This window comes from Hibiscus syriacus, unplaced genomic scaffold (assembly GCF_006381635.1).
Source record: "Hibiscus syriacus cultivar Baekdansim isolate YM2019G1 unplaced genomic scaffold, ASM638163v2 tig00111330_pilon, whole genome shotgun sequence".
Taxonomy (NCBI): domain Eukaryota; kingdom Viridiplantae; phylum Streptophyta; class Magnoliopsida; order Malvales; family Malvaceae; genus Hibiscus; species Hibiscus syriacus.
In genome coordinates, this window is record NW_024063059.1 from 12,617,383 (window position 1) to 12,683,219 (window position 65,837).

General features: G+C 33.9%; 1 protein-coding gene and 1 pseudogene across 1 annotated transcript; both read left to right on the forward strand.

The window, feature by feature from the left end:
- Positions 1-13,546: 13,546 nt before the first annotated feature.
- Positions 13,547-16,470, forward strand: LOC120158582 (annotated as a pseudogene).
- A 572-nt stretch (positions 16,471-17,042) lies between these two features.
- LOC120158821 lies at positions 17,043-17,848 on the forward strand. The gene is made up of 2 exons (XM_039169564.1): positions 17,043-17,055; positions 17,427-17,848. Exons 1-2 carry the CDS (start codon positions 17,043-17,045, stop codon positions 17,846-17,848), a joined length of 435 nt encoding a protein of 144 aa, XP_039025495.1.
- The last annotated feature ends 47,989 nt before the right edge of the window (positions 17,849-65,837 follow it).

Below are 65,837 nucleotides of genomic sequence, written 5' to 3' on the forward strand. Positions count from 1 at the left end.
TTAAACCAGAAAAGTTTAAAGGGACTAAGTCGGCCAAAGACGTTAAAAATTTTATGTGGAAAATGGATCAATACTTTCTAGCCATGGGCATCGAGAATGATATTGAGAAAGTAAACATTTCTTCTATTTACCTAACTGATTTAGCACTCTTATGGTGGCAACGTAAATTCACTGAGATTGCACCACCATTGGAACCTGGGCAGAATTTCAAGCTGAGTTCAAAGAGCAATTTTACCCTTATCATGTCGAGAATGAGGCACGATCAAAACTACGATCAAAACTAAGGCGTCTTAAGCAAGAAGACTATCTAAGGGAGCACGTTCAATAATTTTTTGAGTTAAGCCTATAGGTCTCGATTCTAATCGAAGAGGACAGTTTCTTCACCTTCATGGACGGATTAAAGCCATGGGCCAAATACGAGTTGGAAAGAAGGGGTGTCAAAGATTTGTCTAAAGCCTTGACAACTGTCGAATCCCTCATTGAACTTGGTGTAAAAAACCCAAGCCTCTCAAATCAAAAGCCGAGGGTCCTAGTAATAGAAACCAAGATAAAGGCCAAGAACAAAGCCTATCAAGTGATGATGAGGAGTCTACAAAAGAAAGAACCTATAGACGCAACAAGTCAAAAAAGAAGGGGTACATCCAATCTATCCATTGTTTCAATTGCCATGAGCAGGGACAATTTGCAAGAGATTGCCCCCACATTGAAAAACTCACAACCATTTTCGAAGAAGATGACAATTCAGAGGAAGAAGTATGTAAAATTAACTCAATTACAAGTGTTAAGCCAAAGGTAAATTCCAAACGATGAAAGGATCATCGAGGGAGGGGACCAAAAAGGGTATAAAATTATCCACTCCAAGTCAAGGGTTAATGCCTGTGAACATCAATCTTTTCGGATGATAACTCCGTAAAAAAAGACTATTTTTAGTCTTTTTACTTAAGTTATTGTTTGTCTAAACATTGTTGTCATAATATACGTATTGCATTTAAGTCATATTTGCATGTGGTGGATAAGTTTTGCTTAGGCAAGATTTATTTGGCTTAACTGATGCTGCTGAGGAGAATGGTTTTTTTGTGGGTTATGTGTGTGTAGGAAATGACTTAGGAAGAACATTTTAGCCGTGACAAAATATTTTGCAAGGGCCAGTGCAGAAGATAAAGAGAGTGAGGAACAGATTTTTCTTGCCAAGGCAAGATTTATTTTGCAAGTTTGAAGCAGATCTAACGAACTGCTGATGTCACCTGCCAGCTGTATGACTGACCTCACGTGCAATCAAGCCCTCAAATAATTTGACCATATTTAATCGCCTTTCTATCTATAGCATGGACAAGTCAACATGGATATTTATGGAATATTCAATTACACAAATCCCTAGAAATTCTCATTATAAATACTCATTATAAATACTCATACATAGCCGCCAAAAAAAGGAGGCAAGGAAGAAGAAGATTTACCTTAGGCATGGAGTAAGCAGCTGTAGTACCTTACCTTTCATCGTTCTCCAACCCAACCGTCCTTGGTGCCCTCCATAACCAGGCTAAAAGCAGAGCGTCTAACCGCCAAAGCAGGTGCGATGCTGGACAAACCTGTCACGACAGAGCCCCCTGTTTGGGAGTCGATTTTCATTTCGTCTTAATTTTTTTAATCTATTTTGGGGTGTGTATTAAATGATGATACTTTTGGATGATACTTTGCAACACCATGATTTGATTTACTGGGTGTTGGTTTTTGTTTTGTCGAGATAATTATTTAATGGTTTATGAATGTGCATGAAGAAAAAAGTCCCCGATGAACCGTTTGAGGACTTTATCAAGTCAAAGGAAGGGATCACTAAGAAGAATGTGCCAGAACTCATTAGCTTCAATGATAATGCTCTACATGAGGACTTGGAGAGAGGAACGAAATCAGTTGCCGAGGTGAGAATGAAAGTCGTGGTCACATCACCTAGATAGACGTGCGAGTGAATCGAGCGTCTGGAAAGTCACATGCAGACTTGCTTTGGCTATGTAAACGTAATGTATGCATAACTAAATGTCTTCTTCAATGAGTTGCTCCCGATTACCAATGAGGACCTGCCGCCATTTCTTAATGAAATTCTAAAACACATAGTAGGCGACAGTATATTCCATACCTAAGCGCAAAACATTCCCCCTGAGTTCCCCACAGATGTCCCTCCGTTTTCCAGACATGTCTCTCCTATACATGGGAAGGCCACAGCGAAACAGACGAATATCCGAGAACACCCAAGAAATCCCGCCTGAATATTTTGAAAATGATGATTTAATTCTGGTCCTCGATCAACCCACAACTGAAAAAGCATCTGAGCAGTCCCCAGATCGCCATACTACACCAGTTCTTGACCCTGAAGAAAGCCAGTCTCAAGCAACATCTGAGGAGCCCACCCACATTAAGGAAATACCACCATCAGCTAGTGACATGAGCATGAGGCGTTGCGTTAAGCGAACAACTGGTCGTGTCCCTCAACCATTTCCCTCTTTGATTTCATCAGAGATATTAGATCCGAGAGTCCCCCTCCTCCAAAGAAACGCAGAACACGTGCTTCAAGCCAAGCCTCCCCACCACAGTAAGGTAAAAAAAATTCCATTGCATTTGCATTTAGATTAATGTAGTTTTGTTTTTATTATTCATGCATTGAGGACAATGGATCCCTCAAGTTTGGGGGAGGTGTTGTGTGTCACACTTAGTCAATAGCAGTTGATGATAATTGGTTGAAAATTTTAGTTGTCGTGGCATAAGTATGTTTAAACTATTGTTTGGAATAAATTAAGGATGCCCAATGATGAAAGCATAATTTTATTGCCTAGGCCAAAATTACTTTACATGACCGTCGAATGATAGAACTGACCTTATGCTTGATTCTTTGTGAAGATGTAAAAACTATTGTATGCTTTCTCTGCTTAAGGTGCTTAGTAAATTTATATGAAAGAACTTTTTGCTTGCTGTGACATTGAAGAATTGTAAAGCTTAAGTTGAACTTCTTAGTGTTTAAATTTTGTTGAATTAAAAGGACACTCTTTTGTGTAATGGCATGACCGAGAAACTTCTTAAAAATAAATGGTTGCCTAGGCTTATGAGTGAATGAAAGTAGCCACGGGATGACTTTACCTAACTATATTGGGGGTGAAAGGTATGCTCTCTTTCACTTAGAGTGTGGAAGGGTAGGTGTGATGAACTGACTCCCCTAAAAAATAGTTGAATAAATAGAAGTGGAAACTGTGCTTGACTAATAATTTGATGCCATGGCAAAAACATAAGTACTTACTTGAAGTTTTCTAAATACGTTAATGCATAAAATGAGTACAATCACGCGCACACACACACACTAGCAGAGAATCCTGACTTAGGAAGGTACTCGACTTATATGACCGTCTAGCATGTTAAGGCTAAACTTTTTGCTGAGGGCTGAAATTTTAAACCAAATGATTGGCTTAATTTTATTTTTTCATGACAATTTTAATTTTTCTACTGATTATTATCCATTGCTTGATGACAAGCAATAACTTAAGTTTGGGGGTGTGATAACTCCGTAAAATGACTATATTTTTAGTCTTTTTACTTAAGTTATTGTTTGTCTAAACATTGTTGTTATAGTTAACTAATTGCATTTAGTTGCATTTAGATCATATTTGCATGTGGTGGATAAGTTTTTCCTAGGAAAGATTTATTTGGCTTAATTGATGCTGTTGAGGAGAATGGTTTTTTTGTGGGTTGTGTGTGTAGGAAATGACTTAGGAAGAACATTTCAGCCGTGACAAAATATTTCACAAGGGCCAGTGGAACACAAAAGACAAAGACAGTGAGGAACAGATTTTTCTTGCCAAGGCAAGATTTATCTTGCAAGTTTGAAGCGAATCTGACGAACTGTTGATGTCACCTGCCAGCTGTATGACTGACCTCATGTGCAATCAAGCCCTCCAAGAATTTGACCATATCCAGTCACCTTTCTATCTATAGCATGGACAAGTCAACACAAGTATTTAGGGAATATTCAATTACACAAAACCCTAGAAATTCCCATTATAAATACCCATTCATAGCCGCCAAAAAGAAGAGGCAAGGAAGAAGAAGATTTACCTTAGGCGTGGAGTAAGCAACTACAGTACCTTACCTTCCACCGTTCTCCAACCCAACCATCCTTGGTGCCCTCCATAACCAAGCTATAGTAGAGATGCGGTCAGGCCTCGAGAGAGGCGGGTTGCCAGACCAGGCGCGGTGCTGGTCAGAGCTATCACGATAGAGCCCCCTATTTGGGAGTCGTTATTCCTTTGTTCTTAATTTCTTTAATCTGTTTTGGGGTGTGTATTAAACGATGATACTTTTAGATGATACTTTGGCAACACCATGATTTACTTTACTGGGTGTTGGTTTTTGTTTTGCCGAGATAATTATTTAATGGTTTATGAATGATGCATTATGATTTTGCTTAAGTCTGTTTTGCTCATTGTTTTAATATTTGGTCTTGACACTGTAAGAGCTTTCGAGAGATTGTCTGGTGCCTAGGCAAAACACTTCTAGACCTTGTAAGAGCTTTCAAGAGATTGTTGATTTTATAGAAATTGATTCTTAGATTCAAGAGAATTAAGATAGATCTACTTGAGCAATGGAATATATTTGAGATGGTGATGTTCTAACCTGCCTGCCTTAGAGATAAGAAGAAGGTTTCAATCGACTAAAAGGGATAAACACTTGAGTAGGATAGATAATGACTATAGTTCATGCTGAGGGGTATTGATGTAACAACAGTCTGACAAACCAAGGGTTGTAGTTCACGCTGAGTAGTATTGTCATAGCAACCATCTTACAATACTCCAGTAATCTTGTCAGGCAGCCTAAGCATATCATAACAAATCCTTCCAGATTTTAAATAATTTCTCGCCATAGCAAAAGACCAACCTAAGTGCTCTGTGAAAAGTATGAATATGTGAGGTTATTCCGAATATATTTGAATCAACGTTTTTCTTTACCTTGGCTATTTTTATTTGTTACTCTTGCATATTTTCTTTGCCTCGACCAAACTTTTCTGCAACCACATTTCACAATATTCTCTTGCTTTAGCAACGCTTTGACACCTGTTCATATAATTCATTGCTAATTGTTTCTCTGTCTTGACAAGAATTCAAGGAGTGACACCTATTTCTAGTTGTGGTGAAACATCAAAACCCCTACCAATCCCTGAGGAGACAATAACTCACTTACACTTTATTACTTGATTCGAGTGTGTACACTTGCACATATTTGCTTGCTTGAGCATATACATTTACAGGAAATCACCGAACAATCTGGAGTTAACCCCGTGGATACCGGGGCAACCAATTTATTCATATAAAAAAGGGTTACCAACGATCTTGGACTCAAAATTGAACCATCAAAGGGATAAATTAAGACCGTCAACATTAAAGAAGTCTCAATCACTGGAATTGCACAGAAAGTAGAATTGAAGATTGGATGATTAAAGTATAACATATACTTCATGACAATCCTCATGGATGACTTTGATTTTGTCATCGGGTTGAACTTCTTTATCTAGATCAAAGCCTCAATCCTTCCCTATGCAAATGTCAGGAGCATCATGGATTCCCGATGGCAAGGTAATGTCCCGTTGATACAAAGTGATAAAGAAGAGACCAAGACCTTAACAATTATTCAACATGTCAAGAATGCTCCAAAAAAGGTGAACACCACCTTAGGAACTACTTTTAAAGCCACAAAGCAAACCTAGCGACGAGGGCGTCGCTAGAACAAGTGGGGGAGAATCTATGTAATACCCAAAAAATTTAGATAATGACCAAAATGCAAATTTTGAAAGTTTGATGGTCAAAGTAGAAAATTGGGAAAAGTTTAAGGAATTAAGTGGTGATTTTTCCCAAAAAGAATTTTATTTCATAAATAGATTTATTTAATGACCAAATTATAAATTTGGTAAAGTTTGGTGATCAAAGTATAAACTTTGAAAAGTTTAGGGACCAAAATTTAATTTTAGAAAAATTACAAATGGGTCACGAAAATAAGAAATAAAAATATTATTTTCACATTTTTAAAATGTTGGAAAATAATATTTAATGGTTTAATTTCATGTTTAACTTGAATTGTTTGATTAAAGTGATTGAATTATAATTTTTGGAAATTGTAAGGGAAAAATTGTAAAGTGGAAGACTAATTTGTTTATCTTTGAATATTATAAGATGATAAGGTTGATATTTCTCTGATTTGGAAGGAGATAAGAATAAGTATCTAGGTTCTTTGGTAATTATAAAGTTTCATTAAGGTTAAATTGGTATTTAACCAATTTAATGAATTTAATATTCATTAAATGATTAATTAAAGGATATAAGCATGATATCAATCAAACATATCATGCCAAAGTGTTCATCTTCTCCAGCACAAGAACGTGAGAAAGCTTGAAGGTAAGAAAATATTTCATTTTCAATTTTGAGCTAATTCCTTTGGAATTGGAGTTATGTTGTGAGATAAGAAAGTGATCTAAGCGAAAAACGCTATCATTTGGTACCAATATTGTTTTTTAATTTTGCTGGATTTCAAAGATCATAAATCTAAGGTTTTGTGTTCATATAAGGGATCATGAAATTGATGATGAATCTTGATGTTTTAGAGGTTGTATATTCATTTTCAAGTTTGATTGATGGTTATAACATGTTCAATCTTCTTAGAATTAATTCTTCAAAATTCGGCGAAATCATAAGTTGGAGAAATTTGTGTTTTGATGAGAGTTAATTAAGGATTTGATTGTAGATATGTTAAGTGGTTGATTTATTGTGTTTTAGGGGTTTTGAAGAGTTAAGTGATTTGAAAGAATTGGTTGTAAGAATTGATGAAGAACCTAAGAATGAAATTAAAGAAAACAGTTTGGATTTTGAATCTGGCAGTAGGTTCAAAAATTCACCAGAAATTATATAAAAATAATTTCGAGGTTATTTTTATATATTTGTGTTCATATATCGATCTAGTTTCGTTTAAAAAAATGGGGATCAATTTCAAGGTGTATAAAAAAAGATATGAGTTTTTAACAAAGGAAAGGTCAGAAAAATCGGACAACGGATTCTGTTGATCAACTTTGAAAATTCACCATAAATTGTACAGAATGAATTAGAAGGAGTTATTTATATGGATAGATTCGTATTCAAGTTTAGTTTCCAAAGGAATAAACAGAATTAAATTCCAGTGTGTATATCAATACAGAATAATGATTCTTTAAAGGTAGTGCAAGTTGTCAGAATATGGAAATTTTAGAAAGTTTGGTAATTGTAATACAAATTTTGAATTGTTGGGAGTGTTATTGTAATTATGCCTTTGTGTACTTGGTTGATAATAATTTCAATACTGGAATTTTTGTATTGAAATTCTAAGTGATAAAATGGAGAAGGAACATTTTGTGTAAATTGGAAAAATTGGTTCCAATGTTAAAAGGAATTATTAAGAGTTAGTATTTTCATAGATAATGAGTATCAAAAATATTATGGAGTTATTGTTTGATATGTTTATGTTAGTAAAATACTAACATATGTATCGTTATGAAATTGTGAATTATACAGATTATGATTGATTTGCGATTGAAGCAAGTCAAGTGGGTTTATTGTGGACAATAGTGAGGAACAAATTTGAAAAATTATAAAGTGTCAAGGTGAGTGCAATACATGCATGATATTATACATGGATGTTTTATACATCATCAGGAAGATTTGCGATAAGTCGACCTTGCTTATGTTGACATGATATTTATATCATTTATCATATATTTGACATATTCTAAATATGTCAAAGGTTGAATATAAAATGCATTGATCACTGAATTTTGCATATGATGTTATTATGAACATATGTGATTTTTATCATGAATAGTATTGTGGGTATGAACTGCCCAATGTTAAATGATATACTTTGCCATGGATGGATCGAATAAAATTGATTATATGCCCAAGTATGTTATTGAGGATCATTGGTATTAATGGTATGCCATAAAGTCTAGCAGCTGCAATATTAGGTAGCACTAGAGTGTCTAGAGAAGGCACATAGTGCAGGCCTTAGTGTCTAGTAAAGACACAGTACAAACACTACGGTGTACTAGGTGGGTAAATCCCGACCTCAACACTACGGTGCATTATTAGGTGAGCAATGCTCGACCTCAGCACTTCGGTGCAATATTTGACTCCTATACCAGGTTCCTCGTATAGTTATACTATGGGCTATGGATAATGGTTTATTGATTAATAAATGGTAAGTATGAAATAAGCTTACGAGCTTATGAAATAAAAGCAAGTATGTTGGTAAAATAAGCTTACGAGCTTATGGAATAAATGATAAGTATGATGGTAAAATAAGCTTACGAGCTTATGGAATAAATGGTAAGTATGTTGATAAAATAAGCTTATGAGCTTATGGAATAAATGGTAAGTATATTGGTAAAATAAGCTTACAAGCTTATGGGATTAAATTGTAAATATTTTGATAAGAAATTTTAAATTAATTTGGTCATGGTAAAATATTGAATATGCAAGTGAAATGATTTATGGCATTTTGATTTGGACATTGAAATTCATGCATGAATTGTATTGCACTGTATATTGTTTTAATTGCCTCACTAAGTTTATACTTAGCGTGTGATGATTTTCACGATTAGGTAAAAAGTCAATAGTGGATTAAAGAGTTCAAAGTGACATCAAGCATTGAGAGGTATATTTCAATATCAGTAAGACATCCTACAATGGATTTTGATTTAGATAGTGGCATGTAATTTGATAATGTTAAATTTGTTTTGTTGAATTAATTTGGAAACAAATTGGTAAATTGATAGCGATGAAAGGTTAATTTTTATGAGTTTTATATGTACATTTTTGAAAGTTACTGTAGCAGTTACTGACGAATTATGAAAATTTTCCAGAATACATTTGGGGTACCGATTCCCCCATGCAGGGAACCGATTCCCCCACTGTTCACGGGTACTATTCACTTTTCATAAAAAAATCTTTTGAATTAAATTTGCTATAACAAATTATAAATTATATGTTATGATATTTTTAAAATATCAATTACCATTTTAAGAAAATAAATTTTAAATCGTTTTTAAATTGGGAAATGGTTTTAGAAATTCGGGTGACATCTATAATCTGTATAGGTATAAATATACGGGTTATGGGTGTTACAATCTCATAGGCCGCAAACTTGTGGGCGAGGTTGGCCCACAATAGACTACCTATGGGGTCGCAACCAGTACAAAACAGGCTGCTCCCACTGTGGTACCGTGACCAACACCCACTAGGGTGCGACAGACGTCACCTATGCGAGTCACGCTGAGACCCAGGCACACACAGTGTCAAATAGGGTCAAGACACGCCCGCCCCAAACTACCCACAAGCACGACCATCAAACAACAATGGTCCCCTAGGGTTGTGACCACCGCACACCAAGGTGCACCTAAGGCCAACGCATAACAAGGCCAGTCGAGGGCTCTAGCTAACAAGCAACGAGACGCACGCGGGGTCGGGGCCAACGCACACCTGGTGTGCGCCTAGAATCGAGATGAACGCACAAAATGGTCCACTTGGGGGCGAGGGTAACACACATCGGGGGCATATAGGGTTGAGGCCTGCGCACACCGAGGGTGCACTGAGGGCCGAGGCCAGCATTGACTTAGGGTCTGTCCACCTAGCAAGGCCGACCATTACTAGGGAAATAAAGCCAAGTAACATAGTTCTTGTTTGAATAGGACTCAAATATTAGAGTTTAAACTAAAGTAAAGAGTTTTACTTGTAGTTAAACTAGGATTAGTCATGAGATGTAAAGGGACATCATTATAAAATGAGGTATCCCCACCTTCATTGGATATAGAGAGTTTTGTGTGAATAAACTCAGGCACTCGTGCCAAAAATTACACGCTTATTTTTTTTATGCTTTTTCATCATGCTTATCGCGATAACAACATTAATCAAGGAGTTTATGCTAACTTAGACGCTGAGCAACCGAGCGAGGCATCTAAGGGCCGCACGGACCAACTACCCGATAATCTAGCCCCGTGACAATATATATATATATATATATATATATATATATATATATTAGGAAAATGGGAAGTGTGAAATGAGTATTGGTTGGTGAAGGCATTGCCAGCCTATTAAATAATGTAAGTGGCACAACTACCTGCACTTCACTAATCATTAATGACATTCAAAGTTGACTGCCCCAAACCAATTTCCATTCATTCCTTATCATCCAAGCATCACCTAAACATTCACTTTATTTATCTTTTATTTATTTTTATATAAATATTATTACGACACTAATGTCAATTTAGTCTTCGTCAACTATAAAATAAATGCCATTAGTAACCCCTTTTCCCTTCACAATTTTAATTTAACTTATATCAACAATAAACCATTCTAGTTATATATCATCTAAAATAATTTCAATTTTTATTAAAAATATTTTCATTTTTGATTTTCACAGTTTTGTACTTTGTTTGAACAATAATTACTTTAATATAAATTTTAGAATAAAAAAGTCGCTGTCTCGGTTCAATGATATTGTCCGTCTAATATGGAGGGTTTCTCAATGCACTTGCTATGCATCTTAAGCCCAGCAATGGATTAAAGGGAGGTGAGTTTAAATTAATATATATTTATATATTTTTTGTGATTTTAATTTATCCCCTGAAATTTTAGAAGTTAGTACTCCTTGAAAATTTTAGAAATTTGCCTGTTAATATAAAAGCTTGCTTTCATTTCTACTTATGATTTTTATATAAAATATTTAGGACCAATATGATTAAATTGAGCTTAAATGAGAATACAATTTATGTTGAACTCTAGCTTCTTCAAGTTTGGCTTTGGGTCTCATTTTCTATGAACCATTAGTTCATTTTGTACGTGCCAAGGATCAGATCTTTATAACGAGCTTGACTTCAACCTCCCCTATTTCCTCTCAATGAACATTTACAAGTTTGTGTACTAGGCCAAAATTTGGGAAACGACCAATAAACTGAGAAACTAAAAAAAAATAAATAAATGCGCAAACCAAACGAATTTTGGTGGTTAAATGGATGTTTGTTATCTTTAGAGATTTTATATTTAGGCACCAGCTATTATTGGATATTTAAATGTTCATTATCAAATGATTGTGTCTTTAAAACAAATACTATCATTTATTCTTGGTTCGTCTCAAACAATTTTATATAATCCATTAATTGTGATTACATAAACTCAAGAGAAATCGATTAAAACATAAAAAATCAAGAACGACTAAAATTACATAGGTCAAAATCAATAAAATTTGAAGAAATGAGTAATGAGAATTTGGTCGAGTGATACTATCTTTCGTCGAGAGTATTTAGGTTCCTAAATGTATTTTCTAACTTAATTGTATATAGACTATAAATCTTTAGTTCAATCAAAATATATCATTTAACTTTTATTATTTATAAACTAAAATACTTGTAATAATATCGTCAAATAATTTTGACAAAAAAAATAAATTCACCTTTTTTATTTTTTATATATCATTTAGATAAATTTTAAGAAAATTTTTAAATCTCCATTCAAATAAGTTAAATAATTTTTTTTAATTTACATGGAGTTTTATAAGAAAATTATAATTTTTTTATTGACGGATCCTCAGAACAAGTTAATTCTCTTGTTGCTGGCAGATGTTAGAGGAAAAGGCACGCAAAATAGATAAAACTAGGCCGTATTAAATTTGTATTCATTCACATTGAAAAAGAAAGAAAGATAAACTCTATTATAGTAAATTAGAATTTTATTAACTAACAGGATTGATTTAAGTGATAAATAATTTAATATTATTTAAGTAAGTTTTGAGTTTGAGTTATTGTGCATGCAAAATGTTCTCATTAAAAAATTCACCTATCAATATTAGATATACCACGCAGATCGATCTGAATTAATTAAGGTGAAGCTGTTAGACCTATAATTGCTTTATATAATTTATTTATACAAAAGAAAAGAGTAATTGGCACACCGTTAACGTGTGGAAATTAGGCTGAACTCCCAATTATGAGTAGGCATCATAACTTGAGTCGGTTCTCCTATTTAATGCAACAACGACCACCCGACACCATTTTAATGATTTCATCTTTAAGAAATTAAAAGTACCCCCAATCCGGACTTGCTCACATTTAAGATTTATTCCATAAAATTTTAATAATAGAAATTATGAAATTATAAATTAAAGCAAGTCAAATTGAATCTTTTAATAAAAGAATTAATTTTTTTCAGTGTGTCACCCCCAAAATATGAGTAATAATGTTTGATGACGGTAGTATTTGGCGGTGGAATTGATTTTGGTAATAAGGTGAGCTGCGACACGCATAAAAAAGAAGAAATAGAGAAGGAATGTGCTCAAAGGCGGCTCATTTTGCATGGGATAACTCATAACCCACTAACAAATCATCTCTTCATACCAATCCCATTTTTCTTCTTCTTTTTTCAATAATTATACTCCTTTAGCCATCATCTCCGCTTCGAATTCTGTAACCATGGAGATACAGGCTAATAAACCGGCGGGGAATGGTACGGTGGCCGGAGGTTTGAGTCCACTGAGTGAAACACTGTGGAGAGAGAAGACCAACGCCGAGTTCGTCGGAGACGTATCCGCCAGGCTCACATGGAAGGACCTGACGGCAGGGTATTAAATAACGTTCCGAAAACGTGATAGCGGCCGTGATATTACGTTCGCGCCACCGTCCGAAACCGTTATTTATGGTTTTCGCAGTGGGTCACGGATTCACACTGGTCGTGGTCGATTTCGCCCGTAATTTAACGGGAAACAGACGATTGCGTCGAAAACGGGACGCAATCACCGTTATTCAACCGTGATTTCAATTTTCAACCGTAATTTTTCTTTGTTTCAAAAAATGAAAGGCCGGGAGGAGGAAGGGGGAGTTAGAGTGAAATCAGATTTTTGTTTTGTTTCAAACAATAAAATCGGGGAGGAAGGGGAGGAGGATTAGAAAGATCGACGAACCTGAGGAAGTGGTTGGAAGGAAAGCAATTGAGCTAGACTGCTGATCTTCTTGATTAATCTTCCCCTGAAAAATATATTGTAATCGCTGGTGAAAATAAACATGCATGAGGGAGGGAGAGGAGGAAGAGGGAGAGTAAAAGCATAAAGATGAAGGGGAGGAGGAAGCGGATGGTTAAAGTAAAAATATCGGGGAAAGAGGGGTTTTATTTCTTTTTTTTAATAATTTTTAAAATATAATTTTAAAGGATATATTAATATAACATCCCTCCAACTTTTAGAATTTATAATTTAATCCCTAATTTAAAATATAAACTTTAATTTTTATTTAATTTAGTCTTAATCTTAGTAATCTAAATTTCTGTCATTTAAGTTTTATAATTTTATTTTAATTATATTTAATTTAGTTATTTTAGGGTAAGTTGTGCGATATTTAAAAAAATTCACGATCGCGATATCTGTAATGACCGCAATAACATCCGTTATGTCCGCTACCGTGATAAACGCGACGCGACTGAAAACGTGACATTTAAAAACCTTCCTGACGGTAATGGTGACTCTCAGCAACGGGAACACCCAGAAGGTTTTGGAAGGGCTCATCGGCTACGCCGAGCCAGGCACTCTCACCGCCTTAATGGGCCCTTCCGGCTGCGGGAAGTCCACGCTTCTTGATGCCCTCTCCGGTAGTTTGGCTGCCAACGCTTTTCTCTCCGGAACCATTCTTCTCAATGGTCGTAAAACCAAGCTCTCTTTCGGAACAGCTGCCTACGTGACTCAAGATGACAACTTGATCGGCACGCTTACTGTTCGGGAAACGATTTCCTACTCCGCTCGACTCCGGCTCCCTGATGCCTTGGTCGGCGAAACGGGCGCTTGTCGAAAGTACCATCATCGAGATGGGGCTCCAAGATTGCGCTGATACTGTTGTTGGGAACTGGCATTTGCGTGGGATCAGTGGAGGAGAAAAGAGGAGGGTCAGCATTGCTCTTGAAATCTTGATGAGGCCCAGATTGCTTTTCCTTGATGAACCAACCAGTGGACTTGACAGGTTATCTTCACATCCATGCTTTTGTTTTCGTCCCTTAAAATCTTATAAATCCGTTAACAATTTTACGTGTCCGTCCTCGGTTTTAAGAACAGTTTCTGACTTGATATTGCATATGGGCAGTGCTTCTGCATTTTTTGTAACCCAGACTTTACGTGGCCTGTCAAGAGATGGTAGAACCGTGATAGCCTCGGTTCATCAGCCCAGCAGTGAAGTGTTTGAGCTATTTGATCACTTATATTTGCTCTCTGAAGGTAAAACCATTTATTTCGGCCAGGCTTCCGACGCATACGAGGCAAGTGCCTGCCTTCTCATCCTTTTCTTTCATTACACTTCATTTTCATATTCAATTCTATGTGTGTATGCATGTAATGTTTCTTGGATTGTGAATGCAGTTCTTTGCACAAGCTGGATTTCCATGCCCTGCATTGAGAAATCCATCAGATCATTTTCTCAGATGCATCAACTCTGACTTTGATAAAGTTAAGGCTACTCTAAAAGGATCAATGAAATTAAGGGTATCCACTTCATTCCCCTTTGTTTAATCTTCCTTCATACTTCGCCCTGCATTTGTATAAGAATAAAAACACATTGCTTTCACTGTAATCAGTTTGAGGCAAGTGATGATCCGCTGGAGAAGATAACAGCCGCCGAAGCTATCCGAGCTCTTATTAGTTTCTATCGCACATCGCAGCAATGTTATGCTGCAAAGGAAAAGCTCGATGAGATATCCCAATTTGTAAGTGCTTTCACCAGCTGATCTTCTGTTGTAATCTTAATCCTCAATAAATGAATTGCACTTACCACCACTTTCCGTATGTTGCAGAAAGGAACCGTGCTAGATTCTGGGGGCAGTCAAGCTAGTTTCTTGATGCAGTCTTATACGTTAACCAAGCGTTCGTTCGTGAACATGTCTCGGGACTTCGGCTATTATTGGCTAAGGCTGCTGATATATGTTGTAGTCACCATTTGCATTGGAACCATTTATTTCAATGTTGGAACCAGCTACAATGCCATCTTGGTATTCCTGCTATTTATCTCTCATAAAAACACTAGTCCAAAAGTTTTATTTGGAAGTATCATGTATAAGATTGTATATTTTGTGGAACAGGCAAGGGGATCATGTGCTTCTTTCGTTTTCGGATTTGTCACGTTCATGTCCGATCGGTGGGTTCCCTTCCTTTGTAGAGGACATGAAGGTAAGATAAGAACTCAACTTACCGGCCATGAAGGTGCCGATATATTTTGACTGTTCATTTTTTGCTGGTTTTCCAAAGGGAGAGGTTAAATGGCACTATGGTGTAACTGCATTTGTAATAGGGAACACACTCTCTGCTATGCCATTCCTCATTATGATAACCTTCATCTCTGGGACTATTTGTTACTTCATGGTTCATCTTCACCCGGGATTTCAGCATTATTTGTTCTTCGTCTTGTGCCTTTACGCAAGTGTTACGGTGGTCGAGAGCTTGATGATGGTGATCGCCAGTATCGTCCCCAATTTCCTCATGGGGATCATCATAGGAGCAGGGATTCAGGTTTCTTTCTCTGCAGCCATATTCTGAATTATTCCTATAGTATGCATAGTCTATGCTGCTCCTTCCACTCTCCATTTTTCTTAAAATCCGACACATATCTATGTCGTCCAACACATACATATGTTCACACTAGCTAGTTCGACTCCCTTTCAATGACTGATATCGCTAACCGGTTGTCTTTGTCCCAGGGAATATTCATGCTTGTTTCTGGCTTCTTCAGGCTCCCAAATGACATCCCAAAACCTGTGTGGCGTTAGCCAATGTCATACATCAGCTTCCATTTCTGGGCTTTACAGGTGATGAAACATGAAAAATTAAAAACATTCGCAGAACGATGCCGTATCGGCTCATCATCAAGGACTAAAAGACGAGACAACGCATTTTTTTTTGTTCTGTTTCAGGGACAATACCAAAATGATCTGAGGGGCTTGTTGTTTGATAACCAATCACCAGATCTTCCCAAGATTCCGGGGGAATACATCCTGGAAAATGTGTTCCAAATCAATGTGGGACGGTCGAAATGGATCGATCTGAGCGTGATATTCAGCATGATCGTAATCTACCGCATCGTGTTCTTCTTAATGATAAAGATCAGCGAGGATGTTACTCCTTGGATCAGGGGTTTGGTGGCTAGGAGAAGGATGCAACAGAAGAATGCAACTCTAAATATGACGGTTGCACCGGACCGTCTCTTGCAATCGCCTTCGTTGAGGACTTACATCGGAAATCGAGTGAAGGAGCAGCTAAAAGGTAGAGACATGGTTTTGATGCGAATGCAATGCAAGAAAACTCGATTTTTCGACGCCATCATCACAAAATGTAATACATTAAAATCAGTGATTTAGTTGCTTGATCTAGCTATAAAGCATTTTCTTTCACAAAATGTAATACATATATACATGCACAAATCTGTATTATGCTTTTGAAGTTAATATCTTTATATAAATATATTTTACAGAAGTGAACCATGGAAAGATACAAGCATCGTGATAAACTGCCACCACTCATTGCTTTCATTCTACTAAAATCGTATATCTGTTTTGATTCAAATTGTTCAAGAGACCCATCACCATTTGATAGGCTCCGTTCTAGTCGAATCGGGTCGTGATGTTATGACCGAATCTATGTATTTTTGTGGTCTCATATAACTTTTGTTTTTGTTGAAATCTTTTACTCTTATCTTAATAATTAAAATTAAAAAAATTCTTAATTTACTTGTTGAGCTTTCAATTTGTTTTTATTTTGATCGTTTCACCGTTAAATATTTAATGGTATTATGATTGAGCGTATGTCTTTTAAAAATTATAAATGACCCTAAAACTTTTTTTTTAAAATCTTTAATTTCAAATTTCCTTTGATTTCTCGATGATGAAATATCTATTTTTAAACCTCAATCGTAAAAAGAGAGAGGAAATGACCTACTTATCTTGATTTCCTTTTGACTAATGATGGATATTATAGGTCAGAGTGATTTTAAGTTTTTTTTTGTTGAGTTTCATGAGTTTTAATAGAAATTTTAAGAAAATCTAAACTAAAAGAATGATAGAATATAATGAATTAAATTCGTCAGTGTTTTGAGTGGTCGAAAAAGACGTTGAAGGATGGTGATGTCAATGCTAATGTGACACAGAGAAGAGACTACAAAATTTCCTTCTTTTTGACGAAGAAGATAAAATAAAAAGCAAAAAAAAAAACATGAATGATGCACGTCCTAAGGGATTGTCATGTGGCTCGCTTGATTTGGACATAACTAATTCCAAATGACCAAGCTACGATATTTTTCTCACTTCCCCTTTTGGATTGGTTACATTACATCCTCACTAATATTGCAGGATTGAACACCATTGACTATGATTGGAAGCAACTCTTTGGCATTATTATTTGGCGCTTGTGGAAGAATATAAACTGCTTCATTTTTAGAGGAAAAGTTTGGTCCTCTACGACGACCATTCATTCAGCCAAAGCCTGGGCTCATGTTATAAGAAGCACTTGCAGAAGTTACTCAGGTTCCATGCACCGTAGGAAGGCCACCTATTGTTGGAGAGTGCCTGAAACTAATAGCTTTACGCTCAACACGGATGGAGCCATGGATCCTGCAACCAAGGCAGTTGCGTGTGGGGGAGTTATCCGGAATAACAACAGAGACAGGATCACAAGATTCTGCAGGAATATTGGACATTGCCTAGTTCTCCAAGAGGAGCCGTGGGGAGTCCTGGATGGGCTCGAGTTAGCTTTGTCCCTTGGTGTTAATTAGATTACGGTGGAAATATTGAAAATTCTAATGCACCAAAAGTGCATGTTGAAAAAAAAAAGAATAAAAATTGTCAAAAAAAAAAAGGGAGCACCGATAGTTTGCAGCAGTTTTTTGTTGAATTTTGATAATAGAAAAATTGCAAATTTAGTCCATGCAGTTTAGGGTATTTATAAGATTAGTCCTTAAGCTTCAACTATAAATACCCTAACCCATTTAGCTTCAAAATCATCTCAAATCATTATAGTTTTCTCCCAATACTAGAAAATTTAGAGAGTTTTCTTAAGAGTTGTTTTCTCCTTTTTTATCAAGAGAGAATTGTTATTGTTTTCTCCTTGTTAGATCGAGAGAAGTTGTAATTCCTATTTTCTCATAGTGAAATTCTTCTACCTTTGCTCGTGGTTTTTACCCTATATTATTTAGGGGTTTTCCACGTAAAATTTGTTTCTTTTTTATCTTTATTTTTATTTTCTCAAATTATCAGTTGTGATATTGCTCTATTCGATAGCCGTATTTTGCAACAATTGGTATCAAGAGCCAGATTTGAGTGTGTAATATCTACTTATTGTCTTTATGGATCCTCCAACATAAAAAAATAAGAAGGTATTACCCATTATTTGAAGGTTCAAGAGAACTATTCACGACAGTGAAATAGTGTGAGCTATCCGTAATAGAAACTATGACAACAAAATTTGATATTGAAAAGTTCAATGGGAGAAATTTCTCATTGTGGAAATTGAAGATGAATGTCATCCTGAGGAAAGACGGTTGTCTTGCAACTATCAGTGAAAGGCCGATAGATTTCACAGATTACAACAAATGGATCGAAATAGACGGGAATACTATAGCAAACTTTCATCTAGCATTAGTAGATGAAGTATTGCCAAGCATCGAGGAGAAGAAAACATCTAAGGAGATATGGGATCATCTGACCAAATTGTACAAGGCCACATCGTTGCACAATAAAATTTTTCTTAAGAGGAAATTGTACACTCTACGGATTCCAGAATCTACTTCAGTGACAGAGCACTTATACACGTTGAACACTTTATTTTCTCAGCTTACATCCTTAAGATGTACAATAGGACAACAAGAACGTGCTGAACTTCTAGTTCAAAGTCTACCTGATTCGTATGATCAACTCATCATCAACTTGAAAAACAGTAATGTCACAAGTCTAGTCTTCGATGACGTTGCAGCTGCTGTTCTACAAGAAGAAAATTGGTGCAAGAACAAGGAAGACAGATAAGTAAATCTGCAACAAGCAGAAGCGTTGACAACGATGAGAGGAAGATCAACAGAACATGGCCAAAGCAGCAGCCACAAACATGGTAGATCAAAGTCGAGAAGAAAAAATATTTAAAGTGCTACAACTGTTGAAAGAAGGGTCACTTGAAGAAGGACTGTTAGAGTTTAGGTAAAAACTCCAATCCACAAGGCAATAAACATCTCAGATGCTTCTGCGTGGAGATGGCGATGCAAGAAGAAATTGAAGCCCTTCATAAAAATAATACATGGGACCTTGTGCCACTACAACAAGGAAGGAAGCCAATTGGTAACAAATGGGTCTTCAAAATCAAGCGAAATAGTAACGATCAAGTGGAGAGGTATCGTGCAAGACTGGTGGTCAAAGGATATGCTCAAAAAGAAGGTATTGATTTTAATGAAATCTTTTCTCCTGTGGTTTGACTAACAATAGTTCGAGTAGTCTTGGCAATGTGTGCTACATTGAACTTACATCTAGAGCAGCTAGATGTTAAAACAACTTTTCTTAATGGAAATCTTGAAGAAGAGATTTATATGCTCCAACCTGAAGGTTTTAAAGAAAAAGAAAAGAAGAACTTGCTTTGTAGGTTGAGCAAATCTCTGTATGGTCTAAAGAAGGCGCCGAGGTGTTGGTATAAGAAATTTGATTCCTTCATTATGTGCCTTGGATACAATAGACTTAATGCAGACCCTTGTGCTTATTTCAAGAGGTTTGGTGATAACGATTTTGTTATATTGTTGTTGTATGTGGATGACATGTTGGTTGCAAGACCCAACAAAGATCATATTGATGAATTGAAGGCACAACTAGCTAGGGAATTTGAAAGGAAGGAATTGGGATCAGCAAACAAGATTCTAGGGATACAAATTCACCGAGACATAAGTAATAGGAAGATTTGGCTTTCATAAAAGAATTACTTAAAGAAGATCTTGTCACGATTCAACATGCAAGATTGTAAGCCAATTTCTACCCCTCTTCCTATTAACTTCAAATTATCCTCCAGTATGAGTCCTAGCAGTGAAGAACAGAGGATGGAGATGTCTCGAGTACCGTATGCATCGACAGTGGGAAGTTTAATGTTCGCTATGATATGCACAAGACTAGACATTGCACAAGCAGTGGGAGTGGTTAGTCGGTACATGGAGAATCCAGGCAAAGAGCATTGGAATACAATAAAGAGGATCTTGAGATACATCAAAGGGACCTCAAATTTTGCACTATGTTACAGAGGATCAAATTTACTTATCAATGGGTATGTTGATTTTGACTATGCAAGGGATTTGAATAAAAGCAAATCTACTACAGGATATGTGTTCAAAGTTGCTGGTGGAGCTGTAAGTTAGGTTTCAAAATTGCAGTCAGTTGTGGCTACATCCACAACAGAGACATAATATGTAGCAAATACACAAGGCAAAAAAGAAGCAATTGTAACATCCTCAATACCGGGTTAGTGATTAAATTATAAAGTTTCAGAATTTGGTGATTAAAGTAGAATAATTGAATAGTTTAATGAGTTATATGAGAAATGTTGTGTAGGATTGAAGTGTAAAGAAGAAGAAAGTGAAAGACAAAACAATCTTTTTCAAAGGGAAATAATTTAATTTGGGCTATGGTTATATTAACCCACGTGGAAGGCAATGAAGCTAAAAATTTAAGCTTCCAGAGATATCTTCTTCTTCTCTTCAAATGTGAGGACCCCAAAGTAAAGGCAAGTTTCATTGTTAATTGATTATTAGTTGAAATTCAAGTTGTTTTTTGATTATTAGGTGATAATTAAGTTTAAGGAAAGCTTAATTTGTTCTAAAACAACAAGATGAGGATAATAGGAAGGATTAAAGAAAGGAAGTGGAAAAGTGAAATCTTGATAGGAAAATATTAAGTAGATTTCAAGCTTAAATTTGACTTGTCATTAGTGGAATTAAGGAATATGAAAGGTTAGAATGGAATTAGAACATGTTGGAAATTGGATGTGATTCTTAAATGTCATATAAAGGATAGGATGTGGAGTTTAAAGAAGTGATTATTGAGTAGGAATGAGTGTAAGTATATGCATGCAAGTTAAGGATATTAAAGGAGGTGAAATATGAAGAGTTGAGCTGAAAAGAGAGTGATTTTCGTGCTAAAAATGGCATTTCTGGGCTAGGGGTTTTAGTATCCATTCAACAGGTACCGATACCCTCTTAAATGAAAAGAATAACATAATGTAATTAGGGTACCGATACCCTCTTGAATGAAAAATTAACAGAATGCGGTGAGGCTACCGATACCCTAAGAAGGGTATCGATACCCCCTAAAGGAAACATAGAATATTGATTCCTTAAATTCGTTTAAGTTATTAGAAGCAAGTTACAAGGTTTAGGTATCTGATAATCATCTTGAAAATTTTATTTATGTAGATACAGAGCCTAAACAAGTTCCGGAACAATTGCCTAGTAAGATCGATCGGGGGAAAAACAAAGAGATATAGGTGAGTACATATTAGAGATATAGTTCAAAGGAATTAAGACTTGTGATAAGTCTATTTCCTAGATTAATTTCATAGTATGGTAGCTCTGAACATGCATACATTATAGTCTTTATTAAACATGCATAAGTTATATATATTGACATATGATTCGATATATGATCCATGTGAATGTACTCAAATACTTATGTTACATGATATGAGATTAATGGTTATATGCATATGGGAAATGTGAGAGAGCCAATGATATATGTGATTACAAGGGAAATGATACAAGTACATAGTTATATGAAATATAATATTAATGCCCATGTGATGTAATGTGAGAGCTATAGGTATAGTTGGCATGCCAAGAGTTGAGGGTTTTATAGGTCCTTCGGGACAACTCATAGGTCATTCGGGACATACTCACAGGTCCTTCGGGACAAATTTCATATGCCACTCAGTGGGAATTATACGAGCTGTGGTGATAGCAGATGTGCACAACCTCTATGTACTCGAATACCTTAAGTTCTCAGTATATACATGTGCCTATAAATAATATGGAAAAATGTGTGTATTGCATTATAGGTTATCATACTAATATTGTTCATAGCGAATCATATGAATGAAATAAAATTGTGAATGATAATGATGATTTTATATGAATAACATGTCACATATTCATATACATAGGAAATGCATTATTATAGATTTATGCCTCACTAAGTCTATGACTTAACGTGTAAGTGATTTACACGTAGGTATAGAAAAGCAAGAAGACCGGTCTGAGGAGCAGCATATCCTCATTTGAAGATCAGATCAGAAGCACCTTACATATTATGTTAGTTTATATTTTATATGTGTTGGCATGTAAATAGAGTCATATAGTATGCACGCTTTGATTGAGGTGTAATGTTTTGAACTTGGTTATGTAAATATAGTTTTGTGTTAATGAAAGTTTTAAATTTTATGATGGTTTTATAAATGCACAACCTTTGAAAAGTCAATGTGACACCTCGAATTCGTATTCGGGTTGGATACATGTTAGGGTGTTACATTTAATGGTATCAGAGTTACGATTTACTCGATTCTCGGCATAAACCGAAGTCCAAAGTGCCTTAAAAAGTGTACATGCCAACATAGTAGTAAGAACTTCTACTGATAAGAGTAATGAGTATGTTATTTAGCTAATATAGATAATTGATTATGTTTTATTAGATGTTCGGACAAGATAGCTCCCGAAGTGAAACATGAGACTAGATATTAGCTGAGAGCAGTAATTCACCTGCCCTGGCCAGGCAAGGTGAAGAACATGCATCTTCTGGAATGCCTGTAGCTGATCAAGGTGTATTCTTCAGGATGTTGGATGTGGTATTGGCGCGTTTGCAACCTCCTGCTACTTCAACTTTGAGAATGAATGTTGCAAAGGAGTTGAAGGGTTTTGAGGTGAAGCCGAAGAAGGTCCTATTGATGCGAACCTTTGGCTTAATGATGTGAAGATTATGCTAGAATACCTCCACTGTTCTGATGTGGAGAAGCTTAACGGAGTAATCTCTTTGCTTCGTGGGCAAGCAAGAATATGGTGGACAAATGTCACGTTGAGGATGGCAAGTGATTGTGTGACATGGTCTATATTTTTAGAAGAATATCGACACAAGTATATAGGGGACTAGTTCATTAAATAAATGAAGCAAGAATTTATGAACTTAAAGCAAATGAACCACACAGTGTATGAATATGAGTGTGAGTTCAATAAATTAAGTCGCTTTGCAGTGGAACTAGTGCCTACAGAGAAGGATGCCTGTGAATAGTTTGTGGAAGGCTTACTCCCGAGGTTGAAAGAGATATTGATTGTGCTGAATTTGTATTCATTCCAAGAAGTAGTGAACCATGCTAAAGCTCTAGAGAGAACTCAGAATGAGCGGTTTAGGGAGCAAAGATCCCAAACATCCAAAAGAGCTTGAGCTTCATCGAGTTCTGCACCGCCCAAGAGAGATAGAGATTCAGGCTTTCAATCTCAAGCAAGGTCAGAATCGGTGGCATCCTCTACTAGAGGATCAAATCAGATGAGAGTCAGATATACTCAATCTATAGGGTCTGGTGAAGGGCGAGTACAACAGAGTCAAGTTAAACAGTGTCAGATTTGTGGGAGAAATCATAGTGGCATTAAAATTTTGGGGGAAGCTTTTGCAGAAAATTGAAAGTAATTGCACAGCGATTTAGAGTGGTTCGACTTTCTCAACAAAAGTCTACGTCCACTACCTTAGCTATCCACACTCACTAATTTGTTCTTTCTTTTGAGGCCAAAGGGATAACCTTACAACTCTTTCAAGAATATACGCCAATTCTTGAGAACACTCTTTCTAAAAGAGAATATTACAAATTTGCAAACATACAAGGAAATCCTCACAAGGTAGATTGTTTGCACAATTTTAGAACAAAGAAAAGAACACTCAAAAATGAATACAATTGAGTACAAGTAGTGTGCTTGAAAGCAAAATGAATATTGAATGAAAAATAGACTTGAAATGCTCAAACTTGAGGTTTGATGTTTTCTCTTTTATTATCTCTTAATTCTTGATTCTTGTTGTTTTTTTGTTATTGATCAATGACTTCTAGGCTTGTTTAAATACTCCTTCAATTGATCCTGAACGTTGGGGATGATTAGTGGAGTCAATAGAGACGTTTAAGTGTGAAAATAATTAATAAAACAGTTGCGAGCGTCTGGTGCATCGATGCATAAGGCTAGTGCATCGATACACTATGTGTAAAATTCAAATATTTCGAGCGTTGGACCCTTAGTGCATCAGTGCACTAAGAGTGCATCTATGCATGAAGTGCATTCGTTATTTCAAAATAGCCTGAATGCATTGTGCATCGATGCATTAAATGCATTCGATGTTTTCATAAAAACCTGAGTGCATCGATGCATGGTATGTGTATCGATGTATATAATGCATTCGATGTTCAATTTATTCAATGGTGCATCGATGCATGGATTGGTGCATTAGTACACTCTTTTGAAAATTTGATTTTAGGCTCGTTTTTGGTTCGAAATACTTTGTGAAAATTGTTTCAAAAATATTTTAAGATTAAAACACAATTTTACACTTTAGTAAGGATTGAAATTGATCTTTGAAACACTTGGAGTAATATTTTTGATATTCGAGAAATTAAATCGAATATACTTAGAAAATCATTTGTAAAATCTTAAAATTCATTTATACTTAATTTGTTATATCGAAACATCAAAATGTTTTTAACATGTTCATTGAGGACCCAAGAGGCAGCCCAACTGGAAATATCTACTTCAATGTCTCAGAGGGGACGAAGTAGAGGTAGAGGAAGAAATCCGACAGAATCTGCTACTCATCAGGAGATTTGATCCACTGCTCGAGTGTATAACCTCAAAACTAATGAAGACCGGGATGATCCAAAAATTATAACATGTACCTTTTTACAGTGGAATAGATGTGTAATGGTATTGATTGATCCGAGATCTACCTATTCATACATTAATAGTAAGATAGTGAAAGAATTGAACATTCCATTAGAAGACACCAATAATGAAGTTATAGTTATGAATCCGTTAGGGCACAGTGCTCAAGTTAATAGAAGGTGTCGAGGGTGTCTCATACGGATTCAGGGAATTAAATTCCCTGCTAATCTGATGGAATTACCTTTTGACGAATTTGAAGTAATATTATAAATGAATTGGTTATACCGTTATCATGCAAATGTCGATTGTAGATTAAAGAGGGTAACGTTAGTCAACTCAGATGGATTAGAAGTGGTAGTATTCAGTGAATGATGAAATCCATTGGCAAATTTTATTTCTGTGATGTCAACAAAGAAGCTATTACTGTAGGGATATCATGGGTTTATTGCGAATGTGCTGGATGTGAGAACTAAAGAGAGGGTGATTGAGGAAATTCCCATAGTTTGAGAATTTTCTGATGTATTTCCTGCAGAATTACCGGGTTTACCTCCAGATAGAAAGGTGGAATTCCAGATCGAAATAATGTCAGAAACTGCACCTATTTCCATGACACCATATAGAATGGCTCCAAAAGAGTAACAAGAGTTGAAGATATAGTTACAGGAGTTATTGGACAAAAGATTCAGAAGACCGAGTGTTTCACCATGGGAATCTCCATTGTTGTTCATGAAAAAGAAGGATGGGTCAATGCGTCTCTGTATCGACTACAGGCAGCTCAATAAAGTAACCATTAAGAATAAGTATCCTCTCCCTAGAATTGAAGATTTATTTGATCAGTTGAAGGGAGCTTCGGTCTTCTCTAAGATTGACTTGCGATCGGGATATCATCAATTGAAAGTTCAAGAGAAAGATATTCCAAAAACCGCATTTAGAACGAGGTATGGCCACTATGAGTTCATTGTGATGCCCTTCGGAGTGATAAATGCGCCAACTGCTTTTATGGACTTGATGAATCAAAATTTTCAACCTTATTTGGACCAATTTTTAGTGGTGTTTATCAATGACATATTGATGTATTCAAAGACAAATGAAGAGCGTAGTGCACATTTGAAGATAGTCTTGCAAACTCTTCGAGACAATAAGTTATATGACAAGCTATCCAAATGTGAGTTCTAGTTAAATGAAATTATATTTCTCGGATATGTGATTTCTGCGGAAGGAATTCGAGTGGATCATCATAAAGTAAAAGCTATTCTTGAGTGGGAGGTTCCCAAGAATGTATCTGAAGTTCGAAGTTTTCTAAGACTTGCCGGTTATTATCGAAGGTTCGTTAAGAACTTTTCGATGATCACTCTACCATTGACCAAGTTGATAAGAAAAGGTGTAACGTTTCTGTTGACCTCTGAATGTCAAGAAAGTTTTGAAAAGTTAAAGAAGATTTTGATAAAAGCTCCAGTCCTAGTTCAACCCGAGTCTGGCTAGAACTTTGTAGTGTATAGTGATGCGTCCCATAATGGCTTGGGATGTGTACTAATGAAAGAGACTAAAGTGGTAGCGTATGTATCGAGGCAATTAAAACCGCATGATAAGAATTATCCAATGCATGACCTGGAGATGACTGCAGTGGTATTCGCCCTGAAGATCTGGCGCCACTACTTGTATGGTGAACAATGTTATTTATATACAGATCATAAGAGTTTGAAGTACCTGATGACCCATAAAGAGTTGAATTTAAGGCAAATGAGGTGGATAGAATTTCTGAAAGATTATGATGTTGTGATAGATTTCCATTATGGAAAACCAAATGTGGTAGCGGATGCTTTAAGCCAAAAAGACGTTTATAGCCTTACGAGCCCTAGATGCTAGGTTATCGTTGAATGATGCATCCTGGAGGAAACAAAATGTATATGGATCTCAAGAGCCGATATTGGTGGCCGGGAATGAAAATGAATATTACGGAATTTGTATCCAAGTGTTTGACTTGTCAGCAAGTCAAAGTTGAACATCAAGTTCCGTCAGGATTATTGCAACCCATGTCGATTCCTCAGTGGAAATGGGATAATGTAACGATGGACTTTGTGACGGGGTTACCTCTAACTCTGAACAAAAGAGATTCAATCTGGATATTTTAGATAGATTGACAAAATCAACCCATTTCATTCCAGTGCGAGCAAATTTCTCCATGGATAAGTATGCCGAGTTATATATCAGAGAGATTATACGGTTGCATGGTATACCTGTTTCCATAATTTCTGATCGAGATCCTCGATTTACTTCGAGATTTTGGAATTCGTTGCATGGAGCGCTAGGGACTCGATTGAATTTTTAGCATAGCGTTTCATCCTCAGATCGATGGACAATCTGAACGAACTATTCAAACCCTAAAGGACATATTGAGAGCTTGTGTGATTGAATTTAAAGGATCTTGGGAAAAATATTTGTCACTTGCTGAATGTTCTTATAATAATAGCTATCAGTCGAGTATCAAAATGGCTCCCTATGAAGCTCTATACGGGAGGAAGTGTCGTACACCTTTAAACTGGTATAAGATTAAGGATCGAGAAGTTCTTGGTCCTGAATTAATTCAGGAGGTGAAAGAAACAGTTCTTGTAATCCAGAATAATCTCAAAGCTGCCACAGATAGACAAAAAATCATATGCATATCTGAAAAGGAAAGAAATTGAATTTCAAGTTGGTGATAAAGTGTTCTTAAAAGTGTCTCCATGGAAGAAGGTGCTGAGGTTTGGTCGGAGAGGAAAGTTGAGTCCTCGGTTTATTGGACCATATGAGATTGTAAAAAGAGTAGGACCAGTAGCATACCAATTGACTTTGCCCCAGAAATGGAAAAGAATCACAATGTATTCCATGTCTCAATGCTTCGGAAGTATAGATCGGATCCCTCCCATATCGTAACACTGGAAGAGATCGAGGTGCAACCGGATTTGATTTATCAAGAAGAACCAGTTCAAATTTTAGCTTATGAGGTTAGACAATTGAGGAACAAGACTATTCCATTGGTTAAAGTCTTGTGGAGGAATCACAAGGTTGAGGAAGCAACGTGGGAACGTGAAGAAGATATGAGAAATCAATACCCACATCTTTTTGCTCATTGAAAATTCGAGGACAAATTTTCTTAAGGGGGGAAATTTGTAACGTCCTCAATATCGGGTTAGTGATTAAATTATAAAGTTTTAGAATTTGGTGATTAAAGTAGAATAATTGAATAGTTTAGTGAGTTATAGGAGGAATATTGTGTAGGATTGAAGTGTAAAGAAGAAGAAAGTGAAGGAAAAAATGGTCTTTTTGAAAGGGAAATAATTTAATTTGGGCTATGGTTATATTAACCCATGTGGAAGGCAAGGAAGCTAAAAATTTAAGCTTCCAGAGATATCTTGTTCTTCTCTTCTCTTCAAACGTGAGGACCCCAAAGTAAAAGTAAGTTTCATTATTAATTGATTATTAGTTGAAATTCAAGTTGTGTTTTGATTATTAGGTGATAATTAAGTTTAAGGAAAGCTTAATTTGTTCTAAAACAAAAAGATGAGGAGAATAGGAAGGATTAATGAAAGGAAGTGGAAAAGTGAAATCTTGATAGGAAAGTATTAAGTAGATTTCAAGCTTAAATTTGACTTGTCATTAGTGGAATTAAGGAATATGAAATGTTAGAATGGGATTAGAACATGTTGGAAATTCAATGTGATTCTTGAATGTCATATAAAGGGTAGTATGTGGAGTTTAAAGAAGTGATTATTGAGTAGGAATGAGTGTTAGTATATGTATGCAAGTTAGGAATATTAAAGGAGGTGAAATATGAAGAGTTGAGCTGAAAAGAGAGTGATTTTCGTGCTCAAAATGACATTTCTGGGCTCGGGGTATTGGTACCCATTCAACAGGTACCGATACCCTCTCAAATAAAAAGAATCATAGAATGTAATTAGGGTACCGATACCCCCAGTTAGGTACTGATACCCTCTTGAATGAAAAATTAACAGAATGCGGTGAAGGTACCGATACCCTAAGGAGGATATCGATACCCCTAAAGAAAACATAGAATATTGATTCCTTAAATTTGTTTAAGTTATTAGAAGCAAGTTACAAGGTTTAGGCATCTGATAATCATTTTGAAAATTTTATTTATGTAGATACAGAGCCTAAACAAGTTCCGGAACAATTTCCTAGTAAGATCGATCGAGGGAAAAGCAAAGAGATACAGGTGAGTGCATATTAGAGATGTAGTTCAAAGGAATTAAGACTTGTGATAAGTCTATTTCCTAGATTAATTTCATAGTATGGTAGTTCTGAACATGCATACATTATAGTATTTATTAAACATGCATAAGTTATATATGTTGACATATGATTCGATACATGATCCATGTGATTGTACTCAAATACTTATGTTACATGATATGAGATTAATGGTTATATGCATATGAGAAATGTGATAGAACCAATGATATATATGATTACAAGGGAAATGATACAAGTACATAGTTATATGAAATATAATATTAATGCCCATGTGATGTAATGTGAGAGCTATAGGTATAGTTGGCATGCCAAGAGTCGAGGGTTTCATTGGTCCTTCAGGACAACTCATAGGTCTTTCGGGACAACTCAGAGGTCCTTCGGGACAAATTTCATATGCCACTCAGTGGGAATTATACGAGTTGGGGTGACAGCAGATGTGCACAACCTCTATGTAGTCGAATACCTTAAGTTCTTAGTATATACTTGGGCCTATAAATAATATGGAAAAATGTGTGTATTGCATTATAGGTTATCATACTAATATTGTTCATAGCGAATCATATGAATGAAATGAAATTGTGAATGATAATGATGATTTTATATGAATAACATGTCACATATTCATATACATAGGAAATGCATTATTATAGATTTATGCCTCACTAAGTCTATGACTTAGCATGTAAGTGATTTACACGTAGCTACAGAAAAGCAAGAAGACCGGTCTTAGGAGCAGCAGAGCAGCATATCCTCATTTCAAGATCATATCAGAAGCACCTTACATAGTATGTTGGTTTATATTTTATATATGTTGGCATGTAAATAGAGTCATATAGTATGTACGCTCTGATTGAGGTGTAATGTTTTTGAACTTGGTTATGTAAATATAGTTTTGTGTTAATAAAAGTTTTAAATTTATGATGGTTTTATAAATGCACAAGCTTTAAAAAGTCAATGTGACACCTCGAATTCGTATTCGGGTTGGATACGGGTTAGGGGTGTTACAACAATATGGTTGAAGATGCTATTGGAGGAGCTTGGGCACAATCAAGAGTTTGTCTCTCTATTTTGTGACAGTCAAAGTGTCTTGCATCTAGCAATGAATCTAACATTTCATTCAAGGAAAAAGCACATACGAGTTCAGTACCATTTTATTCGTGAAAAGGTGGAAGAAGGGACGGTAGATATCTAGAATAACCATACCAAAGACAACATAGAAGATTTCATGACGAAGGCGATCAATGATGATAAATTTACTTGCTGTCGATCCTCTTGTAGCCTGTCAGAAACGTAAGCAACATGATGGTACAAGGTAGAAAGAATGGTGTGAAGATTTGATTGTTCGAATCAAATCTTCAAGTGGGAGATTGTTGAAAATTCTAATGCACCAAAAGTGCATGTTGAAAAAAAAAAGAATGAAAATTGTCAAAAAAAGGGAGCATCGAAAGTTTGCAGCAATTTTTGTTGAATTTTGGTAATGAGAAAATTATAAATTTAGTCCCTACAATTTAGGGTATTTACAAGATTAGTCCATAAGCTTCAACTATAAATACCCTAACCCATTTAGCTTCAAAACCATCCAAAACCATTCTAGCTTTCTCCCAATACTAGAGAATTTAGAGAGTTTTCTTGAGAGTTGTTTTCTCCTTTTTATCAAGAGAGAATTGTTATTATTTTCTCATTGTTAGATCGAGAGAAGTTGTAATTCCTATTTTCTCATAATGAAATTATTCTACCTTTGCCCGTGGTTTTTACCCTATATTATTTAGGGGTTTTCCACGTAAAATTTGTGCCTTCTTTATCTTTATTTTTATTTTCTCAAATTATCAGTTGCAATTTTGCTCTATCCGATAGCCGTATTCCACAACAGGAAATTGATAGCAGTGAAGCGGTAAGGTGCCTCGGATTTTCTTCCTCCTGGTATGAGCATTCGATTATGAGAAGAATTAGAAATTATCTTAACTGTTAGTGGTATTGTCACAGTTAAACTAATCCCTTATGAAGCAAATAAACTAGCTGATAGCATTGCTAAGCTCGACAGATGTCAACCACTGGGGCATTTTGTGCTGTCAAACCGCCAGTTGAGTCCCAAAGAATTCTCAGTCCTGACCAAATAGAGATGAAAAGAAGATACCCCCACTAAATATAGTGACCACTTTGTTAAAAAGAAAGAGAGAGAGAGATTTATTATGTTATGTCATTAATGTTCAAGTAACCTTTTATTTTCTCCATTGAAGTTTCAAACTAACAATTTGATCACTAACATTATCATTCTATAACAAATTGATCATTCGACTTTAACAACAATTAATATGGGTAACAGAAAGCTAATGTAACACTAAACTGATGATCTGACAAAATTTTACGACAAATTTAACTCCTAAAACTTTTGACAATTATTCTTTTACTCTTCTTTTTCAAGTAAAGAATACCATAAGACAACCATCATAAAATGTTGCAGATCTCACAGTGTAATAGCTGATGGATGAAAACCACCTAGTAGTCAGGGATGGACCTAGGCGGGGGCGGTTGTCGCCTAAAATTTTAAAATTATTTTAGATTTTATATTTTTTTCTGTGTATTTTCTAGTAAAAATATGTTTTTTCCCTCTATAATTTTATAAGTTTAAGTTTGTCCCCTGAAATTTTATAAGTTCAAGTTTTCTTCCCCTAGTATAAAATTCTACTTCCGTCCTGCTAACATTCACCAGTTAGGAAGTAATGATTATCTGGATATGTTGCAGAATTTGGAACCTAAAGGCTTCGAAGGTAATTTGTCTTGATCAGTTATACAATTTTGCTTCTAGTTCTTCAGATTGAACGCACCAGAAGCATTGTTATGTAAACTCTTTCAAGAACTTGGTTGGCTCTTTAAGGATTCATTCAACTTAACCTCACTCCCCTATTTTGATCCTAACATACTTCAAATGCTTCTTGAAACAAATCCTCTTTTCTACCCATTAATTTTTCTTGTATTGCATGAGAAATCAATCCTAACATACCACATTCGGTGCCTTCTCTCCATACATATAATAATATGTAATTGCCATCAATTGTTGATGTTCTACCAATCAGGGTAGTTTCCGACCATCAACGGTTGCACAATGAGCTCCGCAACGTTTTATGCTAGTTGTATTGTGTTATTCATTACTTGAAGAATACGAAAGAGAGAAGAACGTTGGTTAAAAGTTTTGAAGAGTTAAACTTGTGATAAAACAGTGTTTGGTCATCAATTTAACTTAACCCATGTTAAGGGTGAGTAACCGATTTATTATAAATTAATAACATTGTAACTAAATTGATAGTTTTGAACCGTTAGTGAAAGAAATGAAAACTTAGTCAAACATTAATAATCATTTTTCTAGTTTACCTTAATTCTTTTTGAGTATATATATTGTTCAGTCAATCAAACTGTTGAGTTAATCGATCGACGAAATAGCCAAGAGGGGGTGAATTGGCAATTAAAATTTGGTGGAAGCTTTTGCAGAAAATAGAAAATATTTGCACAATGATTTAGAGTGGTTCGACTTTCTCAACCAAAGTTTACGTCCACTAACTTAGCTATCCACGCTAAGGATTTTCCAACAAATTCACTAATTTGTTCTTTCTTTTGAGGACAAAGAGTAACTTACAACTCCCTCAAGAATTATACCCCAAATTCTTGAGAACACTCTCTCTCAAAGAGAAATACACAAATTTACAAACTTACAAAAAAACCTCACAAGGCAATATGTTTGCACAATTGTAGAAAAAAGAAAGAACACTTAAGAATAATTACAATTGAGTACAAGTAGTGTTCTTGAAAGAAAAAATGAATATTGAATGAAAATTGGCTTGAATTGCTCAAAGTTGATGTTTAAGGCTTTCTCTTTGTTTCTCTCACAATTCTTGTTGATCAATGACTCCTCAGCTTGTTTAAATACACCTTGAATCACTTCTGAACATTGGAGATCATTGGTGAAGTCAATAGAGTCATTATTGTGTAATTATCATTTAAAAATCTGGTTGGGAGCGTAGGTGCATCGGTACACTTCAAGGGTGCATCGGTACACTATGTGTAAAATTCAAATATTTCAACCGTTAGTTGACTTAGTACATCGTTACACTTGGAGTGAATCGGTACATTAATTATATTCGATGTTTCAAAAGAGCCAGGAGTGCATCAATGCATGGCCTGTGCATCGGTACATAAAATGCATTCGATGTTTTAATAAAATCATGAGTGCATCAATGCATGGTTTGTGCATCGGTACACAAAATGCATTCGAATTAGGGTGTGCATCGATACATCAAATAGTGCATCGGTACATCCCTTCATAAAATTTATTTTTGGCTCAATTTTGGTTCAAAATACTTTGTAAAAATTGTTAAGTTTAAAACACAATTTTACACTTTAGTAAGGTTTGAAATTGACATTTGAAAAACATGGATTAATATTTGTTATATTCAAATAATTTAATCGAATATACTTTAAAATGATTATAAAATCTTAAAATTCAATAACACTTAATTTGTTATCTCAAAACATCAAAATGTTTTCAACACAAACCAATCTCAGAAACCTGAGTCCCCAAAACTCTAAAGTGGGACTTTATGGTGGCAAACCTCATGCACATCATCTCCATGAACGTCTGGAAGTAAGGAGGAATAACACTTGTATCCTCAACACTGACTCTAGGGGGATCGAAAGGAACGTGATTTACCGGATCATCTACATCGTGTATCGGATTGTCATCCTGAGGTTGAGCTACTTCAGAGGAAGAACCGATAGCTTGTTTCCTTTTTCATTTCCACTTGTTTTTGACTTTTTTCCCATCTCGATTTTCGAAGAGATTTGAGGTTAATAAAGGAGGTTAAGGGAATCGTATGATCAAAGGAAACATATATATTAGCTTTTTCAAAAATATGTCTCAAAAGGCAACCATAGACAAGGGATTCAACTCGCTTTGAAGGAATAATATTGACGGTGTTAACAAGTCCCCAAATAAAATCTTTGTAAAGTTTATCCGCTTATTTTTTTGGATGCAATGAAGCCATCAAATGTCAATGTTACGGATAGTGGAATATTTACCTCTGGATGGTTGAAACCACCAAGAGATAATTAAATGAAGGAAGCTCTCATGTATGTCAAGGAGACTAGCACTCTAGTTGGTTTGAAGGAATTGCTCGTAATGAGTTCTTATGATACCTACATTATCCTTAGATTTATAGGGTGTAGCCACAATCTCTCTTTCATTATCTAGACCCGTGTTATCTAACCCAAAGTTGGAAGCGATTGTGTCGGATTCAATATAAAAGAATTGACCTAAAAGATAAGATCGAATCCCTATGGTTTCAGTTCGATGCTCGTTTTGGACACATACCGCATTGGAGTAGAAAATACGGACTAGTTGATGATATATATTTGGCTTAAGGTGAAAGAGTTTATCAAATTTCTAGGATTTAAGGGTAGGAAGATATTGAAAATTCATATCAACCATAGCTTGAAGTGAGGGGATACGTTCTTCCTAGATTTTATATGACTCAAAACAATTATGATACCTATGGTAGAGATCTTGTCTACGACCTGGCACATTAAAACATAAGTTTAGAAAGGTCATTTTTGGATAGTTCGGATTAGGATTTGGATTGGGTGGAGGAACAGGAGGTTGGTTTTGAGTTGAACGACTAGAGGATGTCCTAGGGCGTTTATACATGGTTAAAGTTCGGAATGGGTAAGATTACCTGCAAATTTGAAATACATGTATGCAATACAATCAATCCCAAAAATCAATATGAGTCCTCAATATTTAAGGTTCTCTAAATTAATCCTAATGAGTAAAATTTTGAAAACTATTTTGAAAGCCATGTTTGAAAAATCATAGTATGTATAGTTTTCATAATAATAATATAATTTAATAAAAAACAACACTTTTAAAATCAAAAATAAAATATTTTTTTATTTTGAAAATTCCAAAATATTTTGAAAAAATGTGTGTTTTTGATGAAATTAGTTGTAAAACCTAGTTCAGAAACATCATATAATCAATGCCCGATATAAAGTTCAACCTAGAACTAATTAAAACTAGTTATAAATTCAAGATTAATAAAATAGTAGTTTTTAGAAAGAAAAAACCTGAAGATTTTCGGATTTGAGAGGAATGTGATGATTTTTGCACAAATTTGATGATTCCAACAGGTTTAGAAGTTGAAGAACAATTGGATTCTGACTAGATTTTGTTTATTTTGAGAAAAAGAAAGAGTAGGGGTTGAGAGAAGGCAAACGATGACAAGAGTGTTATATTTGGGTTTTTGACAAAATATGAGATTTTAAGGATTTTAAGCCTAAAACCCGACGAGAGTATAGATGCACTGCATAGTGTATCGATGCACATTCAAGGCATGCATCGGTGCACCTTCATAGTGTATCGATGCACAGTGCACAAAAATGTTAAAATTTGTTTTTTAAACACTCAAAATGCTAAATTAATTAGCTCTAGTGGTATTGGCAACTCAAAGATAAAAAATTAACCATGTTCAATCAATCAAATCTATCCTTAAACTTTATTTGAACATACAATTAATTTTCACTAAGAATCATAAACTCCCCCTAACTATTAGCAAAGAATGCAATTAAAAATATTATTTTTATAAGCATTTTTCAAAACTAACAAAAAGTGCTACAATTATTTTAAACACTAAGTCAAAGTAGGTTGGTCAAACCTAATTCTCTCCTAAGTGTCCAAAATCTTTCTTTATCTAAAGGTTTTGTAAAAATATCCGCTAATTGATGCAAAGTATCAACATATTCTAGAACTAAATCTCCTTTAGTGACATGATCTCTAATGAAATGATGTCTAATTTCAATATGCTTAGTTCTAAAGTGTTGGATGAGATTTTTAGTAAACAAATAGCACTAGTATTATCACACTTGATAGGTATGGTACTAACTTCAATTCCATGATCTAAAAGTTATTGTTTCATCCATAAAACTTGTGCACAATAACTATCGGCTGAAATGTATTTCGCTTCAGTGGAAGATAATGCAACACAATTTTTTTCTTTGAAAACCATGAAATCAACATATTTCCTAGGAATTGACAAGTATAAGAGGTGCATTTCCTATCTATTTTGCATCCTCCATAATCCGTATCAGAGAAGGCATGCAAGCTAAAGCTAGAGTCTCTAGGATACCAAAGTCCTAAACTAAAAGTGTCCTTAAGGTATCTAAAGATTCTCTTAACGGCTAGTAGATGTGATTCCTTAGGGAATGATTGAAATATAGCACATAAGAAAACACTAAACATTATGTTTGGTCTACTTGTGGTTAGATACAACAAAGAACTAATCATTGACCTATATAATTTAACATATACACATTTACCTCTTTTATCTTTGTCAAGCTTTGTTGATGAGCTCATTGGAGTGGCATGAGGTTTCCCATTTTCCAATCCAAATTTCTTGAGCATATCCTTGATGTATTTTGCTTGATTGATGAAGATTGCATCTTTTCTTTTCTTGATTTGGAGTCCCAAGAAAAATGAGAGCTCCCCCATCATGCTCATCTCGAATTCACTCTGCATTAGCTTAGAAAATTCTTGGCAAAGAACATCATTAGTAGAACCAAATATTATATCATCAACATAAATTTGAACTACTAATAAATCTTTACCTTTATGCTTTAAAAACAATGTAGTGTCAACCTTCCCTTTTAAAAATCCTTTTTCAATTAAAAAATTTGACAATCTTTCATACCAAGCTCTAGGAGCTTTTCTTAAACCATAAAGCGCTTTTGTCAATTTAAAAACATGATCTAGAAATTTTAAATCTTCAAAACCAGGAGGTTGTTCCACATACATTTCTTCTTTTATAAAACCATTTAAAAATACACTTTTAACATCCATTTGATATAATTTAAATTCATTGAAACATGCAAATGCTAATAACATTCTAATTGCTTCCATCCTAGCTACGAGAGCGTATGTTTCATCATAGTCTATGCCCTCTTCTTGAGTATAGCCTTAAGCAACAAGTCTAGCCTTGATCCTCACGATATTACCACTTTCATCAAGCTTATTCCTAAAAACCCATCTAGTACCTACAGTAGATTTATTACTAGGCCTTTCAACTAATGTCCATGTTTTACTTCTCTCAAGTTGATTTAACTCTTCTTGCATAGCTATAATCCAATGTTCATCATTTAATGCTTCTTTAATATTATTAGGCTCTATGCATGAGATAAATGCAACTTAATTACATATGTTTCTAAGAGAAGATCGAGTTGTTACCCCTTTGGATGGATCACCTATTATCTCACCATCCTTGACATAGTTGTATCCTCTTGGGTAAGAGACTTCATTGAACTTCCCTTTCTTCAATGGTTGGATTCTCGAGAACATCTTGAGTTTCCTCATCATTTGTTTCTTCCTTTGATGATGGTTTTCCAACGTCATGTCTAATTTCATTTGCTTTTACAATACATATGTCATCATCAACACAAGAATCCTTCCTCATAAGGGGATTATCATCGAAAACAACATGTATAGACTCTTCTACAACTAAAGTTCTTTTATTAAATACCCGATAAACTTTAGAATTTAAGGAATAACCCAGAAAAATTCCTTCATCACTTTTAGCATCAAATTTGCCAAGATTTTGTTTACCGTTGTTTAAAACAAAACATTTACATCCAAAATGATGAAAAAAACTAATGTTAGGCTTTTTATTTTTGAAAACTTCAGATGGAGTTTTCTTTAAAATTGACCTAATCATTACTCTGTTTATAACATAACAAGGGGTATTTATGGTTTTCGCCCAAAATTATTTTGGCAAATTGTTTTCACAAAGCATGATTCTAACCATTTCTTCTAAAGTTCGGTTCTTTCTCTCAACAACACCATTTTGTTGAGGGGTTCTTGGTGCTGAAAAATTATGGCTAATACCATTAAAATTACAAAAATCAGTAAATCCAAGATTTTCAAATTTAGTACCATGGTCACTCCTAACCTAGTTATGGAGTAACCTTTTTCGTTTTGAATTACTTTTGAAAACGTGATGAACTTTTCTAATGCTTCATCTTTAGTACTTAAAAATAGAACCCAAATATATCTAGAATAGTCATCTACCAATACAAAGCAATATTGTTTTCCACCCAAGCTAACAGTACTAATTGGCCCAAAAAGATCTATATGGATCAATTGTAATACTCTACTAGTTGATACATCATTAATGGACTAAAAGGAAGCTCTTTGATGTTTTCCTTTAGTACAAGCATCACATATTTTATTTTTATCAAATTTAGCTTTGGCAACCCTCTTACTAAATCTCCTTGAATTAGTCTTTGTAAAACACTCATGCTAGTATGTCCTAGTCTCCTATGCCATAACCAACTATCATGTTAATCCTTAGAAACTAGGCATAAATTAGTCATATTTATTAAATCTAGATGCACCTTGTAAATGTTTCCTATTCTATGACCAATAAACATAATCCGATTAGATGCAATGTCAATGACTTTACAACCATTTGTTTCAAATAATACATTGTATCATTTATCACAAAATTGACTAATACTCAATAGATTATGCTTTAACCCATTCACATATAAAACATCTTTAATTTATATGGAAGACGTATTACTTATAGTACATATACCTTCAATGTGACCTTTTGAATTATCACCAAAAGTCACATCTCCTTCATTTTTGTCGTTAAGCTCGATAAACCGGCTCTTGTCTCCGGTCATATGTCTTGAGCATCCACTATCAAGGTACCATGAGTTTGAACTTATTTCTCATGCCTTGTAGCAATGTTCCTTTCCTTACAAACATAGATTAATTTTTTATTTTTGGTACCCAATTTCTTTTGGGTTCATATTCATTAGTTTCTAAAATTCTAGTCCCCTTGGGTATCCACTTGTGTAGGATATCCTTATCTTTAGTAGTAATGAGTTCTTTAGGAACCCATATACATCTATTGATTTTTCCATTAGAGGTTCTTTGGGGACCTATATGATTGTAGTTTTTAAAACTTTTCCTAACAAAGTTGGATTTTGAACTTTCTCCATTTTCAAAACGTTTTATTCCAACTTTATTGAAAGAAGCTTTAAGATCATCAATTTCTTTTTGATGATCGTCATGTGTTGAGTTAATCGATCGATGGAATCGGCCAAGAGGGGGGTGAATTGGCAAATAAAATTTTGGTGGAAGCTTTTGCAGAAAATTGAAAGTAATTGCACAACGATTTAGATTGGTTCGACTTTCTCAACAAAAGTCTACGTCCACTACCTTAGCTATACACACTAAGGATTTTCCACAAATTCACTAATTTGTCTTTCTTTTGAGGACAAAGAGTAACCTTACAAATCCCTCAAGAATTATACCCCAAATTCTTGAGAACACTCTCTCCCAAAGAGAACAATACAAATTTTGCAAACATACAAGAAAATCCTCACAAGGTAAGATGTTTGCACAATTCTAGAACAAATAATGAACACTCAAGAATAATACAATTGAGCACAATAAGTGTTCTTGAAAGAAAAAATGAATATTGAATGAAATAGGCATGAAAATGCTCAAACTTGAGGTTTGATGCTTTCTCTTTGATTCTCTCTTGATTCCTGTTGATTTTTTTGTTTCTTGTTATTGATCAATGGCTTCTAAGCTTGTTTAAATACACCTTCAAATGATTCTGAACGTTGGGGATGATTAGTGGATTCAATAGAGCCGTTTTAGTGTGAAATCAATTAATAAAACAGCTTGGAGCGTGAGGGGAATCGGTACCCCCTCATGGGGAATCGGTTCCCTAAGTGTAAAATTCAAATATTTCGACCATTGAACAGGGGGAATCGATACCCCCTTGGGGGGAGAATCGGTTCCCTCCGAGCATTCTGTTTTTCTCGGAGCCAAAACATTCAGGAGGTATTGGTTCCCTCTGAGCAATTTGGAATTTTTGGCTTTGAAATGGTTCAAAATATTTTGTAAAATTATTTTGAAATTATTTTAAGTTTAAAACTTAATTTTACACTTGAGTAAGGATTAAAAATGACATTTGAAAGATTTGGAGTAATATTTTGATATTCGAATAATTATATCGAATATACTTAGAAAATCTTTTGGAAAATCTTAAAATTCATTTAACTTAATTTTTTATATCGAAATATCAAAATGTTTTCAACAATCTCCCCCTTTTTGATATAACAAAACATTTTAGTAATTTTAAGATTTTGAAATCAAGTTTTGAAATTACTCCCCCTTACTCTAACACTTCTCCCTTTTAAAACACTTTAACATTTCTCCCCCTTTTTGTTAAATCAAAAAGACTTTTAAAAGGTCTTAAACAAGGTTTTGAAATCATTTAGCCAACTGATTATAAATATATATAAATTAAGCTGCTAAGATCACAATCAAGAGAAACGTTAGCCATTAGTTTCATAATCAATATTCATAAACAATGTGACATGGCAAAATTGGTCATATATCTAACATGATGTAAATGATGCAATAATGAATAAATTTAACCAAACTAAATATATATAAGTTCAAACATCCATAATCCATCAAACAAATTCAAAAATCCAACAATCTAAGTAAAACAATCCTAAGTCATTCAAAATGTTGAAAACAATAAGTTTGAAGTTATGATCTAAATAAAGCTAAGCAAGAACAGGGGCCTAATCGTCCATCGGCGCATCAGGAGGAGATAAATGTGTCCAAATATTAGTCACATCACGTGAAAGTGCATCGACCCTTTCATCCAACGAATCGAAGCGACGATTCATCGTTTCAGTGGTAGCGGTCAGATTTGAATCGATGGATGCAAGCCTCAAATCAATGTTCTCCATAAATGATCGGAAGTATGGAGGCACTTGATCTTCTTGATGTACTTGTTCCTCGTGCTGCTCCGGCTCATCGTCAGAGTTGTCTTCTTCCGGAGGTTGTTCACTGGTACGAACCCAAATACCAGTTTCTTCATTGATCTTCCATCCTGATTTAGTTAAAGAGAATAGATTGATTTGGTTTTTGAGGGGAAAGGAAGCATCAAGACCAACCCTAATCCCAGCCTTTTTAAACAAATTACTAAGAATACAACCGTAAACTAAAGAAGAACATAATTTTTTATTGGGAACAAGATTTGCGGTTTCGACAAGTTCAGAAAAGATAATATGTGGAAGGTTGATTTTGAGATTATTTTGGACACAATGTAGCCAAAATAAATCTAAGGCTCGAAGAGTAGAGTAACGACTTCCAGATGGTCGAAACCACCAAGAGATCATAAGGTGAAGAAAACGGTCGTGAAGATCTAAAACACTCGCACTATCCCTTCGTTTACACTGAGATCCTACCGTTAGTTTTTCATTATCTAACCCGTAATTATCTAATCCTAATGCGGTGGCAATGTATTCCGAGTCAAGATGAAGGAATCGTCCTAGAAGATAGGATCAGATCCCTATTGTTAAGGTTTTCTCTCAGTTTTTAATGCAAACGACATTAGAGTAGAAGATACGAACAAGTTGATGGTAGACAATTGGTTCAAGCTCGAAGAGTTTGTCAAATTTCTACTCTTGAAGAGTAGGAAGATGACGAAAATTTATGTCTAACATGGCTTGAAGAGATGGGATTCGTTCTTCCCGGATTTTGTAGGACTCAAAGTATTGACAAAACCTAAAGTAGAGATTTTGTTTTCGACCGGGTTCATTAAAACAATAATTGTGAATGGTCATGTTTGGATCATCGGGATTAAGATTAGGAATTTGTTGGATGGATTTGGAGGTGAGTTTGGAGGTTGGATAGAATGACTAGAGGAAGCTCTAGAACGTTTATGAGACATGATTTAAGATAATCGGAATGGAAAGAATAACCTGCAATTTTAAAACACATGTTTGCAAAATAATCAATCCCAAAACTCAATTGAGTCCTCAATATTTCAAGGTTCTCTATACCAATCCTAATGGGCAAAGTTTTTGAAAACTATTGAAAAATAAGGTTTTGAGAATCAATATACATATAGTTTTCAAAATAACAACATAACTAAATCAAAACACAACAATTTGAAAATATTTTTTTTAAATTTCGAAAATTTTCAAAATCTTTGAAAAATTCTTGTGTTTTTGATGAAATTAGTTGTAGAATCTAGTTTCTAATCACTAAACAATCAATGCCCAATCTAAAGTTCAACCTAGAACTAATTAAAACTAGTTCTATGTTCAAAAATTGATGAAATATAAGTTTTAGAAAAATACCTTGAAAAATTTCGAATTTGAGTGAGATTAGATGAAGTTTGCACGTTTTTTATGATTCCAATAGGTTTAGGAGATGATATTTGAAGAGAATTCTGATTAAAAATGTTGTTTTGAGGCAAAGTGGAGATTTGAGAGATGGAGAGAGTGATATGCGACAAAGGAAGAAGAATAAGAGGGTTTGAGCAAGAAAAGGGTTCTGCCCGTGTTAAAAACAGAACCTCCAGGGGGTATCGATTCCTCTTCAAGGGGGGTATCGATTCCCCTTCAAGGGGGTATCGATTCCCTCTGCACCAAAACTGATAAAATCTGATTTTAAACACTCAAAAAAAAAAATTTTCTCTAGTGGTATTGGCAACTCATATATTTAAAATTAATCATGTTCAATCAATCAAATCTATCATTAAAAATTATTTGAACATAAAGTTAATTTTCACCAAGAATTATAAACTCCCCCTAACTAAAAGCAATGAATGCAATCAGAAATTACTATTATATGCATTTTTCATTTATTCTTAAAAGTGCTAAAATTATTTTAAGCACTAAGTGAAGATAGGTTAGTTAAACCTAATTCTCTCCTAAGTGTCCAAAAACGTTCCTTGTCTAAAGGCTTTGTAAAGATATCCGCTAATTGATGCAAAGTATCAACAAATTCTAGAACTACATCTTCCTTAGTGACATGGTATCTAATGAAGTGATGTCTTATTTCAATGTGCTTAGTTCTAGAGTGTTGGATGAGATTTTTAGTGAGACAAATAGCACTAGTATTGTCACACTTAATAGGAATGATACCTACTTCAATTCTATAATCAAAAAGTTATTGTTTCATCCATAAAACTTGTGCACAACAACTACCAGCTGAAATGTATTCGGCTTCAGTGGTAGATAATGCAACACAATTTTATTTCTTTGAAAACCAAGAAATCAACATATTTTCAAGGAATTGGCAAGTACCGGAGGTGCTTTTCCTATCTAATTTGCATCCTCCATAATCCGCATCAGAAAAAGCATGCAAGCTAAAGCTAGAGTCTCTAGGATACCAAAGTCCTAAACTAGGAGTGTCCTTAAGGTATCTAAAGATTCTCTTAACAGCTAGTAAATGTGATTCCTTAGGGCATGATTGAAATCTAGCACATAAGCAAACATTAAACATAATGTCCAGTCGACTTGCAGTTAGATAGAGCAAAGAACCATTCATTGACTTATATAATTTAACATCCACACTTTTACCTCCTTTATCCAAGTCAAGCTTTGTAGAAGAGCTCATTGGAGTGTCATGAGGTTTCCCATTTTCCAGTCCAAACTTTTTGAGCATATCTTTGACGTATTTAGCTTGATTGATGAAGATGCCATCTTTTCTTTGCTTGATTTAAAGTCCCAAGAAAAATGAGAGCTCCCCCATCATGCTCATCTCGAATTCGCTTTGCATTAGCTTAGAAAATTCTTGGCAAAGAACATCATTAGTAGAACCAAATATTATATCATCAACGTAAATTTGAACTACTAATAAATCTTTACCTTTATGCTTTAAAAACAATGTAGTGTCAACCTTCCCTTTTGAAAAACCTTTTTCAATTAAAAAGTTTGACAATCTTTCATACCAAGCTCTAGGAGCTTGTTTTAAACCATAAAGTGCTTTTGTCAATTTAAGAACATGATCCAGAAATTTTGAATCTTCAAAACCTGGAGGTTGTTCCACATACACTTCTTCTTTAATAAAAACATTTAAAAATGCACTTTTAACATCCATTTGATATAATTTAAATCCATGAAAACATGCAAATGCTAATAACATTCTAATTGCTTTCATCCTAGCTACGGGAGCGTATATTTCATTATAGTCTATGCCCTCTTCTTGAGTATACCCTTGAGCAACAAGTCTAGCCTTGTTTCTCACTATATTACCACTCTCATCAAGCTTATTCCTAAATACCCATCTAGTACCTACAGTAGATTTATTACTAGGCCTTTCAACTAATGTACATACTTTACTTCTCTCAAATTGATTTAACTCTTCTTGCATAGCCATAATCCAATGTTCATCATTTAATGTTTCTTTAATATTCTTAGGCTCTATGCATGAGATAAATGCAATTACAAATATTTCTAAGAGAAGATCGAGTTGTTACCGCTTTGGATGGATCGCCTATGATTTCACCATCTTTGACATAGTTGTACTCTCTTGGGTAAGATATTTCCCTTTCTTCAATGGTTGGATTCTCGAGAGGATCATGAGTTTCCTCATCTTTCGTTTCTTTCTTTGATGATGATTCTCCAACGTCATGTCTAACGTCATTTGTATTTATAATACCTACATCATCATTCAAGTAAGAATCCTTCCTCGGAAGGAGATTATCATCGAAAACAACATGTATAGACTCTTCTACAACTAAAGTTCTTTTATTAAATACTCGATAAGCTTTAGAACTTAAGGAATAACCCAGAAAAATTCCTTCATCACTTTTAGCATAAAATTTGCCAAGATTATCTTTATCGTTGTTTAAAACAAAACATTTACATCCAAAAGGATGAAAATAGCTAATGTTAGGCTTTTTATTTTTAAAAAGTTCATATGGAGTTTTCTTCAAAATAGGCCTAATCATTACTCGATTAATAACATAACAAGCAGTATTTGTGGCTTCCGCCCAAAATATTTTTGGCAAATTGTTTTCACAAAGCATGGTTCTAGCCATTTCTTCTTAAGTTCGATTTTTCCTTTCAAAAACTCCATTTTGTTGAGGGGTTCTAGGTGCTGAAAAATTATGACTAATACCATTATAATTACAAAATTCAGTAAATCCAAGATTTTCAAATTCAGTTAATGATCACTCCAAACATTAGTTATAGAGTAACATTTTTCTTTTTGGATTACTTTTGAAAACATGATGAATTTTTCTAATGCTTCATATTTAGTACTTAAGAATAGAACCCAAGTATATCTAGAATAGTCATCTACCGAGACAAATGCATATTGTTTTTCACACAAACTATTAGTTCTAGATAGCCCAAAAAGATCTAAATGGATCAATTGCAATTCTCTACTAGTCGATACATCATTAATGGATTTAAAAGAAACTCGTTTTTGTTTTCCTTTAGCACAAGCATCACAGATTTTATCATTATCAAATTTTAGTTTAGGCAGCCCTCGAACCAAATCTCCTTGAATTAACTGTTGCAAGACACTCATACTAACATGTCCTAGTCTCTTATGCCATAACTAACTATCATGCTCATCCTTAGCAACTAGGCATAAATTAGTCATATTTATAGAGTCTAAATGCACCATGTATATGTTTCCTATTCTATGACCAACGAGCATAATCTGATTAGATGCAATGTCAATAACTTTACAACCATTAGTTTCAAATATGACATTGAATCCTTTATCACAAAATTGACTAATTCTCAAAAGATTATGCTTTAATCCATTCACATATAAAAAATTTCTAATTTGTATGGAAGAGGTATTACCTATTGTACATATACCTTCGATGTAACCTTTTGAATTATCACCAAAAGTCACTTCTCCTCTATTTTTGGCGTTAAGCTCTATGAACTGGCTTTTATCTCCGGTCATGTATCTTGAGCATCCACTATCAAGGTACCATGAGTTTGAATTTGTTTCCCGTGCCTTGTAGCAATGCTCCTTTTCCTACAAACATAGATTAATTTCTAATTTTTGGTACCCAAATTCTTTTGGGTCCATATTCATTAGTTTCCAAAATCCTAGTCCCTTTAGGTATCCATTTGTGTAGGATATCTTTATCTTTAGTAGTAATGAGCTCTTTAGGAACCCATATACTTCTAATGATTTTTCTATTAGAGGTTCTTCGGGGACCTCTATGATTGTAGTTTTTAAAACTTTTTCTAACAAAGTTGGATTTTGAATTTTCTCCATTTTCAAAATGTTTTGTTCCAACTTTATCAAAAGAAGTTTTAAGATCATCAATTTTCTTTTGATGACATCATTGACCTTTGAAAGTAAATTTTGCAAATCCAAAATTTTCTTTTCAAACTCTTCTAGTTTGATTTGCAAATCTTTGATTTTACTTTCAAGATCGTTATTGGTTTTGGATATGAGTTTATTTTCATTTTTTTTAATTTTGAAACATCATTTTTATATTTTAAAAAAATTTCTCATAATCCGAAACCAACCCATTATATTCCTCTAATAGTTCATCATAAGATAAATCATCAAAATCAGATGAATTAGAGGTTACCTTAGAATCTTCCCTGAATGCCATTAAGCACAAGTTTGCTACTTCTTGTTCCTCTTCATCGGAACCCTCTTCATCGCTCCATATAGCCACATGAGCCTTGTGCTTATTCTTTGATTGACCCTTTCTCTTCAATTATGGGCAATCATATTTGACATGCCCCGACTTTTTGCATTCATAGCAAATGATCGAGTCCTTCTCTTTTGGTTCATTTTTAAAAACCTTCATTTCGTTTGAATTTTCTTCCTCGGTAAGGTCTCATCATTTTTCTGAACCGTTTGGCAAACAATGCCATTTCCTCGTCATCTTCATCTGAATCACTCTCATCTTTTGTGGATTTGAGAGAAATTCCAATGTTTTTCTTCTTCTCTTTCTCCTTTAGTGTCTCGTTAATCTTATCGAGGTACACCTCATCTTTAAGAATCATTTCATGAGTGAGGAGAGAACCGATTAGCTCTTCAAGAGTTAAGGACTTTAGGTTCTTAGCCTCGATGATTGTCGTCTTCTTGGATTGCCATGATTTTGGAAGTGAGTAAACTAACTTCCTCACAAGCTTTTTGTTTAGAATGATCTCTCCATATGATTTGAGACCATTGACAATCGTTGAGAATCTATCCGTCATAGCTTTGATATCTTTATTTGATTTCATCCTGAAATTTTCATAGCTATGTGTTAGAAGACTAATTTTAGATTCTTTTACCTCATCGGTGCCTTCATGAGTGACTTGTAGTTTATCCCATATTTCTTTGGTGGTTGTACAAGATGAAATGCTTCCATATTCATATGGTCCAAGAGCACAAAATATGATATGGATGGCATAGTTAGCTCCATTGAAGAAAGGAGGCTTGTTGACAAGCATCGAATCGAGACTGGAGTCGACGTTTGAAATAGAGGCCATTGATGACTTTGATTATTGATGTAACTCTTCCCGAATCGACTCAAGAGGTGATTAAACCTTCAAATAAGTTAGGCTCTAATGCCAATTGTTGAGTTAATCGATCGATGAAACCGGCCAAGAGGGGGGTGAATTGGCAATTAAAATTTTGGTGGAAGCTTTAGCAGAAAATTGAAAGTAATTGCACAACGATTTAGAGTGGTTCGACTTTCTCAACCAAAGTCTACGTCCACTACCTTAGCTATACACACTAAGGATTTTCCATAAATTCACTAATTTGTGCTTCTTTTGAGGAAAAAGAGTAACCTTACAAATCCCTCAAGAATTATACCCCAAATTCTTGAGAACACTCTCTCCCAAAGTGAACAATACAAATTTTGCAAACTTACAAGAAAATCCTCACAAGGTAAGATGTTTGCACAATTCTAGAACAAATATAGAACACTCAAGAATAATACAATTGAGCACAATAAGTGTTCTTGAAAGAAAAAATGAATATTGAATGAAATAGGCTTGAAAATGCTCAAACTTGAGGTTTGATGCTTTCTCTTTGATTCTCTCTTGATTCTTGTTGATTTTTTTTGTTTCTTGTTATTGATCAATGGCTTCTAAGCTTGTTTAAATACACCTTCAAATGATTCTGAACGTTGGGGATGATTAGTAGAGTCAATAGAGCCGTTTTAATGTGAAATCAATTAATAAAACAGCTTGGAGCGTGGGGGGAATCGGTACCCCCTCATGGGGAATCGGTTCCCTAAGTGTAAAATTCAAATATTTCGACCATTGAACAGGGGGAATCTGTAACACCCCAACCCGTATCCGACCCGGATACGAGTCCGAAGTGTCACATTGACTTTTCAAAACAATCATTCGTATAAAATAGTGAGTAATTTAAAAAATTAATAACATTTAACCTATTCAAAACGTTTAAAAAATATATCAGAGTTCATACAATTTATATCTTTAGACTACATGCCAAGTACACTCTATATACAGTACATATATTTTCTGATCTGACATTTGGTAAGGAGAACTGACCTGTCTTGCTCCGCATTACTCTTTACTCTTCTCGAAACCTACGTGTGAAAAAATCACACGCTAAGTCGTTGACTTAGTGAGGCATATAAAACATAATAATAATGCATTTCTCATAAATATAAACATTCAATCTATGAATTCAATCGGGTCGCATATAATTCAGTATACATGATAACATAAGATAATACAAGTAATTTTAATACCTTTTTATCGTATAAGTATATATATAACGAACATTTCTCTACATACCATGGAACAAATATACTACTTCACAAAAAAACATACATAGTAGCAAATCAATTTATTTATTTACTCTCTGTAAAGACCATGTATTAGCCCATGTATACTTTTGAGAACTTAAGGTATGTGAGTACATTGAGGTTGTGCACACATATGCTGTCACCACAGCTCGATCAATGTCCCGAAGGACCAGTCCATAGATTTTGAAGAACCTAGGTAATCAGTCCATATGTCCCGAAGAACATAGGTAAACAGTCCATATGTCCCGAAGAACATAGGTAAACAGTCCATATGTCCCGAAGAACATAGGTAAACCCTCGACCCTTGGCATGCCAACTATACCCCTAGCTCTCATATCACATAACATGGGCATTATCATTTATAACAGTTCACATTACTTATTCATATTCTTTCTCTTATAAACACATATCTTTTCTTTTCAGTCACGTATCACATGTACGTGTAATCATTGATCTCATAATCACATGTTCCTTCTCTTCTATCACATACCACATGTATGTGTAACCATATATCTAATATCATATGTTGCATGTAATCACATAGATCGTATCATATAGATTCTTTCACATATACATGTAATCACTTAGTCTATTTTCATGTAATTCTTTTCAATTCTCATATGATTTTATATTTATATCTCACATAGCTCATATCACCTTGCATTGTTTCTTATAAACATAGATGTCATATCTTGTTCGCATATATTTTCTATATGACTCATATATCTCATAGTTCTTTCACATAGCTCACTATCATATTTTCATATCATATATCTTATAATAGATTTTTATATCATCATTTGTTTCCTTTCTACCTATTCATAATCACATAACATATACAAAGCATATCATTATCTTTAGTCATGCATACATACAATCAATGTAATACAGATAATCACATATAATTATAACAACACATAATCATGTCCATGACTTCATGCATATTACTATAGGAAATAGACTCATCGCAAGTCTTATTTCCATTAAACACTACATATCACTAGTATGCACTCACCTCAGCCTTGCTTTGATTCGATTATAATCCTTTGATTATTCTGGAACTTGTTTAGGCTCAATATCTACATAAATATATCATTTCAAACAACTATCAGAAGCCTAAACTTTAAACTGATGTTAATAACTTAAACCGGTTTAATGAATCAAATTCTATATTTTCATTTAAGGGGGAATCGATACCCCCCAGGGGAATCGATACCCCCTGAACATACTGGAATTTTCGTTCAAGAGGGGAATCGATTCCCATTCATAGGGTATCGGTTCCCTCTACACAGAAAATGTATTTTAAGCTCGAAAATCATCAATTTTTCCTTTAATTCTTCTATTTTAAACCCCTACCATGTCATTAAACTCAACTACCATTACTTAAACTAACTTATATCCATGAAAATCATCTATAACTTCAAAATCATATCCTTCATATGAAATTCAAGAATCATACTCAATTTTCCATATGTTCTAAATACAATTCTAACACTTTTATCTTTCTTTCTCTCGTACATGAAGAAGAAGAAGATGATGAAGAGAATATATCTTCATCCTTATCCCCTCTAACATATATATCCTTATCATATTTATTTCTAATTCATTTATTAGTTAAATGACCATTTTGTTCTCTACTTCATTTGATAATTACTAACAACTTTTAGGATTTATTTCCAGATAAATCATTAAACTAATCCATTCTTCTACTTTAATCACCAAATTCTGAAACTTTACCATTTAGTCACTAACCAATAGTTTGGGATGTTACAACTCTCCCCTCCTTATAAGAAAATTCGTCCTCGAATTTTCACTGTACATCTTAATAAGAACATATCTTCTAATGTTCTTATGTTGCTTCCCTGACTTATTCTTTCTTGTCATCATCAGAAACTTACTTTTCAATCCTTTAGTTTTCCAACTATCTTTTTCGTTTATACATTCATCTTCTGTTGCTTATCATATAAACAATAACCAGTAATACCAATCCATTATTGTCTTTTCTCTCATTCGATTATGCATTTTTCCTTTGACCTTTCTAAAATTCCATATAATGTCACTCATCACGTTGACTAACATCCATCTCATCACTCTATATCATAAATCCATATATTTCTTCATAACTCTCTAATTACCTTATAACCATACCAAACTTGTATTTCGTCATCATTTGACCAAAACATAACTTTAAATCTTCTTCAATTGTGATTAAACATGTACTTTAAGGAGTCAAACAATATTTTCACATCACCTTGCACACTTTTTGTGTTTCTATATCGAACTTATCATTTACACTTCCATACGAATCCTCACTTCATTCACTATATCACATTTACGTAATCAAAATATACAACTATATCCAATACAATTTCATCACAAAATCTTGTTAGTCAACGCTAACTCTTTCATTCTAAAGTACAAATCCTTATCATCTCCACACTCTTTCTTATACACAATACTATCCCTTTGTTTCAAATTCATAACTCTGATTTCATTCATATAATGTTACTTATCTTGTAGACAGTAACATCAATTCTTATCACTCAACATCAAAAATCAATCAATTGATTTATTTCCTCATTTTCTAATTAATTCACCACAATCCAAACTTTTACTCATTCTTTCATCCTTGTATGTATTACGATACACATAATCTCTTCATATAACCTTACATACTTTTCTTACTTCTAATCAAACTTATAATCTGCACTTCCTTATAATCCTTTATCATTTTTAATCCTTTCATTATCAAAATCTTCTTATAACATAACTAAACTATATCTTTTCATAACTTTGATAATCAACTTTACTTGTATAGAACCTCATTCTTATCATCTATTGTACTTGTATTTCCTTCAAACATACAAATCTTTATCTTCTTCACCACAACACCTTACTATGATCAAACTATACAACTGTAACCAAATCCTCTTCATATTTGGTTATCATAATCTGTCAATATATTATAATTCCATTACATTTTCATCACATACTCTTGTTAGCCAATGCTAACTCTTTCCATCTAGAATACAAACTCTTTTACAAACAATAACCGCGTCACTTGATTTTTTTTAATATCCTTATGGTGACACTCGTTCACCATATTCCATCTTATCCACATAATAACAAACTTCTCAATTTAATTTCTCCACTATGGAGAAATGAACATCTTCTAGCATTATCTTCATATCATTTATCCAAAGGTCTGTAACAACAGAGCCTTCCTCAAATTCACCCTTGAGATCGGGTGCTCATAACTCTTTTAACTATTTCGATACATTCATTCTATGAGTTAACGAAGTATACAATTAAAAACACATCGGAATATCATTCAACATCATGAATCATTCTCTAATCTTATACAGACATTCCCTGAGGTTTTCGCTCTTCTCCCTGCCTGGCCAGGGCAGGTGAATGCTATTACCTTCAGGTCTATCGTCTTGTATTTCACTTTGGAAACTCTCATATTTTCATGTGCTCATATCATTTCTTCTATCAGATATCACGTGTGCATATGCTCATCCAATTCATATTGTATAACATATGCCAATTGCATATGTTCACATATCATCCATCATATCATATAAACATATATATAAATTTCATAAATCATTCTCTGGTATTCACATATCTTATTTAACATAATAATTTAACTCTATTAACAAGACAACACTCTCCTTACCCTATCAGATCAGAAAATTTTTTACTTTGTGTTGGCATGTACACTTTTTAAAACACTTTCGACTTCGTTTTTAGCCTAGAATCGGCTAAACCGTAGCTCTGATACTATTAAATGTAACACCCCCAACCCGTATCCAACCCGGATACGAGTCCGAAGTGTCACATTGACTTTTCAAAACAATCATTCGTATAAAATAGTGAGTAATTTAAAAAAAATTTATAACATTTAACCTATTCAAAACGTTTAAAAAATATATCAGAGTTCATACAATTTATATCTTTAGACTACATGCCAACTACACTCTATATACAGTACATATATTTTTTGATCTGACATTTGGTAAGGAGAACTGACTTGTCTTGCTCCGCATTACTCTTTACTCTTCTCGAAACCTACGTGTGAAACAATCACACGCTAAGTCATTGACTTAGTGAGGCATATAAAACATAATAATAATGCATTTCTCATAAATATAAACATTCAATCTATGAATTCAATCGGGTCGCATATAATTCAGTATACATGATAACATAAGATAATACAAGTACTTTTAATACCTTTTTATCGCATAAGTTTATATATATAACGAACATTTCTCTACATACCATGAAACAAATATACTACTTCACAACAAAACATACATAGTAGCAAATCAATTTATTTATTTACTCTCTGTAAAGACCATGTATTAGCCCATGTATACTTTTGAGAACTTAAGGTATGTGAGTACATTGAGGTTGTGCACACATATGCTGTCACCACAGCTCGATCAATGTCCCGAAGGACCAGTCCATAGATTCCGAAGAACCTAGGTAATCAGTCCATATGTCCCAAAGAACATAGGTAAACAGTCCATATGTCCCGAAGAACATAGGTAAACAGTCCATATGTCCCGAAGAACATAGGTAAACCCTCGACCCTTGGCATGCCAACTATACCCCTAGCTCTCATATCACATAACATGGGCATTATCATTTATAACAGTTCACATTACTTATTCATATTCTTTCTCTTATAAACACATATCTTTTCTTTTCAGTCACGTATCACATGTATGTGTAATCATTGATCTCATAATCACATGTTCCTTCTCTTCTATCACATACCACATGTATGTGTAAACATATATCTAATATCATATATTGCATGTAATCACATAGATCGTATCATATAGCTTCTTTCACATATACATGTAATCACTTAGTCTATTTTCATTTAATTCTTTTCACTTCTCATATGATTTTATATTTATATCTCACATAGCTCATATCACCTTGCATTGTTTCATATAAACATAGATGTCATATCTTGTTCGCATATATTTTCTATATGACTCATATATCTCATAGTTCTTTCACATAGCTCACTATCATATTTTCATATCATATATCTTATAATAGATTTTTATATCATCATTTGTTTCCTTTCTACCTATTCATAATCACATAACATATACAAAGCATATCATTATCTTTAGTCATGCATACATACAATCAATGTAATACAGATAATCACATATAATTATAATAACACATAATCATGTCCATGACTTCATGCATATTACTCTAGGAAATAGACTCATCGCAAGTCTTATTTCCATTAAACACTACATATCACTAGTATGCACTCACCTCAGCCTTGCTTTGATTCGATTATAATCCTTTGATTATTCCGGAACTTGTTTAGGCTCAATATCTACATAAATATATCATTTCAAAACAACTATCAGAAGCCTAAACTTTAAACTGATGTTAATAACTTAAATTGGTTTAATGAATCAAATTCTATATTTTCATTTAGGGGGAATCGATACCCCCCAGGGGAATCGATAACCCCTGAACATACTGGAATTTTCGTTCAAGAGGGGAATCGAATCCCATTCATAGGGTATCGGTTCCCTCTACACAGAAATTGTATTTTAAGCTCGAAAATCATCAATTTTTCCTTCAATTCTTCTATTTTAAACCCCTACCATGTCATTAAACTCAACTACCATTACTTAAACTAAATTATATCCATGAAAATCATCTATAATTTCAAAATCATATCCTTCATATGAAATTCAAGAATCATACTCAATTTTCCATATGTTCTAAATACAATTCTAACACTTTTATCTTCTTATTCTCATAGATGACAAGTCAAATTCAACTTATCAACTCTATTCCATGATTTCATATAAAAACTCATTTTCTTAAATCTCTTATAACTTCTTCATCTTTTGATTTTAAGATAACTTAAGCTTTCCTTAAGCTTAGTTATCCTCTAAGGATCAAAACTCATGCTTAAAATCAACAAACAATCAAGAAATTAGAGAACTCACCTTTGCTTGCTTGGCTCTTTCTTTCTCTCGTACATGAAGAAGAAGAAGAAGATGAAGAGAATATCTCTTCATCCTTATCCCCTCTAACATATATCTCTTCATCCTTATCCCCTCTAACATATATATCCTTATCATATTTATTTCTAATTCATTTATTAGTTAAATAACCATTTTGTCCTCTACTTCATTTGATAATTACTAACAACTTTTAGGATTTATTTCCAGATAAATCATTGAACTAATCCATTCTTCTACTTTAATCACCAAATTCTGAAACTTTACCATTTAGTCACTAACCCATAGTTTGGGATGTTACAGAATCGGTACCCCCTTAGGGGGAGAATCGGTTCCCTCTGAGCATTATGTTTTTGTCGGAGCCAAACCATTAAGGGGGGAATCGGTTCCCTCTGAGCAATCTGGAATTTTTGGCTTTGAAATGGTTCAAAATATTTTGTAAAATTATTTTGAAATTATTTTAAGTTTAAAACTTAATTTTACACTTGAGTAAGGATTAAAAATGATATTTGAAAGATTTGGAGTAATATTTTGATATTCGAATAATTATATCGAATATACTTAGAAAATCTTTTGGAAAATCTTAAAATTCATTTAACTTAATTTTTTATATCGAAATATCAAAATGTTTTCAACATCATGAACTCTTGAAAGTAAGTTATGCAAATCAGTATTTTTCTTTTCAAAATCTTCGATTTTGATTTGCAATTCTTTGACCTTACTTTCAAGATCAATGTTGGTCTTGGATATGAGATTATTTTCTTTTTTCAATTTTGAAATATCATTTTTATATTTTAAAAATAATTTCTCATAATCCGAAGCCAACCCAGTATATTCCTTTAATAGCTCATTAAAAGAATAATCTTCTAAATTAAATGAGCTAGAGGTTACCTGAGAATCTTTCCCGAAAGCCATCAAGCACAAGTTTGTTACTTCTTGTTCCTCTTCATCGGAGGCTTCATCATCGCTCCATGTAGCCACGTGTGCCTTATTCTTCTTCTTGGATTGACCCTTTTTCTTTAATTGTGGGCAATTGTATTTGACATGCCTAGGCTTTTTGTATTTGTAGTAAATGATAGGGTCCTTCTCTTTTGGTTAATTCTTGAAGCCTTCATTACGTTTGAATTTTCTTTCTCTATTGGGCTTCATTAGTTTTCTGAACCTTTTGGCAAATAATGACATTTCCTCGTCATCGTCATCTTCATCGGAATCACTCTCATCTTTTGTGGATTTGAGAGCAACTCCAACATTCTTCTTTTTCTTCTCATTCTCCTTCTACGGCTCATCCATTTTCTCGAGGTCTACCTCATCTTGAAGCATCATTTTATGCGTGAGGAGAGAACCAATAAGCTCATCGAGGGTCAAGGATTTTATGTTTTTAGCTTCGATGATCGTCGACTTCTTTGATTGTCAAGATTTTGGAAGAGAATAAACTAACTTCCTCACAAGTTTCTCGTTTGGAATGATCTCTCCATATGATTTGATACCATTGAAGATCGTGGAAATCTATTCGTCATAGTTTTGATATCTTCATCCGGTTTCATCCTGAAATTTTCATAGCTATGAGTTAGAAGACTAATTTTAGATTATTTTACCTCGTTTATGCCTTCATGAGTGACTTGTAGTTTATCCATATCTCCTTGGTAGTTGTACAAGATAAAACTCTCATGTATTCATATGGTCCAAGAGCACAAAAAATAATATGGATAGCCTTTGAGTTGAGCTGGAACATTCTTGTCTCTCCTTCACTCCACAATCTTGAATGAGTGGAAGGTATGATATATTAGTCTTCTATGATATTCCATGCTCCCATGTCACTTGCTTGAATGAAGTACCTCATTCTATTCTTCCAATAAGCATAATTAGCTCTATTGAAGAAATGAGGCTTGTTGACGGCCATTGATAACTTAAATATCGATATAACTCTTCCCGAATCGACTCAAGAGGTGATTAAACATTCAAATGAGTGAGGCTCTGATACCAATTGTTGAGTTAATCGATCGACAAAATAGCCAAGAGGGGGTGAATTGCCAATTAAAATTTTGGTGGAAGCTTTTACAGAAAATAGAAAATATTTGCACAACGATTTAGAGTAGTTTGACTATCTCAACCAAAGTCTACGTCCACTACCTTAGCTATCCACACTAAGGATTTTCCAATAAATTCACTAATTTGTTCTTTCTTTTGAGGACAAAGAGTAACCTTACAACTCCCTCAAGAATTATACCCAATATTCTTGAGAACACTCTCTCTCAAAGAGAAATACACAAATTTACAAACTTACAGAAAAACCTCACAAGGAAATATGTTTGCATATTTCTAGATCAAAGAAAGAACACTCAAGAATGATTATAATTGAGTACAAGTAGTGTTCTTGAAAGCAAAAATGAATATTGAATGAAAATTGGCTTGAATTACTGAAACTTGATGTTTAAGGCTTTGTCATTGTTTCTCTCACAATTTTTGTTGATCAATGGCTCCTCAGCTTGTTTAAATACACCTTGAATCACTTCTGAACATTGGGGATCATTGGTGAAGTCAATAGATTCGTTATTGTGTAATTATCATTTAAAAATCTGGTTGGGAGCGTAGGTGCATCGGTACACTATATGTAAAATTCAAATATTTTGATCGTTAGTTGACTTAGTGCATCGATACACTTGGGGTGCATCGGTGCACTAATTACATTCGATGTTTCAAAAGATCTAGGAGTGCATCGATGCATGGCCTGTGCATCGGTACATAAAATGCATTCGATGTTTCAATAAAATAATGAGTGCATCGATGTATGGTTTGTGCATCGGTACACAAAATGCATTCGAATTAGGGTATGCATCGATACATCAAATATTGAATCGGTACATCCCTTCATAAAATTGATTTTTGGCTCAATTTTGGTTTGAAATACTTTGTAAAAATTATTTCAAAAATATTTTAAGTTTAAAACACAATTTTACACTTTAGTAAGGTTTGAAATTGACCTTTGAAAAACTTGGATTAATATTTGTTATATTCGAATAATTTAATCGAATATACTTTAAAAATGATTATAAAATCTTAAAATTCAATAACACTTAATTTGTTATACCGAAACATCAAAATGTTTTCAACACAAACCAATCTCAGAAACCTGAGTCCCAAAAACTATAAAGTGAGACTTTATTGGTGGCAATCCTCATGCACATCGTCTCCATGAACGTCTGGAAGTAAAGAGGAATAACACTTGTATCCTCAACACCGACTCAAGGGGGATCGACAGGAACGTTATATACTGGATCATCTACATCGTGTATCGGATTGTCATCCTGAGGTTGAGCTACTTCAGAGGAAGAACCGATAGCTTGCTTCCCTTTTCATTTCCACTTATTTTCGACTTTTTTCCCATCTTGATTTTCGAAGAGATTTAAGGTTAATGAAGGAGGTCAAGGGAATCGTAGGATCAAGGGAAACATAGATATTAGCTTTGTCAAAAATATGTCTCAAAAGGCAACCATAGACAAGGGATTCAACTCGCTTTGAAGGAATATTGTTGACGGTGTCAACAAGTTCCCCAAATAAAATCTTAGTAAAGTTTATCCGCTTAGTTTTTTGGAAGCAATGAAGCCAGCAAATTTCAATGTTACGGATAGTGGAATATTTACCTCTAAATGGTTGAAACCACCAAGAAATAATTAAATAAAGGAAGCTCTCATGAATGTCAAGGAGACTTGCACTCGAGTTAGTTTGAAGGGAAAAGGTAACGGTGTCTCGCTAATTATCAATCCCTATGAGGCCTAGACCAAGGGCTTTAGCTATGGTTGAAGCATCAATAGTGATGAATTACCCTATAAGATAGGAGTGAATACTCTCAATATGGGTTCTAGCTTCATTCTAAAGACATATCATATTAGAATAGAGAAAGCGTACCAACTGATGATAGACAATCTGTTTAATTTTGAAAGTGTTATCTAATTTCCACTCTCTAAATAAAGGAAGGTATTTGAATTTGAGGGAATCCATGGTAGAGAGAGTGGCATATGCTCACCCGTAAGGGGATAAAACTCAAAATCTTTGGAATAACACTAAAATAGATTAAGGTGACCTGGTTTGTTAAAACATGAGTTTTGGATAGTTAGTTCATTATGGTCTGGATTCGGGTTAGGAATATGATTGGGAGGAGGAGCTCCTCAGGAAGGTTGAGCTCGGGAAGTACGAGGACGTTTGGACTTTTTTAGGAAATCAGGATGAAGAGAACCTGCAAAAAGAATGAAGCAATGTACATGTATGCTAACACCAATTCCCAAAACTCAAAATGAGTCCGCAAGATTGAATGTATTTTAAATTAAATAAAACGTATGGGCTTAATGAGTTTTAAATACATGTATGAGAGTGTAAAATAGGTGAAAAGAAGTAATATATTTATATTAAAAAGTAAGTAAACTAAATATATATATAGAAATTTTGAAATAAAGGTTAAAAATGTGTATGTACTGAAGAAATTAGCTTATAATATATATATAAAAGATATTAAACATAAAGTAAAATTCGAAATATATATATATATATAATTTTTTAAATTTAAAAACAAAAAAACTGAATTTTTTTGTGAAAATATGGTAGATTAGGGTGCGAAAATGTATAAACAAAATCCATTCACTAATTTAACACAAACTAACAATAAATTAAGCCTAAATTCGAAAAAGAAAAAATTAGAGTTTTAAAAACATTTACCTTGAATGACGATTTAAGATGGAATGAATGAATGTAGCACGATTTGATGATGAATGCAAGTATTGGAGAAGAAAAATGGTGTGATTTCGACCCAAAATCGATGGAAAACGATGAAAATTTGAAAAATAGTGAGAGGGGAGATGGTCAACTACTTTTAGGGATTTTAAAGAATGAAGATTTTGGGAATTTGAAGGTATTTAGACTCAAAACCCGACCAAGGGTATTGGTACTCAATAGGAGTATTGATACTTCAAAGCATAAGAAGTGAGTATCGATATAGCGATATCGATACCCTATCAATGCTACAAGAATAGTATCGGTACTGTATGAATAGTATCGATACTATACAAACAATATCGATAATGTATGAATAATATCGATACCAAACGCACAAAATGGTAAAAAAATGCAACATTAAAGTCCAAAATTGTCATTTAATCATTAATTAAGCACATACAAGACATGTTACCATATGAGACAAAAATTATGACCAAGATTCTAGCATTCATTCATTCATACAAGGTTTAACAATAAAGACACATTTGAATGTTAAAGTTGCATGAATTTTTAGTTAAAGTACACCAAATGGTCAAAAGTCATAATGCATACTTTAGGGCATAAAAAATGATAGGTAACTCTAAATTGACAACAACAACATGTTCACCCAATCAAATACACATTTAAGCATACTTTAAACACTTTTTCAATTTTAATGAAAAATCCTAAACTCCCCCTAATTAATTGCATAGCAGACATCAAAGAATTCATTTAGCATGCTTTCTCATAAAATCATAAAAGTGCATAAAATATTTAAACACAAAATCATACAGGCTTTGTAAAGATATCCGCTACTTGATGCAAAGAGTCTATATACTCTAGAACTATATCTTCCTTTGAGACATAATCTACAATGAAATGATGTCTAATTTTAATATGTTTAGTTATAAAATGTTGGATGAGATTTTTGGTGATACAAATAACACTAGTATTGTCACACTTCATAGGAATAATATCACATCAATTCCATAGTCTATTAGTTGTTGTTTCGTCCATAAAACTTGAGTACAACAACTACTGGCCGAAATGTATTCCGCCTCGGTGGTTGATAATGCTACACAATTTTGTTTCTTTGAAAACCATGAAATCAACATACTACCTAGGAATTGGAAAATACCAGAGGTGTTTTTCCTATCTAATTTACAACCTCCATAATCCGCATCCAAGAATGCATGTAAGCTAAAGTTATAGTCTCTAGAATACCAAAGTCCTATACTAGGTGTGTCTCTAAGGTATCTAAAGATTCTTTTAATGTCTTGTAAATGTGATTTCTTAGGACATGATTGAAATTTAGCACATAAAAGAACACTAAACATAATTTTTGGTCTACTTTCTGTAAGATAAAGCAATAATTCAATCATAGACCTATAAAGCTTAACATATACATACTTACCTTCCCTATCCTTGTCAAGTTTTGGAGATAAACTCATACGAGTAGCTTGGGGTTTCATATCCTCCAATCCAAACTTCTTGAGCATATCTTTGATGTACTTTGCTTGATTGATGAAGATGCTCTCCTTCCTTTACTTGAGTTGGAATCTCAAGAAAAATCAGAGCTCCCTCATCATTTTCATCTCAAACTCACCTTGCATTAACTTAACAAATTCTTGACAAAGATTATCATTAGCAAATCCAAAAATAATGTCATTAATATAAACTTGAACTACTAACAAATCTTTACCTTTACTTTTTATAAATAAGGTAGTGTCAACATTTCCTTTTGAAAAACCTTTTTCAACAAGAAAATTTGACAATCTTTTATACCAAGCTCTAGGAGCTTGTTTAAAACCATATAAAGCTTTTATCAATTTAAAAATGTGATTTGGAAATTTGAATCCTCAAAACTGGGAGGTTGTTCCAAATACACTTCTTCTTTTATAAAACGATTTAGAAAAACACTTTTAACATCTATTTGATATAAGGTAAAATCATGATAACATGCAAATGCTAATAACATTTTAATTGCCTCTATCCTAGCTATGGGAGAATAAGTTTCATCAAAATTTGTTCCTTCTTCCTTTAACAAGTTTTTTTAATTTATTCATAAATACCCATTTAGTACTAAAGAATATTAGATAAACAAGTCTAGCCTTGTTCCTCACTGTATTACCATTTTCATCTTATTTATTCCTAATACCCATTTAATACCTATAATATATTTGTCACTAGGCTTTTCAACTAATGTTCATACTTGACTCCTCTAAAATTGATTTAACTCATCTTGCATAGTAAATATAAAAAAATCATCTTTTAATGCTTCTTGATATTCTTAGGCTCTATACATGAGATACATGTTACAAAATTACAAATATTTCTAAGAGAGGATCTAGTAGTTACCCCTTTTGATGGATCACCCAAAATCTCACCATCTTTGACATAGTTGTACTCCCTTGGGCATGATACTTCCTTTTCCTCTTGAAAGGGCTCCTCAAGAGCAACTTGTGTTTATTCTATCATATCCTCTTTAGATGATGGTTCACCAATTTCATTTGATGTCATAATACCTACATCATCTTCCACACAAGAATCCTTTCTCGGAAGGAGGTTATCATCGAACAACATGAATTGAATCTTCTACCATTAGAGTTTTTTTATTAAAAAATAGAAAAGCTTTAGATTTCATGAAATATACAAGGAATATTCCTTCATCACTTTTTGCATCAAATTTGCCAAGATTGTCTTTTCCATTATTTAAAACAAAACACTTATATCCAAAATAGTGGAAATAGATAATGTTAGGATTTTTATTTTTGAAAAGTTTGTATGGAGTTTTCTTTAAATTTGGCATAATCATTACTCTATTTATGATATAACAAGTGGTGTATGTGGCTTCTGCCTAAAAATATTTTTGGCAATTTATTTTCACAAAGCATGGTTCTAGCCATTTTCTCTAAAGTTCAATTTTTCCTCTCAACAACTCCATTTTATTGAGGGGTTCTAAGGGCTGAAAAATTATGGCTAATACCATAAGAGTTGCGAAATTCATCAAAACCAAGATTTTGAAATTCAGTTCCATGGTCACTCCTAACACTAGAAATTGAGTAACCATTTTTATTTTGGCTTATTTAGAAAATGTGGTGAATTTATCTAAAGCTTAATCCTTATAACTTAAAAAGAGAACCCATGTGAATCTAGAGTAATCATCAACAAGTATATTATTTTTCACCCAAGTTAGTAGTCCTAATAGGCCCAAATAAACCCATGTGAATCAATTATAATACTCTACTAGAGGAAACATCATTAATGGATTCAAAGGAAACTTTTTTATGCTTTCCCTTAACACATGCATTACATATTTTGTCTAAATCAAATTTTAGCTTTGGTAAACCTCTTACTAGATCACCTTTAACAAGTTTATCTAATATGCTCATGCTAACATGTCGAAGTTTTTTATGTTATAACCATGAATCATTTTCGTCTTTAGCTACTAGGCATACATTTGAGGAAACGGTATCATCTAAATGCATCAAATAAATATTTCCTATTCTATGACCAATAAACATAATCATGTGTGATACAATGTCAAATATTTTACAACCATTAGACTAAAAAAATGACATTGTATCCTTTATCACACAATTGACTTATACTAAGTAGATTATGCTTTAAACCATTGACATATAACATATTTTCAATTAAAATGTAAGAATTGTTACTAATTGAATTGATTCCTTCTATGTAGCCTTTGGAGTTGTCACCAAAAGTTATTACTCCTCCACTTTTAGGTTTAAGCTCTTTGAAATGGTTCTTGTCACTGGTCATATGTCTTGAGCATCCACTATCAAGGTACCATGAATTTGCACTTACGTTTTGGGCCTTGTAACAATGCTCATGTATATACGAACATAGATTAATTTTTTTATTTTTGGTACCCAAATTCTTTTGGGTCCATAGGTATTAGTTCCCAATAATTTAGTCTCTATGTGTATCCATTTCTAGGATATCCTTGTCCTTATTAGCAATAAACCCTTTGGGGACCCACTTGCTCCTAATAACATTCCATTAGAGGTTCTTTGGGGACCTCTATATTGTATTGTCTAAAGCTATTTTTAACATAGTTGGATTTTGAAGTTTGACCTTTTTTAAATTTGGTTGATCCAACAAAAAAAAGAAGCTTTAAGATCATCAAGCTCTTTTTTATAATCATCATGAATTTTAGAAAGTAAAGTTATATAAATCTTGATTTTTATTTTCAAACTCGTCAAGTTTGACTTACACATCCTTCGTCTTACTTTCAAGTTCACCGTTGGTCTTAGATAAGAAATCATTTTCATTTTTCATTTTAAAAATATTTTTCTTATTCTTTGAAATCATGATCTCAAATTCTACGGTCAATTCATCATAGGCCTCTTGTAGTTCATCAAAAGAATATTCATTTAAATTGGATAAACTACAAGTTACCTTAGTTTCTCCCTCGATGGTCATAAGACACAAATTGGTTACTTATTGTTCTTCTTCATCGGATGCCTTTTGTGCCTTCTTGGTTGACCTCTTCTTCTTCAATTGAGGACACTCAAACTTGATATGTCATGGTTTCTTGTATTCATAACAAATGACAGGGTAGTTATCCTTAGATATTTTCTTGAAGCCATCCTTTCTTTGAAATCTTATTCCTTTGTTGGAACTCATGAATCTTCTAAATCTTTTTGGCAAACATTACCCTTTCTTCATCTTCCTCCTCGTTAGAATCACTTTCTTCCTTGGAGGACTTGAGAGCAACCTCAACTTTCTTCTTCTTCATTCCTCTGTTGAAGTTTCACTTCATGGGTGAGTAATGATCCTATGAGTTCATCAAGGGTGTACAACTTCAAATCTCTGCCTTATTCAATGGTGGTTGCTTTGCCTTCCCAAGATGAAGGCAATGATGCAAGCATTTTTCTTACCACTTCTTCATTTGGATAGACCTTCCCAAAGTTCCTTAAATTGTCAATGATGTAGGTAAAACTATCTAATATAGTTTTGATGTTTTCATTAGCCTTCATTTTGAAATTCTCATAATTAAGAGTGAAAATTCCAATATTCAATTTCTTCACTTGAGTTGTACCCTCATTGTGACTTCAAGCTTGTCCCAAATATCTTTTACATTTGAGCAAGAAGACACCCTATTATATTCATTGGGGACTAATGCAAAACATATGATGTGCATGGCCTTTGCATTGACTTGGACAAGTCTTCGGTCTTTATCGATCTATTCTGACTTGACCTTCGATATAATAAACTCTCTTTGCTTCTTGGAAAGGATTGATACTTCTTCGGTGATAAAATCCCACACCGAATAATCGTGGCTTGAATAAATAACATCATTCTATTTTTTTCAATAATATGGAGGCTTCGATATAGATTGAGACTCACTAAAAATGTCGAAAGTAGATAGACTGGCCACTATAGAGGAATTAATACACTTCTTCTAAGGATCTTATCAAGAGGATGTTAAGCCTTCCAATAAGATTAGCTCTGATATCAATTGTTGATTCAATCGAACCAATGAAATAGCAAGATGGGGTGAATTGGCAAATAAAAATTGATGGAAAATGACACAAGAAAAAAAGGGATTCGGACAAAGAAAAAAAATATGGAAAATATAAAATTTTTGAACCAAAACAAGAAGGAAAAAAAGAGATTATCAGATTAAAAAAATAAAGAAAAAAAAGAGAAGAGAGAACTTAACTCGCTCATTTACCAGAGAGCTCGTCAGTCATCTAAATATGAGTTATCGAAAGGTAACTTCTTAGATTTGGATTTGTTTAGTGCTTTATAGATAAAATGGGTGTTATATCTAGGTTCTTGGGTGTAAAAGGATTGTTTTGAGGGTACGGGTTTCTACCGCCAGCCATCATATATGACCGTTGAGAGCGCCACTAAGTGGTGGCCATTTAGGAGTTGGGAGGGAACTCTCCTTTTCTTTTCTTTTCTTTTCTTTCGAACGAATGAAGCAAATGAATAATTAGGGTTTCTAAACATTAATATATGTGTTATAAACATCCTTCAAAATGATGCGTTTTTGCCTTTGTGGGTTAATAACATGTTCAATCCTTCTAGATTTGTAACATTGTTATTTGATTTTAAATGAAATTGGTTTTATTACTCTTTCGAACCATTAATTTCTTATTTCTTCTGATTTAGTCACTATTCGATATACAATCTTGTTTTGTTAATATTTTTTATTTTGGCCATTAG